This window comes from Mustela putorius, unplaced genomic scaffold (assembly GCF_011764305.1).
Source record: "Mustela putorius furo isolate JIRA1106 unplaced genomic scaffold, ASM1176430v1.1 tig00000992_pilon_pilon_pilon, whole genome shotgun sequence".
NCBI lineage: Eukaryota > Metazoa > Chordata > Mammalia > Carnivora > Mustelidae > Mustela > Mustela putorius.
Window position 1 is genome coordinate 240,909 of NW_025421526.1, and position 72,089 is coordinate 312,997.

A 72,089-nucleotide genomic window follows, 5' to 3' on the forward strand; every position below is an offset into this window, starting at 1 on the left:
TGCAAACTTAAGTGTGTATTACTAAGTGACATGTCAGTCTGAAGAGGCTAAATACTGTATGGTTCCAACAATATTACATTCTAGAAAAGGCAAAACTATGGAGGCAGTAAAAAGGTCAGTTGTAGTATGGGGATAAACATGCAGAGCACAGAATATTTTTAAGACAGTGAAAATATTCTGTATGATGTTACAGGGATGGATATATATTATTACATTTGTCCTAACCCACAGAGTATGCAATACCAAGAATGAACACTAAAGTTCACTCTTTATGGGTCTGGTGATTTGTGAACTTGGATGATTATGATAGATCAATGAAGGTCCATCCTTGGTAAACTAGTTATCATTATGGTGAATGATATTGATTGCAGGAGAGGCTATGCTTGCATGGGGGCAAGAGGTATATGATAAATCTCTGTACCTTTTTCTTGATTTTGCTGTGAAACTGAAACTACCTAAAAAAATAAAGTCTTCAAAAAAAGGAGACAAGAACTTCTTACAGTTTTGATCCAAGATGGCAATATAGGAGGCTTGTGAATTAGCCCCTTGCTAAGCACAGAACTGAATCTACGGCTACACATGGAGCACAAAAGGAATCCAGAAACTACTTGATTGAATCCTAGCTATCAGGCAAACAAGAAAATACCCACATCATCTACACTGAACTGGGTAGGAAACGCTGAGACACACTTTTGTCATAAATTCACTCCTAGCATAGAGCCAAACAATTAGGAGGGAACTCTCAACTCCCTGCTTCTCCCTGCAGAGCAAAGTGTTTGGACCCCACATCTGGTGCCCTGAGTTTTGAGACTTCTGAGGGACAGGTCCCAAAATAACTAACTCTGGAAACCAATGAAGTTTCCATCCAGAAGAACAAACAAGACTATAGCAAAGAAATAGTTCTTAAGGGGCTTGTAAAAACTCACTGTGGCCATACCCACAGGGCTCAGCACAGAGACAGTGGGCAAAAAATTCTCACCTTTATCTTCCCCCAAGAGAAGGCTTATTTGTATACCTTAAAAGCTACTGCTGTGAATCAGACTTCTAATCTAACATTGGTATAGAAGATGACTATGTGGTCCTCTCTCAAGATCAGGGAAGCCTGTGCATATTTCCACTGACTCCTCCTCTAACCTACTTCGAGTAACCAATTTTTCCAGCTGAGGAACTTGTATGTTTGTCTATTACCCAGCTGTTGGGCTTCCAGCCAAGAGACAGATGCCTAGATCATCTGGCTTTGATAGCAAGGAGGACTTCCATTCATGAGAATTTATACATCATTGTAGCAAACAAAAAAATAGTTCTTTACTGATTGTTCCCCCAGGGTTTGCATTCACAAGTCCCACTGAATAGTAGCAAACAAAGAAGCAGTTCTTACTGGGTGCAGGAACATTCCCTGCACTTCCCACCACCCCACCCATTCATGGCTATAGCCCAGGGTCAGGCATCTGGAAGGAGGTAAAAAAGCTCATCTCCCCGTTTCTCCATGGAAGGCACCCAACTATATGTTTTCCCAGCTGCTTCCCAAGGGTCCTGCTGCCAAACAGGTTTCATCCAGGTGCTGACTATGCCCTCTCCTTTGGGACTTTTTAAACTACTGCGAGCCACTAAGAACAAAGAAGGCAACCTGAACAGCCACAGAAAATTGAGAGACAACCAAGAGCTAAGGCACAGTTAAACGATTAGATTCATTTTATGCACAGGATTGCTCCTCAAAACTGGGAGAGGTGACTCTATTCTCTAATGTGCATAGACCAAAACTGAGACTCAAGGGGAATGTATAAAAAGAGGAAAATATTCCAAACAGAGGAACAAGTAAAAACTATAGAAAGAGACCTTAAGGAAATGGAGATGGTGATTTATCAGGTAGAGTTCAAATAACTGTCAGAAAGAGACACTCATGGAGCTCAGGAGAACAATGTATGAACAAAGAATTTTTAGAAACAGAAAATATAGGATAGCACCAACTTAAGTATACAATAATTGAACCAAAAAATTAAGTAGAGGGATTCAATATCAAGCTAGGTAAGGCAGAGAAAAGGCTCAGTGAACTTGAATACAGGGCACTAGAATTCATTCAGAGCAGCAACAAGGAAAAAGAATAAAAAAGAGGGAAAATAGCTTTTAAGGGACTTACAGGACAACATCAAGAGGAACAAGATTTGCATTGTAGGGATCTAAAACAAAGAAGAAATGAGAGAAAGGAGAAGAAAATGTACTTAAAGGAATAATGGCTAAAATAATTCCTAACCTGGAGGATGACATAGATATCCAGATTTAGAAAGCCCATAGAATCCAACAAGATAAATCTAGAGAGCCATACAACACACATTATATTCAAATTTTCAAACATTAAGGAAAGAATATTAAGATCAGAAAGAAAGAGAGAAAAAAAGTAAAACAAAACAAAACTTAGGTACAGGCAACTTCCATAAGACTTTCAGCAGATTTTTATGCAGAACTTTGCAGGATGAAAAGAAGTGGCATGACATACTCAAAGTGCTGAAGGGAAAAAACTGCCAACCAAGAAATTCTGCTTGGAAACGTTGTCATTCAGATTTGAAGGAGAGAAAAAGAGTTTTCCAGAAGCAAAAGCTGAAGGAGTTCATCATTACTAGGCTAGACTTAGAAGAGATGTTTAAGGGAGTTTTTCACGCTGGAGGAAGCAAATTAGTAACAGGAAAGATACGACAGAATAAATCTCAGTGGTAGAGGAAAATATACAGTTAAATTCATAATAGTGTTGTGTTATGATAATGATGTGTAAATCACTTATAACTCAAGTATAAAGGTTAAAAGGTAAAAGCATTAAAAATAACTATAGCTCAATAATTTGTTAATGGTTAAACAAGGTAAAAAGATGTAAAATGTGACATAAAAGACAGTATGTAAAAGTGTAGAGCTTCAGTATGCCTTTAAACTTGTTTTTATCATCTTAGACTATTATAAATACACAGTGTTTTATGCCAGCCTCCTGATAATCACAAAGCAGAAACCTATAGCAGACAAAATGTAAAGAGAAACAAATCTAAGCATCCAATGCAGGAAGAACCTGAACATACAAGGAATGTATTAGGACATTGTTGGGGAACAGAGAGCAGGACAACTATAGGAGGGAACGTCGATCTCACACTTTTATCAGTGGATAGTTTGTTTAAACAGACAAACAAAAAATCAATAAGAAAACACTGGACTTAAATGAACTTTAGACCAAATGGACTTAATAGACATTTACAGAACATTCTACTCCATCAGAGCAGGACATACATCCCTCTCAAGCACACATACAACATTCTCCAGGATAGAACATGTTAGGCCACAAAACATCTTATTATTTAAGAAGACTGAAATCACAGCAACCATTTTTCTGACAATAGTGGTAGGAAACTAGAAATCATTTACATTAAAAAAATGAAAATAAACAAAAATGTGGAATTTAAACAATGTGCTATTATATAAGCAATGGGCCAGAAGAGAATCAAAAGAGAAATTTAAAAGACTACATCTTGAGAGAAATGAAAATGAAAATGCAATATACCAATACTTACGGGATCCAGCAAAAGCAGTTCTAAGAGCAAAGTTCATAGCGATAAACCCCTACTTAAGAAAAAACAAACATCTCAAACAACATCACACCTCAAAGAACTAGAAAAGAAGATCAAACTAAGCCCAATGTTAGTAGAAGGGAGGAAACAACTTCCGAGTAGAAATAAATGAAATAGACTGAGAAAACAACAGAAACAATCAATGGAATGAAGAGCTGGGTTTTTCAAAAGATAAACAAAATAGAAAAAATTTTAGCTACTTTTTACCAGGATAAAAATGAGAGGACTGAGGGCAACTGGTGGTTCAGTCAGTTAAGTGTCTGCCTTTGGCTCAGGTCATGATCTTTGGATTCTAGGATCAAGACCCCTGTTGGGCTTCCTGTGCAGCAGAGAATCTGCTTCTCTCTCTAATGCTTGTTCTCTCTCTCTCTCAAACAAATAAATAAAAATCTTACCAAAAAAGAGAGGACTGAAATAAATAAAATTAGTAATGAAAGAGGAGAATGTGCAACTGATTACAGAAATACAATAGATCGTAAGAGACTACTGTGAACAAATATATACCAACTAGCTGGGCAACATAAAAGAAACGGACATTAGGACCATATAACCTACTAAGACTGAACCATGAAAAAAACAGAAAATCTGAACAGACTGATTTCCAGTAAGGAGACTGAATCAGTAATTGAAAACCTCTTAACAAACATAAAAGTCCCGACCAGACAGTTTCACTGGTGAATTTTACCATACATTTTAAAAATAAACAAAACCAATCATCTCAGACACTTTCAAAAAATGGAAGAAGAAATACACCCAAACTCATGTTACCAAGCCCGCATTACCCAGATACAAACACCAGACAAAGATCTTACAAGAAGGAAAATTCAAGCCAATACTCCTAATGGACATAGATACAAAAATCTTCAACAGGAAAGTGGTATCACCAAAGATGGCAAAATAGGCTGTTCCTAGCTTCATCCTTCCTCACAAGAAGAACCACCAATAACTTCATGGACAAAGCACCACCAAGGGAATCCTAGAACACAAGGGTGAAGATGAAGCACCTCCCCACACCGTAATGACTGAGACAGCCTGCATTAGAAGGGTAAAGGCAGTGGCACATGCTGACCACAGCCTTTTTCCTAGGCTGGTGCAGCAACACCCTGAGAGATCTTCCCTAAGAAAACAGAGCCCAGGGTGGACAACCAGCTCCTTCAACATTGCTGTTTGCTTCTGGTTTCCCCAAGAAGGACTGTAGACAAATCTATAGGGCTTGAAAATTAGGAATATGATTGTAAGGGAGAAGGGAACGGGGCTTGCAGTAGCCAGCACTCAGACCTCGGTACTCTGAACTCTTAACTACAGCACCCGAAGAGTACTTACAACCAGCAGCTTGCCCATTGGTAGAAACGAAGTCAGTAGCATAGTCTGAGCAGAGAACAGTTGAATACGGTTCTCCCTGATTCAGGTCCTCTGCTGAAGAGTTTTGCTGGTCCTAGCCTGGTCTGCCCCAGCACACAAAGGGGAGCTTAGTGATAAGTCCATATACTGCTGAGAAAAGCGCCTACCCTTACCGACCAGAAAGGCTGGCAGGAACATCGGGAAGCAGCAGGGTCAAGAGAACCTCAAGCAACCAACAACCAAATAATTGATTAAAAGGTAGGCAGAGGACCTGAATAGACATTTCAGATTTAATTTTAAAATACTTAAACATCATATAAAATACTAATTATTCAGAAATAATTTGGGTGAATTTTACCTTGGTAACAATATAAAGTAACATATTTTAAAGCTTCCTATTGTCAAATAATCAAATGAAGGTTAAAAATATTATATTTGAGTATTATTATCATATTTTTTTACACAATTTCCTAGCCTACAGTAAAATTAGGAACTGGACTTTAAAAATTATATCTCTGAAAGAAAATTTCTATAAACAAAATAATGTAAGTCAATGCTGGTACTACATTTTAATTTCAAAATCTATGCCACATTTAGCACTGTTTCATTATTTTATTTTTAGACTTATTTATTTGAGAGAGAAACAGAGCTATCATTCCAGGGGGGTTAGGAGGAGAGGGAGAGGGAATCTCAAGCAGACTCCATGATGGGCTTAGAGCCCCACCTGCGGCTTGATCCCATGACCCTGAGATCACAACCTGAGCCAAAATCAGGAGTTTGTGCTCAACCAACTATGCTACCCAGGTGCCCCTTATGATGTTATTTAAACTATGTATTAGTACTATGAAATTTATTGAAATAACCAGGATCAAAGTATTTGAATAGTTTTGATTTTTCTTCAACTTATTTTTAAAATTTTGCAATTAAAGGGGCGCCTGGGTGGCTCAGTGGTTTGGGCTGCTGCCTTCGGCTCGGGTCATGATCTCAGGGTCCTGGGATCGAGCCCCGCATCGGGCTCTCTGCTCAGCAAGAAGCCTGCTTCCCTCTCTCTCTCTCTGCCTGCCTCTCTGCCTACTTGTGATCTCTGACTGTCAAATAAATAAATAAAATCTTTAAAAAAAATTTGCAATTAAAAACCATGACCATTAGATTCTTATTCAATTTTTTCCTCTGTAATGAATATCTAGAATTTTAGCATTTAATATATCTGCTGCTGAAGTGAACACTAGAATTTTAGCATTTTGAAATCATTAATTATTCACAATAATGAAAAACTAATGAGGAAGAAATTGCTATTTTTATTTTAAATAATCAGTGACATGGGTGTGTAAAACTTTTGTGAAAATTAACTTTAGCATATTTTAGTGGTTTTGTAAAGTATAAAAGGGATCTATTTTATGATTTCTAGCTTGTATATATTTCTTCTAAGTTTTTCATTTATATAATTTTTTAAGCAATATTTACACCCAATGTGGAGTTTGAACTCACAACCCCAAGATCAAGAGTTGTACACTCTACTGACTGAGGCAGGCAGGTGCCCCTGATGGCATTTTTTGAAAAAGAAATTTTTGTCACTATACTTTAATGGTCTTATCCATATATTATTGAAATATCACTGAAACATACTTCTGGTCCATTGTTGACATTTTTTAAATAAAAACAACTACTTAAAATATCTCTACCTTACTCCTTTGTACTGTAAGAATAATATATCCACATATTAACACTTGATTAAAGTTGCATCTAAAACACAATTTGTTAGTGTTATATCTTCTAGTCCTTTCTCTTGGGATTTCAAATATTTGTACAAGTATACATCTGACAAATGTGTTTCAGTATGGAACAGATGGCCATAAAACAGTACAAATTATTCACAAGCTGGGATCCAACTTTCAAACACTAGAGCCTCTCCAGTGATGTAAACTTTTATGATATGCCAAATTGTCTTACACAAATCAATGTTTCCTACTCAAACTTGAAAAATTCTCCCTCTGCCCCAAGGAAATCATTCACTCATCCAACCATCATGACATTTTAACTTAAAGAAAATTGGTCAGCCTTTCAAAGAACATATTAAAAGTAGAATGTGCTTCACAGTAGACATCACTTAGAAAACAGCTCCATCAGTTTTTAATTGCCTAATTGCTTTTGGATATGTTCCTGCAAATGTGTACCTCTGAATATTTCATTATAATGGCTCCTTTGAATAAAATATTTATTACCATATGTACAAGAAACACATTCTATATGTAGTAATTAATCATGATAATATTCATGAAGGTATCTGCTCAGTACATTACTAATTCTATAATTGTACTTCACTGTTAAGAATGATATTCTGCCTTTACAAGCTCCAGAAAACATTCTCTAGCCAGAATCAGAAAAAGATTTGTTTAAAATGGAATAATATAATAGTCCCTCAATTAAAAGCCGAGAGAGATTCAGAGAAAAGTGGCTGAGAAACAACAGCACTGTGTTCTAACGTCAGAGAGCGAGCAAGAAAAGGTGAGTTTTCTTCTCACCTTCTCACCAGCCACATTGGGTGGCTTCCCACCTTGAGTGAGACATTAAAAACACTTAAACTTTATTTTTCACAATTAAAAAAAAAAAAAAAAAACCATGGGGACACCTGAGTGGCTCAGTCAGTTAAATGCCTACCCTCTGTTGAGCGCATGATCCCAGGTCCTGGGATGGAGCCCCACATCCCACCTCGGGCTTCTTACTCAGCAGGGGACCTGCTTCTTTCTCTGCCTGCCACTCCCCGTTTCCACGTGTGCGCTCTCTCTCTCTCTGACCAACCAACCAGCCAACCAACCAACCCCAGGATCTCCAAAAATCCACTCAGCTCGTCCACTTCGTGGTTCTGCTGCAGGGCTAGGGGAGATTAAGAGACACAGAAAAGGGTTTGAGCAAACCACCAGCTCCTTGCACCCAAGTCTCCCACCATGTCCTCCCATCCCCGACACGGCCCTGGTGCTGGGTGACTTTTCCCACCAGTGCACAGCCCCACTGCCCAACAGCCTTCAGTCGATTTAGACGTCTGCTGCCTCACTACATGTCTTTGTTGCCATGACACCCGGTAACGTGATTGGGCCTCAACACATCTGCCGCTGAGAAAGTCAGCATAAGGAGCGTCCTGTGCTGAAGGTCACATCCTGTGAGTCTCTCCACCTGGGCTACGACCAAGCAACAACTTAAAATTCAGTCTTTGAAACAACCTGTTCACTCTGCCTCAAATTTCCATGTATTGGTCCCTTCCCCAGGGAAGCCCCATCTTCAGTCTCACCTTCGTCACTGTACTTTGTGCTCCTTCCTTCCCTAACAGCGCACTCCCCTTCCCATCCCAAAGCCTTGCATCTTTTCTCTGGATTTATGATTCTACTACCATGAGCTCCTTAACCCTGGCATCTTTTCATAAAATGTTTCTGTCCCTCCACGCTTCGTCCCCTCTTGCCTTACCCTGTATTCCTTCTAAGGACGTCCCTTCCCCGCAGCCCGCTCTTCACAGCACATTTATTTTCTCATACTGTCCTTGCATCAGGATAATTTCTCTGTGCTCCTTGACATTTGCAGATCAGAGCTCCAGACTTTCTTATAAAAATGTCAGTTCCCTTTGGGATTTACCATTTCTTGATTCTTCTCCTTTCTACGCCTCCTCTGTAGATCTTCCAGACACCTTCAGCTAAGGATTTCTGGCTATGTATTTACAGACTTCCTTCCCTAACTCCTCTTACGGAGAAGATTAGTAATGTCTATGAGGCTGACCCAGTTATTGTCATTGGTTCTCATTTTCCGTCACATTTTCATTCTTGAAGGCTTCTCTTTGCCACATCCACCAACCTTTAGCCATACCTGGAACCTCACTGAAACTTGCCCTTTGAAATCTCTTCTTCAGTCATTACTTTCTCTGACCCAAACTTTTGGGTTTGCAGCATGCCTGCTTTGTGCTCCTGTTGGACCAATCTTAGTCTTTCAATCCATTTATCATTTATCTTGCCTTAGAGTCAGCCTTTTCCTATAATCTCTTGTAATTTGTTCAGATTTTGAGTCTCTTTCTTCTTCGATCTCTCCCTTGTTGTGTCCCCAAACTTGCTTGCTCCTTTTCCTTACATTGTAACTACGACCAAAATTGTATCCTTCATGAATTTAGAGCTCCACTTTCTCTACCATGACACATCGACCATGTTGTGCAGCTAAACATCACCCAAATGAGTCATATTGGCGCCATATACAGATTCATAGCCAGCAAACTTAAAAGGAACTTAAAGTTGCCTGAAATGCTATTATGCTTCCCCAGTTCACTTTCCATTTCTCTCAAGGAAATAGTTTCTTTAATCCTTTTCCAACAACCTCAAACATCTTTCTTCTTTGCCTACTCTCTGCTGATTGAGTCTACAATTTAACCACCACTTGCATCTAAATCTGTAATACATAACCCCCTTCTGTTACAGTGGATAAGTTCCTGCATCCTACTATAGGCCATTCTGACACTTGTGCTCTAGATCCTTCTGTTATTAACAGTTATCACACATATCAGCTGTAGCTGTCTAATATCAATTATCACACACACCAGCTATATTTTTAATGGCATTTAAGTAGGTTCAAGTCTCAGTTTAAAAACAAAACAAAACCCTAAACCTCCATCTTCCAGTTACTTTTGTCTCTTTTTTTTCATTCATAATCTCTCATCCTGAGTTGTATATAGCCCTGTTTCCATGTCCTCACCTGCCATTTTCTCTTCAGCCCAATCCAACCTAGATTTGGTTCCTACTACTCCACTATACTCTCCTAGCTATGGCCACTAATATTTTCCTTATTGCTAAAGCAAAATTGCATTCTTCAGTTTTGATCTTACCTGATCAAGTGCTAAAAATTGACTACATTTTCTTTCTTTGGTTTTCTAATACCACATTTGTTTGTTTGATTTGTTTGCCTCCTATGTGGCCACATGTCTTCGGTAGTTCAGCAAATATAGAACACCCATGTTTGTCAAGCACTGTATGTTAAGTGTACAGCAGTGAATAAGACACAGGGTTCTTTCCCTGAAATATATTTTAATGGGAGGATTAAGTAATTTTATACAGTCTTCAAAAATAGTAGAAATAGTAGAATTTGATAGTACTTATAAGTTTCTTGACATCAGTGAAATCATTCTAAATGTGGCATAACTTATAGCATTGTAAGGATATTTACTTTTCATTTCATGTATAAGAAATAACTTTAAAGAAATGAAGTGAACACGATAACCACCATCTGGATTTTCCCATAGGTTTGTGGTAAATATTAATGTAAGAAAATGCAAAAAATATTTAAGGTCCTGGAAAGAATCTCTCCATGTTACATGTTATAAATGGAATGTTTAAAAACAGTGGCTTAAAGCAAAGAAAATCTATTTCTTTAATTTAAGTAAAAATAGGGACGCCTGGGTGGCTCAGTTGGTTAAGCAGCTGCCTTCGGCTCAGGTCATGATCCCAGCGTCCTGGGATCGAGTCCCGCATCGGGCTCCTTGCTCCGCAGGGGGCCTGCTTCTCCCTCTGACTCTGCCTTCCACTCTGTCTGCCTGTACTCGCTCTCTCTCGCTCTCTTTGACAAATAAATAAATAAAATCTTAAAAAAAAAAAAAAAAAAAAAAAAAAAAAAAAAAAAATTTAAGTAAAAATAATTATTTTAATCAGTATGAAATAAAATTTCTAAAACTTATTCATAATAACATTCTGAACATATTTATCAAATGCTTTAAGTCTTATAAAGACTTAAGAGTAGTTAGTCATTCATAGACAAGCAGGCAAAATGATGACAATTCTATCAACATTTGTCAAGAGTATAGTGTTTATGTTCTACAAATAAAACATTTTTATGTTAAATATCCAAATATTTTCTGATGTTAATAAAAAATACATCTTCATAACTGAACTCCTTCTAATATGAAAGATAGCTCAGGACTTTTTATATTTAAAGGATGAGATTCAGGCCTTCTTGACAGATTACTATATTTTTGTCTAATTTTACCCATACAATTATTATATCTTTTAGATAAACTAATTTTAGTTGTACCCCAATTGGTAATAAGATTTAAATCTTCTGGAAGTAAAGTATCTAATCTCTTCTTGTCTTCTCTCATTCTAGCACCAGAAGTCTTCTTTGGATTGTGGTTAATATGTTTACAGTCTTTTGCCATCTTCTGGCTTTGACAAGTGTGGTATTTTTCATTGATATGTGGGGTTTCCATTCCAGTAGGACACATATTATTCTTGTCAGCAATAGCAGGAAGAAATGTTTGAGATGACATTTTTCCAAAGGGTCCAGTTGGTAAATCTTGAAGATACCTGGGGAAATGTTGGCTAATTTTATATTCATAGATTAATTTTCTTGAGTTTGAATCATCTAACTTGTTAGAGAATAGATCATCTATTGCTATATCCTGATGGGTATCTGTTGGACTTTCAGGTGTATTAAACTTCTCAGAATTATGTTGGGTTATTCTAGGTAAAATTCTAAGTCTATTTCGTTTAATTACTAATCCAGTACCAGGAATAAAAAGTTCCAGTTCTTCCTGTTTTGACAGATGAGTGATGTTTGTATTTGAAACCGACGGATGCGTGTGTCCACTTACTGCTTTATCTTTCCAGATTAAAGGGTTATATATAACTTGTCCATCAATAGGGCATGAATTGCACTTGTAGAATAACCAACTGTCAATACATTTCCTATGAAACTTAAAAAAAAGGTGAGAGATAAAATTAGAGATATAATTATCTTGTTTATAATGTATAACTACCTAAGTTTTTCCCAGTTTCATTATTGTGTTACTATTAAAAACTATTTAGCAAGAATGGAAGATAATTATAATTTATAAAGTTTTATGGAACTATTTTAAAGAAGAAAATGAATGGGTTATGGGACTGATCTCCATTTTCAACATTAAAATGGAAAGGCTTCTATGGATAACATTTCTGTAATATTGTTAAATCCCACTACTTATTAGACCATTAATTTTACTGTTTCTTTATAATGAATGAAATTTACAAAATGTATTAAATAATTAAGCTAATAAATAATAAATAGGTCATAAACAACTAGAGTTGGAAATGGATCTAATGATGGTAAGGTATAAAATATAAAATAACAAATCACATTCTTAGGAAGAAAACAAACTATCAGACATTTTAAGTAAAGGTGACTCTAAAGGTATAAATATTTATTTAAAGTAACTATTTCATAGAAAACTGGTTACCAACTATATATATGATAGAACAACGTTAGACTTTAATTTCAGTGAATTCATTTGAAATAATTGACTATGTCAACTTAAACATTTCTGTTTCATCCAAAGAATCACAAAAACACTTTATTCTATAAGATTTTTCTTTATATGGGTAATGAAAGTAGATAAAGTAGATAAAATAATCTAACTTGAAGAGTTATTTTATCTTATCTAAATACCATATAGCAGAAATGAGTCCTAATCAGTAGAAATCCATGCACAAGGGACAGAGCCGCCTTTATAGTCTCCACTGCAGCTCTTTCACACATACTGTTCAATATGAACATTTCTGCACATAATACAACTAACGAGTGAAAGGAGAGACTTAAATTGTCAATTCATATGTAAACACTGGCCTTATGAGGAAAGTCAGACCAAAATGATGCAACATCTACCTTATGAGTACATGGTAGCAATCTTGTATGTTGACCCGGATGAAATGCCTTCAGACAAAGTCGACATTGATAGCCTGGAGCAAGCAGCTTACTATTCTTTGTAATCAGTAAGAGAGGCAGTGACTTCACCACTTGTTTTGGTGTGTAAACTTGGCTGAATGAAAATTAGCAGAAAGACATGAATATTTATATGTGATTATAGATCAGGAAGTAATCAATGACACAGGTAAATAAACTCCATATAAATAATGTGAATGAATCCAATATTTTCATGAACTAAAGGTAAGAAATGTCATACATTATGAAGTCAAATAAATCTATATTTATATATTAATGCTGAACAAGATGGCCCCAATTTCAACATCAACTTCATAAATAACAAAACTTAGTCATTTCAAACAAAAACACTGGCCTAAAATTTTTTGATTTGCATTTTTTAATGTCTATGAAATAAGAACAAAATTTTAATGAGAACCATATACTCAAATTATTTCAGTCTGGGCCAACACTTACTCTTTGTGTTTAGAAAAATACAGCCCAATTTATGATGCCATCTAGTAGCGAGTAAGGTGCATGGTAAGCCACATTAAATATTCCAGGTTACTGTGATAAATTGCTAGATGAGAATCTAAGAGGAAACTTACTTTCCCTTGGGGTATATGCTTACTACTTTAGTATTCTTAGACCATGTTTTGATTCTGAATGTACCAATTTCATTTTTTTTCCAGAAGTACCAACCAACAAAACTAAGATTAATGTAAATTAAAAATATTTTATGCTATTAATGACTGACAAAACAGATGAAACAAGTATTTAAAAACAAAACTTGGTTAAAGATTAGACATATTCCTATTATTTAAAAGTCATTCAGAACAAAGTTCAAGTACAGAAATACCTCAGAGATATTGTGGGCTTGGTTCCAGACCATCACCAGAAAGTAAGTCAAATGAATTTTTTGGTTTCCCAGTGTGAATAAAAGTTATATTTACATTATACTATAGTCTATTAAGTGTGCAATAACATTATGTCTGAAAAATTAATGTACATACTTAAACTAAAGATGATTTACTGTTAAAAAATGCGAATATTATTTGAGTTTTAAGTGAGTTATAATATTTTATTGATCTTGCCTCAATGTTAATGACTGCAGACTGATCAGGGTACTGGTTATTGAAGGTTTGGATGGCTGTGGCAATTTCTTGAAATAAGATAACAATGAAGTCTACCCCATCAAATAACACTTCTTTTCTGTAACATGTGATGCTGTTTGATTTCATTTTACTCACAGAAGATCTTCCTTCAAAATTTGCCAACAGTCTTTCTCTTAAAGATTTATTTACCTTTTCCAGAGAGAGAGAAAGTGAGTAGGGGGAAGAGCAGAAGGAGAGAAGAAGGAAGAGAGAGAGAATCTCAAGCAGACCATACTGAGCATGGAACCCAACACAGGGCTTGATCTCAGGACCCTGAGGTCATGACCTTAGCCAACATCAAGAGTTGAATGTTCCATCAACTGGAACTTTAAAAATCAGCAGGCTTGGTTTTGGAAGAGACAGAGGCGGAAAGAAACTGAGTCCCCACCCTAAAAGAGAGAGCAAAACCAACAGTACCATTAAGATCAGCATAGAAATGACAATTTCAAAAACTGGGATATACAGGAAGAATATGTATTCACTAATCTCAGAGTATGTGCTGGAGAGGCAGGGATCTCTGGGAGACTACTCCAAGAACCAAATAGCTGGTAGGCAGCATTTCCCTCCCCTACCTCCCAGCTAAACACATAGATGTGTGTTGGAACCCATACAGTATTAAGACTCTCCATCTACACTGCTAACAGCAGCACCCTGTCCCTGTGTTCTCTGGGGATGCACCTCCTCCAACAAGCTCTTTGCCCTTGGCAAGAGTTTGTCCAAAGAGGTGCCTCAAGCTTGGCAGGGTACAAGCACCCCTGAGAGAGGATGACGTAACTCCAAAGTGATTCCTGCCCCAGTGAGAGGGGAAGATAACCATACACACCAATTTTACTAGGCCCCAGCAGTGGGCTGGGGCAAACCTGTGCCCAACAACAAAAGCCTCCCAGCAGGTAATACATGGAAAATACTTTGTAGTTTATTGTTATGCAATTATGGCAAAAGTTTGGTCTCACTCAACTCAAGCCCAAGAGAGCCCCAGACTAGCCCACTAATAACACAGGGACAAACCCTGCCCATAACAGAGAAACCATTGCAGGTGACTGGACTGAAAACAAATTCAACTCAGCCACAATATAGGGCACACATAATCACATAGGAGATATCCCTGAAGTGCCACATTTTGGTGACCAGGGGACATTGCACTACAGGGAACCACATAACTTCTTTTTCATAAGGATACTACTTTTAACATAGGAGACACAGTTGACTTTCGTAACACTTAGAAACAGACACATAGAGTTAGACAAAATGAGAAGATAAAGGAATATGCCCCAAGTGAAAGAACAGAAAATCATAGCAAGAGAACTAAATGAAATGGAGATAAGCAATATGCCTGATAATTTAAAGTAATAAATATACCACTGGACTTGAGAAAAGAGTGAACGACTTGAGTGAGAACTGCCAACAAAGAGATAGAAAGCATAAACAGAGATGAAGAATTCAATAGCTGAAATTAAAAACACATGAGAGAGAATAAATAGACTGGAGGAAGCAGAAGAATAGGTCAGTGACCCAGAGGACAGAGTAATAGAAAGCAATCAACCTTAACAGGAGAAAGAAGAGAGAGAAAAGAGGGCAGAAAATTTATTTGAAGAAATAAGAGCTGAAAACTTCCTGAATATGGGGAAGGAAACAGAAAACCAGATCCAGGAGGCATAGAGAATCCCCAACAAAATCAACTGAAAGAGGTCCACATCAAGACACATAGTAATTAAAATAGCAAAAAGTAGTGATATAGAGATAATTTCAAAAGCAGCAAGAGAAAAGAAAGAAGTTAATAAGTTAATGTAAGGGAATCCCCATAAGGCTATGAGCTGATTTTTCAACAGAAACTTTGCAGGCCAGAAGTGAGTGGCATAATATGTACAAAGGGTAAAAGGAAAAAAAAAAAAAAACAACCTGCAGCCAAGAATACTCTTTCCAGCAAGGTATCATTCAGAATAGAAGGAGAGATAAAAAGTTTCCCAAATAAACAAGAGTTAAAGAATTTATCACCACTAAACTAGATCTATATGCAATGTTAAAGGGGACTCCTTGAATCGAAAGAAAAGGCCATAAGCAGGAGTAAGAAAAGAAGGAAGCAAAAAAGCAGTAAAATTAAGTATATCTGTAAATATCAGTCAAGAAATTCACAAAAAAGGATGTAAATTATGACACCATATCCCTAAAATATAGAAGGGAGAGAGGAAAAATTTAGTGCATTGAGAATGGGTTGAAACGGAAGTGACTCCAATTTAATATAGACTACTATATGCATAAGATATTATATTTAAACCTAATGGTAACCACAAATCAAAAATTAGTTATAGCTATGCAAATAATAAAGAGAATTGAATTCACGTATGTGACTAAAGAAAGCCAACAAACCCTGAGAGAAGAGAGCAAGATTACAAAGGAACAGAGAAGAACTACAAAAACAAACATAAAACAAGTTGAAAAATGGCAATACATACCTTCAATAATTACTTTGGACACAATACTCCAATTGAAAGACATGGGGTAATTGAATGGATAATAAATCAAGAACTATATGCTGTGTACAAGAGATTCATTTCAGACCTGAAGGCACATGCAGACTGAAAATGAAGGGATGGAAAAACATTTATCATGCAAATGTAAGTGAAAATAAAGCCAGAGTAGCAACACTTTCATCATACAAAATCGACTTTAAAACAAAGACTGTGATAATAGACAAAGGACACTATATAATCATAATGGGAATAATCCAACAAGAATATATAACAATTACAAATATTTTTCCACCCAACATTTGGGAGCAACCAAATAGAGCAGCCAATAACAAACATAAAGTAAATAATTGGTAGTAACGCAGTATAATTAGGGGACTTTAACACCTCACTTACATCAATGGATAGATCATACAAACAGAAAATCAAAAAGGAAGCAGTAGCTTTGAATAACACATTGGGCCAGATAGGTCTAAAAGATATAATCAGAATATTTCATCCTAAAACAGCAGAATACACATTCTTTCCAAGTACATATGGAACATTCTCCAAAACAGATCACATAATAGGACCACAAAACGGGTCTTAGTAAATTAAAAAAGATTGAATTCTATCATGCATCTTTTCTGACCAGAACACTATGGAACCAGAAATCAACCACAGAAAAAAAATCTGGAAAAAAGCACAAATACATGGAGGTTGAATAACATGCTATTAAATAAGGAATGGCTTACCCAGGAAATCAAAGAGGAAATTAAAAAAAAAATACATGGAGAAAAAGGAAAACAGAATGGTGGAAAATCTTTGAGATGCAGCAAAAGCTGTTCCAAGAGGGAAGGTTATAGCAATACAGACCTACCTCAAGAAACAAGAAACATCTCAAATAAACAACTTAACATTACATTTAAATAAGCTAGAAAAAGACGACCAGAAACCAAACCTGTAGAAGGAAGTAAATAATAAATATCAGAACAGACATAAACAAAATAGAAGTTAAGGAAACAGCAAAACAGATCAATGAATCAGCAATTGGTTCTTTGAAAAGATCAACAAAATTAATAAACCTAGCCAGGCTCATTAAAATAAAGAGGACTCTAAATCAGAAATGACAGAGGAGAAATAAAAACCAACACCACAGAAATACAAAAAATTAGAAGAGATTTTTATGAATAGTTGTATGCCAACAAATTGGACAACCTAAGAAGTGGATAAATTAGTAGAAACGTAACATCCCATAACTAAATTAGGAAGAAATAGAAAATTTGAACAGACCAATCTCTAACAATGAAATTGAATAGTAATAAAAACAAAACAAAACAAACAAAAATGCCCCAAAAAACAAAGTCCAGGGCAGTGTGGTGTCACAGGTGAGTTTAACCAAACATTTAATGAAGAGGTAATATCTATTCTCCTCAAACTATTCCAAAAAATAGAAGAGGAAGGAAAGCTCCCAAATTCATTCTGCAAGTCCAAGATTACCATAATACCAAAACCAGGCAGTATCACTATAAAAAAAAAAAAAAAACCACTACAGGCCAATATCCCTGATAAACATAGATGTAAAAATTCTCAACAAAATATTAGCAAATGACATGCAACAATACAGTACAAAGATTATTCACCATGCTCCGGTGGGATTTATTCTTGGGATGCAGGAATTGTTTTATATATGCAAATCAATCAACTCATACATCATATCAACAAAATGAAGGATTAAAATCATATGATCATTTCAATATACAGAAAAAGCATTTGATTGAGTACAACATCCATTTATAATAAAAATTCTCAAAGTTGGTTTAGAGGAAACATATCTCAACATAATAAAGGTCATATATGAAAAACTCACACCTAACATCAAACTGAATAGTGAAAAGCTGTGAGATTTTCCTCAGGACAAGACAAGGATGTTCACTCTTGGGATGCCTGAGTTGTTCAGATGGTTAAGCATCTGCCTTCAGCTCAGATCATGATCGCTGGGTCCTGGGATTGAGTCATCTTGGGCTCCTTGTTCAGCAGGGAAGTCTGCTTCTGCCTCTCCATTTGCTTCTCCCCCTCTCACGCTCTCTTTCTCTCTCTCAAATGAATAATAATAAAAAAAGATGTTCACTCTCACCACTTTTATTCAACAAAGTAATAGCTATAGCAGTCAGAGAAGAAAAACAAAAGACATCCAAATAGGTAAGGAAGTAGCAAAACTTCCACTATTTGCAGATGACAAGATATAATATATAGAAAACCCCATTTGCAGATGACAAGATATAATATATAGAAAACACCAAAAACTACTAGAACCAATAAAGGATTCAGTAAGTTCACCGGATACAAAATCATGTAGCAATCTCATGCGTTTCTATACACTAATAATGAAGCAACAGAAAGAAAATTTAAGAAAAATTCTATTTAAAAGTGCACCAAAAAGAAAAAAATACCTAGGAATAAACTTAATCAGGAGGTGAAAACTGTAAAACATTGAAGAAAGAAATTGAAGACGACACAACACATGGAAAGACATTCCATGTTCATGGAAAAACAAATATTGTTAAAATGTCCATACTACCTAAAGCAATCTACAGACTTAATGCATTTTTCTAGATTTTTATAGGGATATAAACAGAATTAGAACAATCCCAAAATTTGAATGGAACAAAAAAAGACACTGAATAGCCTAAGCAATTTTGAAAAAGAAGCTAAAGCTATCACAATTCCAGATTTCAAGTTGTATTTCAAAGATGTAGTAATCAAAACAGCATGGTATTGGCAGAAAAATAGACAATGGAACAGAACAGAAAATCTGGAAATAAACCCACAATTATATGGCCAAAGAATCTTCAAGAAGAAGGCAGGAACATGCACTGGGAAAAGGTCTGTTTGATAAATGGTGTCTCGTAACCACATGGACAGAATGAAACTGGACCAAACTCTTATACCATACACTAAAGTCAACTCGAAGTAGATTAAAGGCCTAAATGTGAGACCTGAAACCATAAAAATCCTAGAAGAGAGCACAGGCAGTAATTTCTCAGACATTGGCTATAACAGCATCTTTCTAGATATGTCTTCTCTCTCTCTCTCTCTTTTTCTAAAATACTTATTTTGGAGAGAAAGAGAGAGAGTATATGTGGGGTGGGGACAGAAGGAACAGAAGGGGGACATTAGAGAGAATCTGCAGTGGACTCCATGCTGAGCAAGGAGCCTAATGTGGGGCTCAATTTCATGATCCTGAGATCATGATCTGAGCCAAAATCAAGAGTCCAATGCTTAACCAACTGACCAACCAGGTACCCCTATAGGTATGTTTCTTTGAGGCAAAAGAAACAAAATAAAAAATAAACTATTAGGATTACATCAAAATAAAAATCTTCTTCCCAGCAAATAAACAACCAACAAAACTAAAGACAACATACTGAATAGAAGAAGATATTTGCCAATGACATATCTGATTAATAGTTAGTATCCAAAATATGTAAAGAACTTATAAAACTCAACACAAATCAAAGAGTCTAACTAAAAAAAAAAAGGGGAGGGGGCACTTGTGTGGCTCAGTTGGTTAAGCCTCCAGCTCTTGGCTTTCTGCTCAAGTGATGACCTCTGGGTTGTGAGATCCAGCCCTGCGTCAGGCTCCAGGCTCAGTGCAGAGCGTGCTTGGGATTCTCTCCCTCTCCTTCCATCCCTCCCCGACTCTCTATATAAATAAAATCTTAAAAAAATAATAAAATAGAAAAAATTAAAAATGGGCAGAAGAAGACATGAACAGACATTTCTTCAAAGAAGACTTACAGATGGCCAATGGATACATGAAAAGATGCTCACTCTCACTCATCAGGGAAATGCAAATCAAAATCCGAATGGGCTATCACCTCACACCTGTCCGAATGGCTAGAATGAACAATACAAGAAACAGCCAATGTTGCAAAGGATGTGGAGAAAAAGGAACCATCTTGTACTGTTTGTGGCGATGCAAACTGGTGCAGTCCCACTGTGGAAGACAGTACGGAGGTTCCTAAAAAAATTAAAAATAGAAATACCCTATGATCCCGTAATCACACTACTGGATACAGACCCAATGAATATGAAAACATTAACTTGAGAGAATATATGTGCCCCTGTTTACTGCAGCACTATTTATAGTAGCCAAAGTATGGAAACAACCCAAATGTCCACTGATAGATTCGTGGACAAAGAAAAAGCACACACACATGCATGTGCACGTACACACACACACACACACACACACACACACAGTGGACTATTACTCACCCATAAGAAAGAATGAAATATTCATCATTTGCAATATGGGACGTAGAGGTTATAATGTTAAGTGAAATAAGTCAGAGAAAAATAAATATCATTTCACTCATACGTGGAATTTAAGAAACAAACCAGGAAAAACCAAAGAACAAAGGAAAAAAGACAAACTAAAAAACTCTTCACTCTCGGGAACAAAATGGTAGCTCCTAGGTGCTGGGGATTAAGAGGACACGTACCATGATGAGCACCAAGTAATGTATCTAATTGCTGAATCACTTATTGTGTACCTGACACTAACATAACACTGTGTTTAACTCCTGGAATTAAAATTTTAAGAATTTATTTCTTAAATAATAAGATTTGAAAGTCAAAAGTATTCATGAATTCATGGGTTGCAGAATGAATGTTGTATTAGCAGGCATGAAAACAACATTGCAGGAGTAATGTGAAAGACCACAGATCACTGTAACAAACACACTAACAATCTGAAAAAGTCTGAAATATTGCAAGAATTACCAAAATATGATACAGAGACATGAAGTGAGCAAATGCTGTTGGAAAAATGGTACCGATATACTTGTTTGATGTGGGTTATCACAAAACTCCAGTTTGTAAAACATGCAGTATCTATAAAGTATAATTAAGACAAGTGCAACAAAAAAAGCCATGCCTATACTTCTCAGAAAAGTTTACATATCTTATGACTCTACAGGTACACGTCCATCATACTACAGCAATTGCTTTTACCAAGGTCATCTAATTGTCAACTAAAAAAAAAAAAAGTGTATTTTCATTATTTAAGGTGATAACTTAAATACTTTATCTTGAAATTATCTCCTTTTATTTATTCCACTTTCTCTACCTAGCGTGCTTTTCTACCCTAATGTTCTTTTGCTTCTACCTATAATATACTCAAAACCTTTAGTTACACAAATTGTCACTCTAATGTGTGGTAACTAGACAGAGCCAGAGGAAATGGAGATGGAGACCATTTACATAGGCTTATTCTACACCTGTGAGGTATTTTATGCTCTTCAAGACTGTGGTCTTCAAGTGTGTGGAGTGCCCACAGGACGTGAGTAAACGTGCATTGGGTTCGACAGAAATGTGTGTGTTTGTGTTAATGAGAACAAGCACAATTGTTATTTGGATAAATCACTAAAATTATTTTTTAAAAATTAATTTTATCTCATCCTTTCAAATTGACCTCTTTTGTATAGTTTTATGATGTAGCTAATAGGTCAGTAATACCCAGCACATGTAATTCCCTTTAATGAAGAATATGACAGGAAACCTAGAGGTCTATCCACTGATAAACAGCCCAGTCCGAGTTAAGAAATCTCCTCCATTTGGGGAAAGTGGGGGTGAGGAAGAAAAGATGCTCTTCCTCCGGGGCTCAGTCACCTCAAAGCAGATATCAAGTCCCTCTGCTTTTTTTTTTTTACTTACTGTCAGTTTTAATTTTATGTTTATTTAAACAATCATTTATTTACTGAGGGAACTACTATATGCCTTGTAGCTAGTAGACTCTGGTGAGATTCATAATACTAGACAACATTATTTGAATATTTGCTCTGTGTATTAACTCATTTAATATTATTTATTAATATTAATAAGTATTAATATTTGCTTTGTGTAGTAACTCAAAATTCTTAGGAGTCTGGTTTTATGATTATTAACATTTAAAGACGGAATGTATGTGGCAGAAGAAAGTGAAGTAACCAGCCCAGAAGTCACACAGCCAGCCTGGGGTTAGTGTACAAGGCCCGGACTCTGGCAGTCTGACTCTAGAACCTTCCTCTTTGCTTGTATAATCGGGCTAACATATGATTCGTATTTCCTGAACAAAGGAATGAATAAAACTTACTCAAATTGAAAAATTATGTAAATGTCCCAAGTCATAAAAGAAATGTAAGTTTCGCTGAAAATCTCACCCTTGCTTTTCTTGAAAATGTGGCATCTTTTCTTCTCTCTCATTTCTAATGTCTGCATATTTTACAATTTCATCTGATCCTTTTTCTAGTGATTTCCACCTTTGATTTCTCTTCTGCAATAAGTAAAAATAAGTTACTTTGAAAATCATGGAAATTTTAATTTTGTGGATTAAAATTAGTTGTGTATCAACATAATGTAAATAACAAAGACTTATTTAAAAATACACCTTTTTTAACATTAAGAATTTACAAATTATTAGTGAGTCTAACATACTATTGCACAGCTACCATTTTTAAGGCAAATATTAATAATGATAGTTGTGGATTTTTATCTTGTGTGATAGGTAGAATTAGCATTAGTATTAAGCAATAGGAGACACTTCTAAGTGCACAGTTCAAATGATTGTAATAACATTTTATTATTTTTGATGTAAGAAATTTTAAACTATACTTGGTTGTCAATAAGTTATATCAGTTTGAAACACCGAGTTTTTTTTAGAAGTTAATATTCAAACTCAGTGGCTGTAATTCCTGTATTTAAGATATTTATGCATACTATCGTCAGATGTTTGTTATTGTGTTAGTTTTATAAACTGTCGGCATGATAGCTGCTTCCCTTGTATGTTCCTATGAAAAAAAGTTCTCATAAAAATTTGTCTTAGGCTTTCATTTTTAAAAAATCAGCCCTGTTAAAAAGTATCATCTATTCTTATTATTCTTAGATTTATTTTATTCAGATTTAAGCAGGACAAATAGAAATACAGTATAAAACTCAAGGTGCAGCACCTCACGGAATGTAAATGCGTGAGGAGGGTGACAGCGGCTGGGAAAACATTCCTGGCATAAGTGGAACTCTGTACATTTGGTACACCTGAAAATACAAAAGAACAAGACATACAAGAAAATGAATCCAATTAGTTTGATGGTTTTGGTGAACAATTCCTGCCAAAATTCCCTGGGAACTAGGCAAATTGGATAAAAGCCCAAATTATCTCACCCATATTTGCTTCCCACTACTACTGTAATAAATTACAACAAATTTAGCAGCTTAATCATTGCAAGTTTATTATTTCATAATTTTGTAGGATAGAAGTCTGACATGGTTCTCAAGGGACTAAAATCCAGGGATCGGCAGGATCGCATTTGTTCCCGGAGGTTCCACAGGGATGTGCCTCCTTGCCTTTCCGTTTCCTAGAGTCTCTCTACCTTCCTGGGCTCAGCTTGTGGCCTCTTACTCCGTCTTCAATGCAGGCAACGCTCTGTCTCTCTGGGCCTTTCTTCCATAGTCGTATTTCCCTCTGACTAAGCCCCCGCCCTGTCCACTCCTAACCACCTTAGTGATGACACTGGGTCCAGACCATCAAGAATATTCTTATTTCAAGGGCAGGCATTCAGCACTCTTAATTACATCTGCAACTTGAATTTCTCTAGGACACGTAACTTAAGAGGTCTGTTCTGAGCATGAGGACACAGACACACCTGAGAGGCATTATTTTGTCTATGTGCGTCCGTTTGATTTTTCCTACTACCTTAGCTTTCTTTTCTTTCTCTCTCTAAATTCCTACAGGATTTATAGCCTGTTAGGTATTCTATCATTTGATTATCCAGTGTTTTCAACTGTTTCATAAAGAACTGTACTTACAATACTTCTTGAAAACGGGAATCTATTCCCTCTCTTCCCACAACAGTGCAGAAAGCCCATGTTTGGAGCAATGCTTGTGCCACCAGAGCATCCTGAGAGCTGAAGCAGATCAAGGCCTGAAGGACTCAGGAAGAGATTTTTACGCCCCCAACCCCAGCCACCCGCTCAACTGCCTAAAGGAATTTAGACAGAGGACTGGTCCAGAAAGCAAGTTCTCACCGAGATAGCTACAAGAACATGGGCTGTGTCTGGTGAGACGGACGGAGCTCCGCAGGGCCTGCTTCCTCAGATCCCTCGGTGTCCCACTGTTTCTGGGTGGCCGGCGCACGTTTGCTCTTCTCGTCTTCCCGCGGGTTGCCCCCTTTCCCTCTGAAGCCCCAGACCCTTACTCCCTCTTCTTAGCTCAGACTTAAAAGCCTCAACCGCTTGTCTCTGAAACTTCCATGCCAATGTGAGGCTTCCACATGAACAGATTTAAAATTATTTTTCTGCTATTAATCTATCTCATGCCAGTTAAATTAATAGGCCAACTAAAAGAAGCTAGAAAGGTATAGATAAGCTTCTCCTCCCGTGCAAGACGGAGGGAGAAGAATCATCCACAAAGAAGAAAGCACAGTCGGAAAGCTCAGAATAATAAGCGCGATCAGTCACGAAATACAAGCAAGAAAGATTCGAAATAGTGCACTACAGCCACATACTAATCATCTGAAGAACGGGCCGTAATGAAGACTGAGAATTTTACCCTGTGGCCGCTTCCTGCCTCGTTGCAGTCCTACCTGTCACGTTAGCTCCTTACTGTTTGGATCCACACCTCCTGAGAACAGCGGCTGCTAAAACCAAAGATCGAGTCCTTCCCCCTTCTGGAATTCTATTTAATCAATGTTCCTGACACTAGCTGAACACTCACCAAGCCTCTACAAAAGTTCTCCCCTCTTCCTCAATTTAGAAGGCTCCTTTGGAGACTTCTTAGGCCAGTCATTTTCCAGTAAAGACTTTTAATAATGATCAGCTGATTTTGTTCTACATGACACATAGAGGAAAGAGCACTTCAAAACAGAGAAGTTATCATTTTTTGATAGAAGTGACAAAAAAAGTTTTATGGTTTTATAAGAGGGTTCTGAAAATATATTAATTGGGCTCATCATAATGTATTTCTAGGAAGACTGAAAAAAAGAATATATTTTCTTAACATAGTTAAACTAAAACTTTAATTAAAACACAAATTTCCCAAGCATAACAGTTAATTGATGTTTTAGTGTGGCAATTGTGGGAAAGTTTGGGGATTACTTACAAAGTAATAAAAATTGTTTTCTCAATATTTATCTTATTGTTGTTGAGGTAGAGGATTAAAGAAAAAAACAACTTATACTCATCGCAATTTCAAGTTTGGGAAACTTGAGTAACTATTCTGTCAATCTAGTCAGTGCCCCTAGCTCAGTCCTAGCAGTGTTTGGTAATGACCTCACTGATGGTTCAAGGAAAGAGAAGCTGAGGGCTCTGAATTGGGAAACCCATTTAGGTCTATGTCCAGAGCTTCTGAGACAGGGTGCTACCTTAGACTCCCTAAGGCTGGAGAACAAAGCCAGGATCTCCGTCTAAGTGAAGAAAATAAAACAGTCAGAATTTTCGAGGTCCTGGGCTGGCATGAACCACCAGCCTGGAAAGCCGACATGAGCAGCCATCACTGAAGGCACACACACTTCTGCAGAAGAGGCAGTCTATCAGTGCCCTACTGCTCCAAGTTTCCGGAAGTGAAAGACAAAACTAGAACGCAGGTTTATAGTCCGACTGAGGACACTTACTTATAGCATCTCCCTTCCACCGGACACTGTTTGCAGCTATTACACGGAATTCCAAGGTGTTTGTCCCGCCGCTCTTTTTCCGCCGCAGTCACAAGTTTGCTCGAGTTTTTGAATTCTTCTAAAATAAGTTTTAATGGTGCAAACTCTTTCCTACACAGAGGACATTTCAACACAGAAGTGTCTGAAATCCTATCCTGATAATTAGCTAGGATCTTCATGCATTTTATATGAATGCTATTGCCACAGCCAAACCTGTTTGAAATAAAATTTGACATTTGTATACATCAAAGTTATATACATAAATATAACTTTCTGCGCTACCACCTTTATTTCCCATAAAAACAGATTCTGAACTGATTTTCCAGATATAGCTTGATTATACACACCAACACTATCTTACCTACCTACTTAATCTATTCTTTAATTAATACATTAGAATTCCTAACAAATTTTTTCTCGTTCCAATGAAATGGTGGTTTAAACAATTTTGCATCATTAAAATACTTTTCATTTTTTTTAAGATTTTATTTTTAACTGGTCTCTACACCCAGTGTGGGGCTTGAACCATGACCCCGAGATCAAGAGTTGCACGCGGCATTGACTGAGCCAGCAAGGGGCCCCAATGTCATTCATTTAGAAAGTGAGAATAAATGTAATCTTAACAAAAGGAAAAATTGTAACAGTAAGTATTGTTTTTTAAATAAAAAGCATCATTGAGAACAGGGTTACCACCTCATTTTTCTAGAAATCACACAATATGTAGTTGTACCTGGCAAATATCTACTGAAAGAAATACTACTTTGGGAAATAGTTAATAATTTAAAAATATGAAATAGAAGCACCCATATGAAAAACTACATGGATGAAAATTTTGGCCAATAATCAGGAGTAAGAAAATGAAAAATGTAATAAGAAATGGTTGCCCATATATTCAAGTCCAGTTTTGCAAGGCCTCCAAGAATAATATGAATATGACACTTAATAAGTGTTTGTGTATAGGTGAACATTTCAGTTACTTAGGTTTAAAGATAGAATTTTGACACACTGAAAAGAATTTTTATAATATTAAAGTACTATCTTTATTCTCAGAAAATTCTTTGTAAATGGTCTAAGCCATGTTATCTATTCATGTGTATAAAATAAAAATGTGAAAATTATCCTACTTTAATAACTTAAAGTGGAAAGAGGAATAAAGCGGAGTTAAGTCTTTATTTTCAGCCTTTATAATGTAGCCTAGAAATACTCAGAATAAGAACAGGTCCTCTTACAACAGATATGTTAGGACAAAAGGCCAATTAAATATAAATTAAACAACAGGTAAAGCTTTTTGTTGTTTCTCTATTAACATGTCTCATAACAATCAATTACAAACATCTTAAATTACAATTTTTTTTCATAAGCTTTAAATACCCAAAGAAAAAAGCATGCAGAAGGCTGGGAAGATGGCAAAATAGGAGAATCCTAAGCTCACCTTGTTCTGACACAATACTGACGTCCACACTGACACATAAACACATCAGTGCAATTAACACGGAAACAACCTGAAGACTGGCAGAACAGACTTTTCACAGTTAATCACAGAGTGAGAGCAACATCAAAAAGTGTAAGAGGAGCAGAGCTAGGGTCAAGAACTAAACCCATGGGGAGACCAACCACCAATGGGAGGGATACCACAAGCATGGAGAAGTGGAAGCATCAGACCTCACAAGAGTATCCAAGGCCCAGGGAGTCTGCATTGAGAGGACAAGTCCCCATAACATTTGGCTTTGAAAACCAGTAGACTTAACATCACCAGTTTTTACAATCACTGGGGCTTAGCTCCAGGAGAGCCAGAGGGCAAAAGGAAACTGAGTCTCCACCCTTAAAGAGCCAGCATAACATATAACCAAGCTGGGACACAGCATAAAAGCAGTAGTTTTAAAAGCACCTGGGGTATTATGGAGATTTATTTACTAATTTCAGAACGTGCCCCAGAGGGACAAGAATCATTAGGAAACTTCTCCAAGAACTAAAGAGCTAATGAGTGCCATTTCTATCCTCCCCCATCCCATAGGCTAGACAGCTGGATGCTTTTTAGAGCCAGCACAAACTCTTCCCACCTATTTTGCTATCACAATGTTTCCTGCCTCCACATTATCCTGTGGAGCCACGCCAACCAACTTGCCCCACTTAGCAAGTGTCCCGAAAAAGTGGCTATTGGCCTAACACACTCTGCAAGCAGTCCTGGCAGGGACCAGTACCACTCCAAAGTAATTCCCACCCTGGGGAGAGGGAAAAATAACTACACACACAGTGCACACAGTCCCTGTAGCCAACCCTTATGGCTGGCAGATCAGAGACTGCCCGGCCCATCAGTGCAGTTGCAGCACTGCCCCAGAGACTGGGGGCAGGCACGAGATCTAACTTCTGGCCTCATCCACCCATGAAAGCCTCTCAGGGGATAAGGCAGGCTGCATACAGATCAGTGTGATGACAGTCACAAGGGGGGCTGAAAGTAGGCATGTGTTCTGGTGTCTGGCTCCATGTACCAATGAGCCTCTCAGGAGACAACACAGGAGAGCGCCCTGCAGTTCAGTGTGCCTGCAGCCCCAACAGACAGGATGAGGACAAGCATCCAGTGTGGCCACTAATACGGCCCAACTGAATTCAAACTTCAGCGACCAACTTAGATATACATTTATACAGACTTTTATATGCATAAGATGTTATATACGAACCTAATGACAACCATGCATTAAAAAGAAACTACACATGATATAGAATAAATGAAGAGGGTAGGAGAAGAATAAATGAAACAAGATGGGATTGGAAGGGAGACAAACCATAAGTGACTCTTAATCTCACAAAACAAACTGAGGGTTGCTGTGGGGAGGGGGTTGGGAGAAGGAGGCGGGGTTAGGACATTGGGGAGGGTTTGTGCTATGGTGAGTGCTCTGAAGTGCTCTGAGTGCTGTGAAACCTGGCGATTCACAGACATATACCCCTGGGGATAAAAATATATTTTATGTTTATAATAATAATAATAATTATAATTATTATTATTTTTAAAACAGAAAAAGAAAACTGAAGAGAGAAATCCAAGCGTAACACAAAAGGAAGCCATCAAACCACAATGGAAGAGAGCAAGAGAAGAAGAAAGGAACAGAGAACTAGGAAAACAACCATAAAACAAGTAACAAAATGGCAATAAGTATATACATATCAATAATTACTTTAAATGTAAATGAAATAAATGTTCCAATCAAAAGATGGTGAGTAAATGGATTAAAAAAAGACTCATCTACATGATAAGCTCAAGAGACTCACTTCAGACCTAAAGATATATGCAGACTTAAAATGAAGGGATGGAAAACCACTTACCATGCAAATAAAAGTGAAAAGAAAGCCAGAGTAACAATACTTTCATTGGACAAAACAGACTTTAAAACAAAGACTGTACCAAGAAAAAAAGGACAGTACGTAATGATAAAGGGAACAAGCCAACAAACAGATAGAACAACTGTAACTATTTTTGCTCTCAACACGGAAGTAGTAAATAAAGGAACTATGAACAGACTTCAAGGAAGAAGCTGACAGTGACACAGTAATAGCAAGGGCCATTAATACACCGCTTACATCAATGGGTCAGCCAGCCAGATAGAAAATCAACAAGGAAATAGTGGATTTCAGTGACACATTGGGCCAGACGGACCTAACAGATATTCAGCACATTCTATCCAAAAACAATAGAATATACAGTCTTTTCAAGTACACATGGAACAATGTCCAGAATAGGCTGCATGTTAGGCCACAAACAAGTCTCAATAAATTAAAAAATACTGAAATAGTATCATGCATGTTTTCTGACCATAACAGTATTAAATTAGAAATGAAACAGAAGAAAAAATCTGGAGAGAACACAAATAAATGGAGGTGAAATAACATGTTAGTAAACATTGAGTGGGTTAACCAAAATATAAAAGAAATTTAAAAAATGCATGGAGACAAATAAAAATGAAAACACAATGGTCCAAAATCTTTCAGATAAAGCAAAAGCTGATCAAAGAGATAAATTTATAACAATACAGACATACCTCAAAAAGCAAGAAAGATCTCAAACAAACTTTATAGTTAAAGGAGATAGAAAAAGAACAAATCCCAAAGCCAGCAGAAGAAAGGAAATAAAGATTAAAGTAGAAAGAAATGAAATAGAGACCAAAAAAAAACCAATCAAAACAATAACAACAAAACCCTCCTTAAACGATAGAATAGATCAATGAAACCAGGAGCTGGTTCTTTGAAAAGATTAATAAAATTGATAAACTTTTCACCAGACTCATCAAGAAAAAGAGAGAGGACTCAAATAAATAAAACCAGATATGAAGAAGGAAAAAAAAAATACAATGGCACAGAAATACAAAGAATTATAAAAGAATGTTATAAAAAATTGTATGCCAACAAACTGGGCAATGTTGAAGTAATGGAAACATTCCTAGAAATGTAACACCTTCCAAAACTGAATTTACTTCCAGTAAGAAATAGAAAATTTGAACAGATCAATTCAATCAGTAATCAAAAAACTCCCAAGAAAAGTCCAGGACCAGATGGCTTCACAGGTTGAATTCTACCAAACATTTAAAGAGGAAGAAATATCTATTCTTCTCAAACTATTTATTCCAAAAAATGGAAGAGAAAAGAAATCTTTCAAATTCATTCTACAAGGTCAGCATCACCCTGACATCAGGTAAAGATAATATAAAAAGAGAGACGTACAGGCCAATCTCTCTGATGAACATAGATGCAAAAATTTTCACTGAAATATTGGCAAACCAAATCAAACAATACATTAAAAAATGATTCATCACAACTAAGTGGGGTTTATTCCAGGGATAAAAGTGTGGTTTGATGTTCATACATCAATCAACATGATATATCACATTAACAAGAGTTAGGACAAAAAAAATCATCTCAATAGATGCAGAAAAAGATTTGACAAAGTACAACATACATTCACGATAAAAACTCAAAAAAATAGGTTTGGAGGTAACATTTCTCAACATAATAAAGGCAATATATGAAAAACCCACACTGAAATCACACTCAATAGTAAGAAACTAAGAGCTCTTCCTCTACGATCGAGAGCATGATATGGATATCCACTGTCACTACTTTGATTCAGCACAGCTCAGAGCCCCAGCCGCAGCAATCAGCCTAAAAATAAATATATGACATCCAAATTCGTAAAGAAGCAAAACATTTAGCATTTGCAGATGACATAATATTATATAGAGAGAACCTTACACACTCCACCAAAAAATACTAGAATAAGTAAATTCAGTAAGGTCACAGGATACAAAATCAATATATAGAAATCAGTTGCATTTCTCTGTACGAATGATGAAGTTACAGGAAGTGAAATTAAGAAAACAATCCCACTTATAATTGCATTAAAAGGAACAAAATACTTAGGAATAAATTTAACCAAGGAGTGAAAGACCTGTACTCTGGAAACTATATAACATTGATGAAAGAAATTAAAGATGACACAACAAATGGAAAGATACTCCACATTCTAGGATCAAAGGAACTAATACTATTAAAATGTCCACACTTCTCAAAGCAGCCTACAGAGTCAATGTAATTTCTATCAGAATACAAACAGCATTTTTCACAGAACTGGAACAAATAATCCTAAAATTTGTATGGGGTCACAAAAGACCTCAAATTGCCAAAGCAAACTTGAGAAGGTAAAAAAAGGCTGGAGGTATTATAATTCCAAATGTGAAGATATAAACAAAGCTAAAGTACTCAACACAGTAGAATACATACAGATCAATAGAACAGAAGAGAGAGCCCCAAAATAAACCTACACTTATATGGCTAATTAATCTAAAACAAAGGAGGCAAGAATATACAATGAGGAAAAAAACAGTTTTTTCAATAAACAGTGCTGGGAAATCCAGACAGCTATAGGCAAAAGAATAAAACTGGACCCATGCGTTAAAGACCTAAATGTGAAATCTGAAACCATAAAAATCCCCAAAGAAAACATAGACAGTAAATTCTTTGACATTATAAAATCATTTTTCTACACATGTCTCCTCAGGCAAGGGAAGAAAATGCAAAATTAAACTATCGGGACTACATAAAAATCAAATGCTTTTTGCACAGCAAAGGAAACCATCAACAAAACCAAAAGGCAACTAACCGAATGGGGGAAGATGTTTGCAATGGTGTATCAGACAAGGGTTAATATTCAAAATATATAAAAAAACTTACACAAGTCAACACCAACCACCCCAAATAATCTGATTAAAAGTGGGCAGAGGATCTGGATAGACATTTCTCCAAAGTAGTAATAGAGATGGTTGACAGACACACAAAGAGATGGTCCAGACCACCAGCCACCAGGGAAATGCGCATCAAAACCACAACGGGATGCAGCGGACACCTGTCCGAACGTCCAAAACACACACACACACACACACACACACACACACACACAGGAAATAACAGGTGCTGGTGAGGGTGTGGAGAAAAAGGAACCTTCCTGCACATCGGAAATGCAAATCTGCGTAGCCACTCTGGAAAGCAGTATGGAGGTTCTTCAAAAAATTAAATATAGAATTACCTTGACTTTGTAATTCCACTGAGGGTAATCTACTGAAGGGAAACAAAAACATGAATTCGAGAAGATAACGTACCTCTATGCTTACTGCAGCATATTTACAATACCCCAGTTGTGAGAGCGACTCAAGCGTCCATCCGTACACGAGAGGATAATGAAGCTGTGGCGCGCGCACACACACACACACACACACGAACACGACTCGACACTGGAAGGACGAGACTTGCCATTTGCGACAACGTGGATTGAACGAGAGGGCAGGTTCCTGGGTGAAGTCAGTCAGAGGATGACAAATACTGCACAATTTCATTCATATGTGGAATTTAAGAAACAAAACAAATGAACAAAGAAAAAAGAAGACAAGCAAAATACCAGACTCCTTTTTCCTAAAAAAGATATTTACTTATTTATTTATTTTTGAGAGAGAGAGAGAGAGAATATGAGTGGGGAGGGAGAAACAGACTCCCTGCTGAGCACCCCCCCAACATGGGACTTGATCTCAGGACCCTGGGATCATGACCTGAGCCAAAGGCAGATGCTCAAGCCACTGAGTCATCCAGGTGCCCCAAATACCAGATTCCTAAATACAGAGAGAGGGAGGTTGTCTGTGGGGAGGTGAGTCGGGGCATGGGCGAAACAGACAAAGAGGATGAAGAATCCACTTATGGTGACGAGTGCTAAGTCATGCACAGAACTGCTGGATCATTATAGGGTACACCTGAAGCTAACAAAATGCTATGTTTTAGTTATAATTCAATAGAAAAGAAAAAATCATGTCACCTGCAAAATGTGACAGGAAGCTTTTTCTCTAAAAGTCCTTCTTGACAAATTGGGCAGATATCCTCTGAATCAATTTCCTTCTGTTTAATGTAGCCATCTTCTTCAATACGCACAGTTTCATCAATAGTTTCTTGCTGGGGAGTTTGAACTCGATGTATCCCTCGAAGCAAGTCACTGATTTCTCCTTCCATGAGACCTAACTGCAAAGCAGCTAGTGAAAAATTCCAAAGTATTAAAATTCAATGGCAAAATTAGAGATACAGAAAAGTAATCATTTATACTAAAAATGAGAATTTTCTTTCAAATATCAGATAGATAGTTTTGATTGAATCATTATACCTGCATTTACCACTTTTTGTATTTTTCAGAACCAAAAGGTCAGGAAAGAGTCATTTATAAAAAGAACGGAAGTCATCTTTTTTTCTCATAACTGAGAAGAGTCAGTGCAAATACTGCACTTTATAAAGCTTTTGCATTGATTATATGATAGCGCTCATGCTTGGATTGGTGTCATAATCATGTCCTACACTTTGATCTGTTCAACTTGCCCATAAAAATATTTCATCAACATATAATCGGAAGGAATGGGCATAAAAACATCAAAGGGAAGCAGGGATATTTGGGTAGTTAGTAAAATTAATATTTGTTACGTGAATAATGAATGAAAGGATAACAGGAGAGCAAGACTCAATTGTGTCTACTCTCCTATCTTGGTTTTGTTTGTACGAGAGTGTCTTGGTAGCCACATCTGTCGCAGATTTGGTGAGTATTCCTCAGGACAATCTATTATGAGCTATGCAGCTTATAACCTTGGGATGTGCATTCTTTGAATTATGAATTTTCTCTATCCTGCTGTCTTTATAAGAAATTATTTTCTAATATATACAGCTTTGATCCCAGATTCTTTATTCTCTGGCCGATCTCAGGCGCTCTTCCGTTTCTCATTCCTTAACATGTCATAATTCAAATGACATCTGTTATCCGTGCCCCTGAATTCTATTCATTTTATACATCTATTCATTTTACAAAAATACATTTTAAAAATATTTACAAGATAATGAAAAGATTAATTTCTCTGGGAAGTCTCCCAATTAAACACTAAAAATACTGAAAACATCACAGGCACATTTCAATACGGAAATCTCTGCTCCATGTATGAGGTGGGGTGGAGGTGGAATTAACAGGGTAATGTACTCTAATTTCCCATTACTTTGGAGGATGAAGGCTATTTGTCACAGAGACAGAGTGACATCTGCACTCTAAAAAAATGGGGAGGAAAACAAAGACCAAAAATTGTGCTTTTGGGAATAAATATTTTCTAAAGCAGCAGAATTACTGAAACATAAAAGCTCGTAAGAGGAGCTGGTCATAAACTGTCCTATGCGGTATAATATGACTGGAAAGTGCAAGGGAGAAAGAAGCTCGAGATGATTTGGAAAAATTAACGTATGAGACCATCAAAGAGTACTCTTTTACAAAGAGCGAGAAAGCGAACCTTATCAGAAGGCAATGGGAGATGTTTAAAGAAAAGTGAAGTGAAATACAAAGGAGGCACAGACAGAATAAACATTGTTACTGAACAGGCAGTGACAGATACATGAAATGGTGTTTCCCTTCTGTTATTTCTTTGTGTATTTACAAAAGTTATATGAAGGCATTTTAGATCTTCTAAGGATACGTTAGATGTATGGGAGAATGAAACTGTTCTTATTTAAGTTTAGTAGGAATAAATAGATTATAATGAACCTTGTATCTGGCACTGTTCCATGTTTTGTATGATAGCCTTTTTTTATAAAACTATAGAAATATTATTAACATTACAAAGTATATCTTCATATTTTTAAATTATTTTCTTTGGGGACTTAAGTATTTTGTTCATGTCTTTCATTATATGGTTAAGTAATAATATGACCTAAACATGAATCCCAAAGCAAAACTAGCAGAAAATTGATAAATTGTGGAAATTACAATCAACAAAAGTATTTTATTTATTTTTTAAAGATTTACTTCTTTATTTGTCAAAGAGAGAGAGATAGCAAAAGCCGTGGGAAAGGCAGACAGAGGGAGAAGCGGGAGGGTGATATAGGGCTTCGCCCCGGGACCCTGGGATCATGACCTGAGCTGAGGGCAGACGCTTAAATGACTGAGCCCCCCAGGAGTCCCAGCAAAGGTATTTTCAAGACCAATCTTGTAATACATGTGGGTGGCAGACATAAAAATATTAATACTTTTAATCTAAAATCCAATTACTGAGACTTTAGGCCAAAGATCCAATTGGAAGAAGAGAAAACATCATGTACAAAGAATATAACAAGTAGTTAGAAATAAATTTAATGACTAACAATAGAAGAATGTTAACTAAATTCTGATACACCATATTCAGTGAAATAATGTTAGCCATCGATGACTTTAATTACAGAGATTACATAGCACTGAAAATGTTTATAAAGTAACAGTGTGTGATGAAGGCAGAAGACAGAATCCCCATGGAGTATTAGGCAGACATAAATACAAACTCAAAAAGGAAGTAAGAAAGTATAAAAGGGTTTTATCTTTGTAATGCGAATTACAAAAAAAATTCCTTAAATGTGGTTCTTATTTTTTTTGTACGTATTTAATTAAAAAAGGAACAGATGGCATCTCTAGACAAAAATAAGAAGAGAAAGGGAGAAGGGAAGAGCTCAGGAAGTCGGTTTACACGTTGCGTCTGTCTGCTGTCAGCCGTGGAACCTTCAGAATCTCCTTTATAAAAGAAGAGGGGAGTTGAATAAACTCAGTTTCTCTAATGCCAACATTTACAAAATGAAGAGAAGGATAAATTTTGACTCTTAGTTATTTGTCCCTCAGCTCCCTATAAAAAAACAAACTATCAAAGGAAAGAATAGAACTATTGGGTGATAAATGAAGGTTTGGCCTGATATAAAAAACTGGTATCTTTATTATAAAATTCCTGGGTAATCATCTTTGTAAGTCTTCAAAAAAAAAGTCTCATGTTTTTGATATGCAGGATGAGTGTACAAATAATAGTTTCCTGATATGTTTTAGGAGAATCTAGGAATGATATTCAAAACACTCTTGCCCCATTACTCCTAACCATCTCCTCCATTATGTACATATTTTACATAATAAATATTTATAGCCTCCTTTAAGTTACTTTAATTTTTATGTATGTTTGCTCTAGCTTTCATTTACATTATAAATTTTATTGATGTGCAAATAGGATTTTCTCAATGTTGATTAAAACTCCTTTTATAAAGATTTTTTTTAATTTTTTTAAAGATTTTGTTTATTTATTTGACAGAGAGAGAGATAACAAGTAGGCAGAGAGGCAGGCAGAGAGAGAAAGAGGGAAGCAGACTCCCCGCTGAGCAGAGAACCCGATGTGGGGCTCGATCCCAGGACCCTGAGATCATGACCTGAGCCGAAGGCAGCGGCTTAACCCACTGAGCCACCCAGGTGCCCAAAACTCCTTTTAAATATAAAAGATATACAAGATCTTTTAGTAGGAAGCATTCATTTTTCAAAATTAATGTATAGGGTTAAACATTTAAAGAATTCCCTATTGTAGACCAATATTTATAAAAGGAACAAAACATGGTTTCTGTCTTCAAGACATACAAAGGATAACACAATATAAGTATTACGCTGGTCCATATGAAATCACTATTTTTGTAAATGAAAAAATCCATAAATATTGGTATTCATATGTTTTGATTTATAAAAAGTACCTAGCAGGGGCTCCTGGCTAATACACAGTATGGTAACTACTTGCCAAGTTCAGTGCTGTAGAGCCGCACTAATAGAGTAGCTGGCTATTAGCCACATGTGGCCACTGAGCACTTGAAATGTGGCTCATGTGACTGAAAAACTAAATTTTTAATTTTGTTTCATTTAAATTTAAGTTGAAAACTGATTATTGATAGTTACTAAAAAATTTGTAAGTATGTTTGTAACAATTCAGGTATCACATGAATCTTTTTTCCAACTGACTACTTTTTGAAATCTAAATGCGGATAAGTTTTTTCGGTTGAAAACAGTATCTGAGATGAGATGCTCTGTATGGATAACATACACACTAGACTTGAGGACAGTATAAAAAATTGCATAATTCTTACACTGATAACATGTTGATATGACAATATTTTGATGCATTGGATTAAATTAACATATTAAAATTAATTTTCCCTATTTCTTCTTATTTTTTGTAGTGCAGCTACTAGAAAATTACACATGTGGTTTACATCCCAATTCTGTTGGACAGCACTGGCACAGAAGCTCATGAAAATGATCTCAAACTGGGGAGATGAAATGGGAGAGGATGTGACCATCTGACGTCAGGTGGATACAGAGCGAAGAAATACTAAAGAAAACGATATGTATGGTTTCACAGAAACTAATCATCGTGCATGAAGGGATTGGAGAGAACACAATGTAGAGAATTAAGTCTCCAGTGTGAAGGAGGCAGCAGCAAAGTGCGGGCAAGGAAAGGGGCTCCGAGGAATGCGACGCAGGGCTTGTGAAGACGGACAAACGTGCGGACGGACAGACGAGAACTCCGCTGAGACGAAGGGAGGGTGTCACGGAAGCAGGATTTAAGAGTGATAGAGAGATGAGGGAAGAAATTAAGAGAGGAAATCAGGAGAACCCATGGTTTCTCGTTTTGGAGACTAAAGAAAGCTGACATATGAGGTAGGGCATAAAGACGGGGGCACAGATGGGGAGAAATTTAGTATTTAAAATGCCTGTGGGTCTTGCAAAACTGAGGTGCCCTGAAGTCAGGTGGAGATACTGTTCTGTTGAGAAGATGCTGACATCACTGCTAGAGAGGTAACAGCAGCCACAGAGAATGGGGACATTTCTGAAAGAACGTGTAAAGTGGGGGAAGAGTACAAAAGAAAAATGCATGTGAAACAGTAACATTAATTTATCTAGCACAACTGTTAAATGTTTATTATAATGTGCTTATATGACAGTTGGGAGGAATTAAACTTGGCTAGTAAAACCAGTACTCTTAGAACTAAAAAACTGAAAATTGATTATTACTTTCTTTATTATCATTATAAACATCCACTAATAAATTTTAAAATGTTATTGCAATTCTTAGGTGGGTCTATGATAGGCCAATTAACTACATGGCTACAGAAGCAAGTCCCTAACAACAATATCTTTTTTTATAAAATCTACAAATCCAAATGACCTGTAACAAAATTATTTTTCCTTCTCTTTTAGTTCTGAGGACTCCAGAACTTAAAGTTACACAACTATATGCTATACTCTAAGCTCAATTTCAGTGTTGACATAAAACTATTTTATTCTTAAAAATATATATTTATAGATTTTTAAATATATCTATATATATTTTTTTGCATACAAATTTCAGTCAGGAGACCTTTTTAATGAAATCATGTACCATGTTAATTGTCTATTGATGGGATCTAAAAATTACATTTCTTATTTTTCCTGTAATTATAATAATTTTATGTGAATCTTTACTTAGAACACAAAAGGGGAATATTGGCTTCAGAATAACTGGCCATTGTTTCACCCCTTTTTAAATAAAATGCCACTGAATTTGATATGACATATAAAGTTACATTTTTTAATTAAGGAAGAAAAATGTTCAACTGTCTTAAATGTAACAAATGGAGCTATAGCTAGTTGTTAGACTGTCTAGGAAAAGAATTCTTTAAATTTAGACTATGTCCAAATAAAAAATCACCAAAATTGTTAACTTCAAAAAATAAAAGAAAAAAACACAACTTACATTCATGAGTTCTTGGAAGTTTGAATTTTTTCAACAAGACCCTAATATTCACAGACAGAAAACCAAAATAAAACATTTATTTCTGATACAACTGAAAAATAAATATTTTGTTTTAATCTTAAGACAGGAATAGCATTATAAAATTTATAAATAAACTTAATACTCATCAGTTTTCTGTTATAATAGTAGTTAAATATGTTAACTATACTGAGATAAAAAAAAACTCGTGCAAAAGATAGTAAATACATGTTTTACAGTCAGCATATGTGAAAGAAGTATGATAAATGAAAATAAACGACATTTATAAAAGAGATCTGTCAGAGGGAGTTCATGCATTTCTTCAGGACGTATGGCTGCTCACAGAGACAGTCAGTGAGGGAACGGAGGTATTCATAGTACTTCCTTTAAGCTGCTCTACAGGTTGCTTACTCCTGAAAATGGAATAATTTTCTGAAGCATACCAAATGACTGTTTTCCTCCATATATAACTTTAATGTACGATAATAAAAACACTTCAAATATCACCAATTAAAATGGAATATGGCTTTTTTAAAAAGTGAGAAAAACAAAGGAAATTCTTACATAAATATATTAAATACACTGTATATTAAATACTTGAATCATACTTCCATTTAGTTTGGTAAATTTTTATTTTATATATATATATTTTTTTATTTAATTTATTTTTTAAAATTTTATTTATTTATTTGACAGAGATCACAAGCAGGCAGAAAGGCAAGGAGAGAGAGGGGGGAGCAGGCTCCTCACCGAGCAGAGAGTCCGTTGTGGGGCTTGATCCCAGGACACTGAGATCATGACCTGAGCCAAAGGCAGAGGCTTCAACCCACTGAGCCACCCAGGTGGCCCTGGTATATATATTTTTAAAAATGAGTTACATTACATAAAAATGAGAACAGAAAGCCCTTGCCCTGAGGAAGCTAGCACTAAATAAAAAATGAAAAAAACCTATTTTAATAAATGTAATTTATTATTTTTAATAATAAAACCAAACTACAAGTTTTGAAAGGACCATATTTTATATCTTCCATGCTAACTACAGCAAATTGTGTTAGCAATGCTGAATAAAAACTGATAAAAGGAAACAACAAAAACTTGGTAACTAAAAGCATTGGAAATGACAGATACGCAAGATATAAACTCTTTGCTTAATTTTTTATTTTACTCTCAAATTTTTTTTACTCTCAAATATCAAACTTTCTATAATAATATAATTTATGATTTGTTTGTATATAGATGAGTAAAACAAAATAAGTTGAAAGAATGAAAAAAAATGGAAGGAATGGAAAGAATTGCAAACTCTTTCTAACCACTAAATGGAAAGAGCTTTTTTAAATTTCCATTTCTGGGACTCCCCTACAAACAGATTCTGACATTAGAGGAAAAATTTCAGATTTGTTGGAAGCAATCCTCAGTGGAGTCCTACTATCTTCAAAGATTCATAGTAACATGCATATTGAAAACAAAAATAACAGATTAAAAGTATATCATAATGAAGAAAATTATAATGAATTTGTTATTAAATAATTTGTACTGCATTTAAAAAGAAAACAATGCATCATTAGAAAGAATAAAAATAAAATGTATTTGGAGGTTTAGTTTTAACTGACAGCAAATAGGAATTCTGTGAGAACATGATCACCGTCAGTGATGGGAATCACGGAGGTTTTTCTTTTTCTTCATAGTTAGATTCCACATCTGTACACAAGGAGACCCTAGGAAGTGACTTTTTTCTTACCAGAAACATTTAACATTTAAACCTTGCGGCGGTGGTAGGGTGTTTCTCAAGTTAAACCTCACTTCATTTTCAGAATGAAATAAAATACCGCCCAGCACACTGCAACACTGTAGCCATGTTACGGTCACACCCTCCCAGGACCGACCCCCCGTCCTGGGCACCCGCGGGGAGAACAGGTGCACCTCGCAGTCACTCACCAGCAGATGTGCTTGCAGAGCTCCCCGCCCTCCAGAAACGTGGCGCAGTTGCAGACGTGAGGATTCCCTAAAAACACCTTTAAAGGAAAATGCATCTTTAGGAGAAACCCTCGGTTAATTTTTGGAACCAGAATAAAATTAATCTAACGGGTCACAGGCGCGAGTGGGATTTCGGGAGCCGCTCAAGCCCAGGCCTCCGCGCGCTCTTGGTCTCGACGGACTGTGTTGCCGGTCGTGACTCGGGGACCCACACCCCGTCCGCCGATGGGAAATTTCTCCCGGAAAAGGCCTCCGTGTCCTGCCGAGGACCAGCCCACGCTGGGTTTCTGCTGTTTGGTGCGTCTACACCCGCATCACATCTTATGGAGAAGACGCGTTCACCGAGTCTGCCCCGGACGGACACGGATGCATGACAGCGTTCTTAGAGACGAAGTGACGGAAGGGACAGGAGGAACAGGAGGGACAGAGGGGACAGATGGTGTCTGAAAGGGGCCGGTGACTCGCACTCGGTCCGGAAAGCGCAGGACACAGAATGTGCGTTTCCTGACTCGGCCCTGGGGGGGGGCCACGGCGCTGAGAGCGGCCCGAGTGGAGGACGCGGACATGGACAGGGACACGGTCACTGTCGCGGACACGACACGGACACGGACGGGGACAAAGATGGGGACACGGACAAGGACGGGGACACTGTCACAGACACGGTCGCGGAAGCAGACAGGGACATGGTCACGGTGACTGTCGTGGACACGACACGGACACGGACGAGGACACAGACGGGACATGGTCACAGACACGGACGTGGACAGGGACATGGTCACGGACACGGTTGCAGACACGACACGGACACGGACGGGGACCTGGACAATGACGGGGACACGGACAAGGGCAGGGAAACCGTCACAGACACCGTCGCAGATGGTGACACAGTCATGGACACGGTCACGGACACGACACGGGCACAGACGGGGACAAGAATGGGGACACGGTCATGGACACGGACATAGTTGCAGACACGACGCGGACACAGATAGGGACACGATTGTGGACACGGACGCGGATACAATACAGATGAGGGCACGGACAAGGACGGGGACAGGGACATGACACGGACAGGGTCACGGACACGAGGCGGATACAGACACGGTCGCGGACATAACGCCGACGCAGGCACGGACGGGGTCGTGGACGGGGACACGATCAGGACACGGACATAACACGAGCACAGTCACGGACACGGTCGCGGACACAGACGGGGACGCGGACACGACGCGGAAACGGTCACGGACTCGGTCGCGGACACACGGACACGGACACGCTGTCTCCACCGCAAACCGAGCGTTCTGGGCGCGGCCCTGCGAGCGCGCACGAGCGGGTCTTCCTAAGCCCAGCGGCCGCCAAGTGCGCAGCGCCCGGGTCATTCCGGTCCGCGTCAGGGGTGCGGGCAGGTCGTGGGTCTCCGAGTCACGGCGCCAGGACCCCCGGGACCGTCGCCTGCCGGCGGACCCCGCGTCTCAGCCCCTTATCTGGAGCTGGAGACCGGCCCGGCCGAGGTCCCGACGCGCAGGACAGAGCTTCACCTGCGGGCGCCGCGTCCGGGCCGGAGCTAATGCGGGGCGTGCGGGGGCGTGCGGGCGGCCCGGGGACTGCAGGGGTGGCCAGGGGGGAGCAGGCGGGGCGGGAGCGGGACGCGGAGCGGGAGCAGGACGGGGGGCGCAGGCGGGGCGCGGGGCGGGAGCAGGACGCGGGGCGGGAGCAGGACGGGGGGCGCAGGCGGGGCGCGGGGCGGGAGCAGGACGCGGGGCGGGAGCAGGACGGGGGGCGCAGGCGGGGCGCGGGGCGGGAGCGGGACGCGGGGCGGGAGCAGGACGGGGGGCGCAGGCGGGGCGCGGGGCGGGAGCGGGACGCGGGGCGGGAGCAGGACGGGGGGTGCAGGCGGGGCGCGGGGCGGGAGCAGGACGCGGGACGCAGGCGGGACGCGGGGCGGGAGCGGGACGCGGGGCGCACTCACTCGGAAGTCGCCGCCGTCCGGCGCGTCCTCCCGCAGCAGGAAGCCGGTGGGGCCGGTCTCCCGCAGCAGGTACATGCGGCTGCTCAGCGCCTGCTCCTGCCGCCCGCGCAACCGCTCACTCACGTGTCTCCGCCTTCCGGGGGCTCCGGGGCCCCGCCCCGGCCGACCCGCTCCCCGCCCCCCCGCCGCGGCGCACGGGCCCCTCCCGCCAGACGGGCTGGACGAGGGCCCCGAAGCCACCGCCGTGTCCCTGCCTCGCGGCCCTTCCGCGGTCCGCCCTTAGGCCGTTTCAGGACCACGTTCCAGGCCCTGACGGCTGCGGACTCGGAGCCGAAGTGGAAGGCGCTGCGCCGGGGAAGTCCGTGAAGCCGCAGGACCGCGTAGACGGACGGCTGAGTCCCGGCGCTCCCGCACCCGCAGCATCTGCCCGCGCGCGGCTCGACGGGACGCGCCGGCTGCGGACGGGCGGTTGGTCCCGCGCACCGTCCCTGCCGTCGTGTCGCGCGCGCACAATGCGCGTCTCGCGGAATCCCCGTGACGTGGCGGTGACGTGTGACGACGTGACGCGGGGCGTTAAGGGTCACCCGCTCGTGCACAGCAGCGCATTCTCTTGAAAACGTCGCGTTTTGGGGCGCCTGGGGGCTCAGTGGGTTGAGCCGCTGCCTTCGGCTCAGGTCATGATCTCAGGGTCCTGGGATCGAGTCCCGCATCGGGCTCTCTGCTCAGCGGGGAGCCTGCTTCCTCCTCTCTCTCTGCTTGTGATCTGTCTGTCGGATAAATAAATAAAATCTTAAATAAAAAACAAAAAATCGTCGCGTTTTGCCCAATGTCATGCGGTGACGCCGGCTCCGGGTGCGGGCAGGAAACGTCATTTCCGGAGGCCCCACGCTGGGGACGCGGGAGGCTCCGCGGGACGAAGTGCGGGTTCGCGAGCTGCACTGCGGGCGGCGACGGAAGCGGGAATATTCGCACTTCCGGCACGTTGGGGCGCGCGGGGGCGGGGCGGCGGCCGGGGGTGGGGCTGCGGCCGGGGGCGGGGCGGCGGCCGGGGGCGGGGCCTCGAGGCTTGAAACGCGGGCCCTGCAGGTGACCCCGCGGGTGACCCCGGCGCCTGCCGCTCTCCGCAGCCGAGGGACGTAGTTCGGTCCCGATCGCGGCCGGAAGCGCCTCCGTCGAGGCTCGGGTGGCAGCGCGCGGTCCCGCAGGGGACGGAAGGGCCGGGCGGCCGCGGCCGGTCCCCGACGCGCTGGGTGCGGGAGTCGAGCTTCCGACCTTGCGCGCTGTGAGGGGCTTGCGGGACGCGGGGACGCGCGGGCGTCGCCTCCGCTGCTGTGCGGTCACCCGGGGCCTCACCGCGGTGGTTGCGGGCCCCACGCCGGCCTCTCCGGGCCGGGCCGAGGCCAGCGCGGGGCGACGACCGCGAGGCCGGAAGGAAACGCGCCGGGGCGATGCGGGGGGCGATGCGGGGGGCGATGCGGGGGGCGATGCGGGGAGCGATGCGGGGAGCGGCCTGGAGTAGCGGGACGGGGCGGGACGGCCGGGGGAGGACTCGGGGACTCGGGGAGGTCGGGTTGGAAACGGCTGTCACGTCAACACTTGCCCCGACGGAGCGACCTTCACGAGGAGACTTAAGTGATGGGCGGGGACGATCGCCCGCGTAGACCCGTGCCTAATAAAGCTCCGACGTGAAGGAGGAGGAGGCTCATTTACGGAGTAAAATAGCGACGGGCGGACGGAATCGGAGAAGCCCCGACTCCTTCATTCGCGTGGACATTTCACCCAGTGGGACTCGGCGCGCTTCGCCCCGGACCCGACTGCCCGTCTCGGGCCCGAGCATCTGCACCACATCACTATCCTGTTCACTGTTCTTGCTTGTTGGGTTTATGTTCGGGTTATTCCCGTGGGTCGACAGCTCTCCTCTTACGGCAGAACTTCTCTGTTTTCTCTGTTCCGTGGAGTCCCTCCTCACTTGGTGTGAATGATTTCGCAGGACGAGGACGTGAGTTATCTACCTTCTGTCATCTTGAACGACCTGAATTGTCCTAAAACAGCTTTCACAGGTACACCACAGTTTGGCTCACTATAAACTGCTGGGATGAAAATCTTTCTCACCCTAAAATATTGCTATACATCTCACAGTGATCCGTGATATAGAACACGTAACGCTGAGGCCAGTCCAATTTTTAATTCTTTATATATTAGTAACATTGAAAGCAAATCTTTGTAATAAACACTTCCACCAGGAGCATTTCATGAGTTTTCCATTTCTATGTGCTCATGACTTTTCCAGTTACCGTCTTCTCACTGATTTTTAGTTTCATGCTTTTGTGTTCAGAGAAGATACTCCGTATGATTTCAGTCTTCTTGAATTTTCTGAGACTTGCTTTGTGCCCTAACATATTCTAGAAACATCGCTTCATATCCGAGCAAACAGGCCTGACATCCCAGGAATGTGAGCTTGAGAAGAGTACGTGTTACGCTGTTGTTGATGGTATGTTCTGTATATATCAGATCCATTTGGTCTACGGTGTTGTTCAAATCTGCTGTTTCCTAATTGATTCTCTGGATTAGCTGTCCATTGTTGAGACTGGGTTATTAAAGTCCCCAACTATTATTGTATTATTGTTATTTCTCCTTTTAGCTCTGTTAGTTTTGGCTGATTATTCATTTAGGTGTTCTGATATTGGGGACATAAATATTTACAGTTGTTACACCTCTTTGATGTATTCACCCACTTATTATTATATAAAGACTTTTCTGTAATTGACTGAAGTCCATTTTATCTGATATAAACATAGTGACCCCTGACCTTTTTTTAAATTACTATTTGCCTGAAGTGCGTTTTTCCATCTTTCACTCAGTTCATACATCTTTAAGGCTAATGTGAGTTTCTCTTTCATTTTTATTTTTATTATTTTTTTTGTTTTTTAGTAAACACAGAGCTTGAGCTCATGACCCTGACATCAAGACCTGAGCTGAGATCAAGAGTCAGATGCTAAACTGAATGAGCCATCCACCCCTAAAATGAGTTTCATAAAGACAGCATATTGTTGGATTTTCTTTTTATCCATCCAGCAATTCTGTATCTTTTATTTGGAGAATCTGATTTGTCTTTAATCATTGATAAGTAAGAACTTACTATTGCCATTTTGTTAATTGTTTTTGGTTTTTTTTTTTTTTTTTGAAGATTTTATTTATTTATTTGACAGACAGAGATCACAGGTAGACAGAGAGGCAGGCAGAGAGAGAGGAGGAAGCAGGCTCCCTGCTGAGCAGAGAGCCCGATGTGGGGCTCGATCCCAGGACCCTGAGATCATAACCCGAGCGGAAGGCAGTGGCCCAACCCACTGAGCCACCCAGGCGCCCATTTCTGGTTTTTTGTAGATCTGTTTTTCTCTGTTTCTTATCCTCCTGTCTTTTTGTGTGTGTTTTGGTTTCTTTTGTTATTAGTATACTTTGATTTCCTTATGGTGTTCTTTTGTGTAATAACTACAGGATTTTTTTCTTGAAGTTAATAAGGCCTATGGAGCATATATTAACATTGGAACATTGGACAATTCCAACTGTCCAAAAATAAAGTTGGGCTTTTATCATGTTTGAAGATTCCCATCACAGAAAACAATTAAAGGCATACTGAATTGGCATATTCTGGGAATACTGCAGAAGGTTTTCTTGCAAAAGTGAAAGATTATCCTAAAGATCCTCTAAGGGACATTTTTGCTTTCTTAGAGTCTATAATTATCAGATGAATGTTGTCTTAAAGCTTATTTGAACTAGTTTCCTCTCACTGTTTACTTGCTTGTAGAAACCATGTCAAACTTAAGATTTATTATATAATTTTCAGTGGAATAATCTTTCCTATAAAAATGAGAATGGAAATATTACCTTAGTTGTCATACTAAAAAAAAAAAAAACATACTATTTTTGGGAACCTCATGGGCTGTAATATTAACAGGTTAAATATTTGACATTACGGTCTATGTAAAAAAGAAAATTAATATTTTAAGAGTGTCCTTTTTGTCTTGTTTCATTCTTGACTTGGAAAATACATTCAGTCTGTATCTTTACCCTCCAGATGGTTCTTTTTGTGATGTCATTTTGACACTATTCTTAACTGTATAACAGGAAGTGAATTCAACTGATCTATAATTTGATTATTGGAAATTGCCTTTGTAACAAATGAAAATACCTAACATTCTTAAAGTAAAGCTATAAGAATATTATACATAGAAAAATATTACATTTCTAAGCAGAATGAATGAAAATGTGGTATGTGTGTGTGTGTTTTCATAGTCAGAAAAAAAAAAAAGGTACTTTGACCTAACCCATGTGGAAAATCTCCTGGGTTTTTGGTGGTGCCCTGCAGCAAAGAGTCACGTGAATACTGTCCCCTCTTTTGATGCCCAAAAGTAGTTTCCTGAACTTCACTGTATAGTTTTAGATATCTTTAGTCAATATTGGCAAAGGTAAGTAAGGCAAAAAAAAGGGAAGGGTTTAGTGTGCCTCCATGTCTGGGCCCTAGTGATTCTCCTGTTTGGAGTATCCAGTGAATGGAGGGCAGCATGCCTCACTGTACCCCTGTTTGGAGCTATCTGGACAGAAGTAGACAGTGCATTCAACAAGGGTGCATAGACAAGTCTGACTTAGTGGCCTGGCTCATGAAGACGACCTAGGCTTTCCTCTTTTGAAACTGAGCTAATACTCAGGGGGAAGATTCTGGAGATGATTGTGATAAGCAGATCTGTAATATGCTTCATAGGCACACTAATAGCAGAATGCTAGAGTAGAGCTCTGTGGACTCCTGATGCCACAGTCTTGGGAGCTACTATGAATCTAAACTACTTTACAGCCCTAACCTCACAGAAGACCATCCCTATTATGGTCCCTCCTTCCAAATTATTGTCATTTCCCACTCACTCATGTCAAAGTAGTTCAACAAGGAGGCCATTAGCCAAATCAAAACCTAAGGCGGAGTCAATGCACTCAAATCTGAGAAAAACAAACAAACAAACAAACTCTAGAACAACCAACCACTGCTAACAAAGCTTTTACAAATAAGGTAATTACTTAAGCTATAGCCAATCATATAATTTCCTTGCTTTGCTGTATCTTCTCTGTAAAATCTTTTCTCCTCGCTCCCATAGGCAGAGCACTCCTAAACACCTCTGGTTTGGTGCTGCCTGATTCAAATCAATGTATGCTCGAATAAACTCTTGAAAATTTTGATGTGCCTCACTTTATAAAGCTTACTACAATAAATCCTCTTGCTTGAATTAGCCTCAGTGAGTCTCTGCCTTTTTTTTTTTTTTTTTTTTTTTTTGGTGACCAGATGAGTAACTAAAAGGAGGTTCTGGATTGACTTTCTTTGAAGAGATAATTAAAAAAAAAAAACGAGGGGTCTCACTTATGGACTCAAAATGTCTTAGAAATCAGTGGGATTTGGATGATAATGGGAAGACCCCAAAACAAATGTCAACTTGCTGGGATAGGTAACACAGAAGAAAGACTAGGTTGGGCAAGAATGTTTTGAGTCTAGGTTTAAGTGTGTTAAGACTGTGATGCCTGTTGGACTTTTAATAGAGATACATACTTAATAGCAGGATATATCAGTCTGGACTTGTCCTAATGCAATGTCCCCCCCCCTTTCATAGCCTTATTTGCTATGAAATTTCTTTTATATTGAATTATTTATAATTAAGAATTTTGATAATGGTTTAACTGGCAAATTGACATACTAAGAAACATCAAACTAATATAGCATCATACTATTAATAATTAATGTTTAAGTCTTTTAAAATAACTTCATTATTGTTATTTTTGCCTTCTGCACTTTGATCATAGAATTGAAATTCATACAATTTGAATATTTCTTTCAATTGGTAGTATGTTTACTTTAAGTTAATAAAGTATGGTGCTGGGGCGCCTGGGTGGCTCAGTGGGTTAAGCCGCTGCCTTCGGCTCAGGTCATGATCTCGGGGTCCTGCGATCAAGTTCCACATCGGGCTCTCTGCTCAGCAGGGAGCCTGCTTCCTCCTCTCTCTCTGCCTGCCTCTCTGCCTACCTGTGATCTCTGTCTGTCAAATAAATACATAAAATCTAAAAAAAAAAAATGTATGATGCTTTTTTTACGCAGCAGTCTTTTGTGTATTTTTAAATTTAGTATGAGCTAGTTGTTAAAAGGCTGAGAAATTATGAGCTAGCAATAAAATTGTGTTTCTGGAGGCACAAACTTGAGGAATCAAATATAAACTTATAACATCTCCATGATAATTTGGTGATGGAGGTGGACAGTTGGACTCTAGATATCATTTTTCGTTCTGTTGCATTAGAACACTTATAAACCCATATCTGTATTATATTTGGGCTTTTCTTCTTAGTGACCTAAGTGGTAAAGAAAAGCTCTTAACTGTACAGAGATACAAGTTTGCTGCTTGGTGAATTAAAGATACAAATAGAATTACCTTCCCAAACTCCACTGGGCTGTATAGTAAGGGAACATTTTAAAAGACATGAATTCACAAATACAAAAGATGAAAGTGGAGACAACATAATTTTGAAAATGAAATGACCAATGAGTGGCAGACATGGTAGCACACTGGTAAAAGCTGTATACTGAGCTTGGGTTTTAAAAGGTGAGAATTAGTCCAGTTTACCTCGAAGAATTGCAAAAGAGACTGAGGATTTATGGGCTCCGCAACTTCTGGAGTCGGAAGGGGCAATGCGATGATACTCTAAAAATTAAAAAAAAAAAAAAAAAAAAAAGATTGAACCTGCCAAGAAGGGGGTTACAGCCCCAGTTCCACTTCCTTTTCTTGAACATTCAGATAACCTCCATCCAGGTAAACCAGCAGAAATTTAGTCTCTGGAGGAGGTGACACAGAGGGCTCTACACTGGGGAACCTTGTGGATACTCAAGGATGTTTACATCATACTGAAAACAGGTATTAAGTGAACATATGCATATTAGAAAATGAGTCCCTGTGCTTTATCCACAACTAGATCACTGGTTGTCAAGCACTTACTTTTGAAGAAGGAAAAAAGAATGAATCTTCTCTAGGGAATCTGCTCAGCCTTAGATGAAAGATCTAAATACCATGCAATGCAATGCAATGCAATACAATACAATACAGATACAATACAATGCAATATAGATATAATACAATACAGATACAATACAATACAGTACAATACAGATACAATACAATACAGATATAGATATAGATACAGATACAGTACAATGCAATGCAATGCAATATGGCCTTCCCCATGACAATGACAAGACCTGGCAAGATCACTTATAGTGACAGAGTCAATGAACCCACCTGCATACTGAGAGTTTTGAACTAGGGTTTTCCATCACCCACTCTTAATGACCTGGTGAATATGAACACAAAATAGGGAACCTAAGGGAGGCCTTTTACATAAAAACAAATAGCCAAAAGCAAAAAAATTTGAGGTATAAACAGAGACTCTGCAGGGGGAAGAAAACATAAAACATTTTGCATAACCTTTTTAGAGCATTAAGGCTATCAAAATAATAAATAAAAGAAAAAACCTACAATAAAGAAATAGAGGGGAAAAAAGAGCTTTTAGTAATTTTAAATAAGACAGAAGAAAACTCGAGAGGATTGTAACAGCAGAAGAAATCTCTCCAAATGAAACAAACATGGTAAAAACAACAAGAACAAAAAGCAAAACCTGAGTCACCACCATCATCAAGAAACAAAGAGGTTGAGTTTAAGTGACATTGTAATACTTTATGACACAGTAGAAGAGGTCTAAATTCTAATTAATAGAAGTTCCAGAAATAGATCAAAGAAAGGAGAATTAAATATTAAAGAAATAATTCCAAAAGCATTTTCTGGAACTGAAACTGGAAGCGTAACCCATCTGCTGAGGTAGTTAGGGTTGGGCCTTGAGCCATTCCAAGGGGGCGCCCTGCATGCATAGGGGCAGATGTGCAAACCCCATGTGTGTGCTTTCCGTGGTGTTCCTGAGTGCCTCGCTCCGCGGCTCACAAATGTGGAATTCTATGATCACCGGGACAGAAGCTTCTCTATTGTGTGTTTGTATGGCGGGGAGAGACAGACCGAGACGGTAAAGGGTCTGGAATCAGACTCGCTTTTCATTTCTCATCCACACCGGAGCTCAGAGGCATGGCGCGGTGTGTTCAGGTTTCCCGGAGCCGCGACGTCCGAGCCGGCGACCTCCGAGCGGTCCGGCCCCGCCGCCGGTGGTGCCATGGGACAGAGCATCTCCAGGCACGCAAGGCTCGGAGTGTTTCCTCCCACCCGACCCGCCCGTCCTCGGGCCGCCGGCGTCCGGGCTCCACCGGAGCAGCAGACGGAGCGCCCCGGCCGACAGCAGGGAGGAGGCAGCGCCGCACCCCGAGGAGAGGAAACCCCGGGCGGACCCGAGCAGCTCCCGCCGCGCCGGCAGCTGCGCTTCTTCCGGAGCCTGAAATCCAGAGTGAGTATGTGACGTGCCTCGGACTTTTACGGGATTTTAGCGTGATTTGCTGATTCTCTCAGAAGTGAAGGGATCCCCAGGGACAGAAGGTTCAGCAATCGCCGCGACGGACCGTCCACCACCCCGTCTCAGGTCATCTGGGTCTCGGCCTTCGGTGGCCGCCGGGCACGGGGTTCCTCTTGCGGCTCCGACCCGCCGGCTCCGCCGCCGAAGCCGGTCCTGCTCAGGCTGGTCGCGTCCGCGGGCTGGTCGCGTCCGTCGGGTGCGGGTCCTCGCGGCCGAGCGTGCGGCCCCGCACCCCTGCGCCGGCTCCGGCAGGTGCCTTCTCAGGATCGGCCCCGGGGAGGCCACGGGCAGACCAAGACCAGCCGGGCTCCGAGATGCTGGACGCCGACGGCCCTGGGGAGACCGCGGGGGCCGGAGCCGCGTCGCCTGCGCCCCGTTCCGCGTCCCGAGACCTGACCTGCCGGGCCCCGCGGGAAGAGCGGCCGCTGCACCAACGCCGCCCGCACCGCCTCCCGCCTCCCCTCGTGGTGTCCCTAAGGGGTTCACCCCTGCAGAACGCGGGCTGTTTTCTGGGAACCAGGCTTAGGGGCCAGCAGGTGCCTCCTCAATAATGATCAGTTCTAGGAATAAAAGCATTAAACAGAAATTTGAAGTTGAATCATAGCTTTACTCTGACGGGTTTACCTGTGGATGACACGTTCACGCACAGCGACCTAACGAAAGCTCGACGGCACCGGTCGGGGAACTGAGGGGACGCGGGGCGAGCGCGAGCTGCTGCGGAGGCGAGAGAAAGACCTTACCTTCACGGCGGGAAGTAAATGAAAATTAAGAAGTTGCTGGAAAAAAATAGACACATAAAGTCAACCCAAATACTTTGAACTATTTGCTGTTGGGGCAGAAGAACAAGCGTAGAGGGTCCAGGACAAGCACTGATTCTTGGACTAAGCCCAGGTACAAGCCCGTGGACGACTGCGCAGCTGCCGCCGTGAACCAGACTTCGCGTCTGCTGCGACAAGTCTGATGGGCACCATGTGGCTGAGATGGAGAAATTCGGTAAATTGAAATTGAAGGCATTTCTGCCTTCAGAGGAGACGCCGGAACCCCAGCAGCAAGGACAGCAGGGCCACCAGGTGCTGCGCCTTCCACCTTCTCTCGCGCCTGTGGCTGTTGACCTCGCAGGGCGGGAAGAGCTTAGACCAGGCTTACAGGACTGCTGCCCCTTCCCCATCACAGAATCTGAACTGCTGACCACGAACACGGAGCCTCCTCTCCCGCCGGCCTGGCTGGCGGACAAGGAAAGAAACTTGTGGGTGTGGGGAGAAGCTGGTGGGGAAACTAACGGGTCCAAGGTGTCAGGCAGACTGTACAATGCAGGTCAATCCCAGAGCCATTTTTTTCTTCAAATGATTTTAATTATTGGAATGCACAAATTTTAAATATGCAAATAAAAGGTTTCAAATGTGGTTGGTATGTTAAAAACAACAACAACAACAACAACAACAACAACAAAAAACCTTGGATCAAAATAAAATGAACTCCCTGGCTACTTTTAAATAATCTAGTTTTCATCGATTTTGGTGAAGTTGTATTACTTGAGATCTAACAGCATCTAATTGCTTTCAAGTAACTTCTTAGCAAATTGGCCCCAAAGCTTTATCATCGTTTGTCACATATTTAGAATATGTGTATCATGCGATTTGTATTATTCATTCTATAGGTTAATTTAAGTGTAAAAACTAAAAATGAAGAGCTTGGATCGGGTTTTCCCTCCACTAGGTGTCAGCATAACACTGTGATTTTGAATGTTCTTGGGCAACAAGGGTTAAATCCTTGCTTGTTCAAACGTGTTTTTATTTCTCTTTCCAAGGATGACGATGTGACACTTAGATTTAATAATGTAATCTGTTTTGTATTATAAGAATTATTGTCTACCCAAATGTTCTTTTTTATTGTACCTACTCAAATGAATGTCAGCTGCTTAAATTAGTTAAGCTTTGGTGCTAATCAACATCAAGAGAATGGAAAACGAAAACAATCAATCGCACACAGGAATGACAGCAATGAGTATGCTTCCTGCATTGTGTTTTGGGTTTTCAGTCAGTGGCTTTTTTCTTCAATAAGTTATGAAAGACATTTGGCCGATACATCAAAAGTATAACATGTCCCTCTTGTGTTATCTAGTTCATAAATATACTTTAAAGGATATGAGCAATAATTGACTAGTTTAGTCCCATGTTGACTGATAAGCTTTTCCGTTAAGAGAACGTGTTGGGTGAATCGTAAGTTAGATACTATTAATGTATTTCTCCCTCTCTGACTACCCAGTATAGCATTAGAGGCTTTGGCTTTGTGTTAACCTTGATTCATTAGAACACAAGCTTCATCTTCTATTAAATAGGGAAAACATGAATATTCATGAAAATTATTTCATTTGAGTTCTATTTTCCTTAGTATGCAAAATTTTTTTTGCTTAATAAAACAACATTTTACTTTTTTTTTTTTTTTTAATATGCTCTATGCTGAGATCAAGAGTCTCATGCTCTAGTGACTAAGCCAGCAAGGTGTCCCACAACTGTTAACATTAAAAAAAAAAAAAGATTTATTTATTTTATAGAGAGTGAGAGTGAGCCCATAGAGCATGAGAGAGAGAGAGAGAGAACACGAGAGTTTGGGGGATGGGGCAGCAGGAGACCGAATCCGACAGATTCATCACTGAGTGCAGAGCCCAACCCAGTGGGGGGGGGGCTCCATTTCATGACCCTGAGCTGAAGCCAACAGTCCCACACTTAACTGACTGCACCATCCAGGCACCCCACAAACGTTAACATTTTAAAGGAAGAAGTGACATGTTGAAGTATTTTTCAAATAACAGTACATAAAAATGCATTAAAGTGTGCTATTTTGGGTATTTGTAATGTGGTCAATATTTTATTAAGTTTTTAGCCAAAGGCAATACGGAGATATTCATTGGCCATATATACTGACTTTAATGAAGTATTATAAGTCTTTCACTAATTAAGTAATTTTCAGTTATAATCTTGAAATTCTTCTTCAGAAGAATTTCCTCAGAAAATTTTCTTCAGAACTCAGGAAATTCCAGTCCTTCTTGCTATTTATTTAAATTTAAATGTATTTATTTAATCTAATCTAATTTAATTTAATTTATTAATAATAAATAATTAAATTACTTAAATTTATTTAAATTAAATTTATTTATTTATTTAAATTTCAGTTAGTTACCATATAAAGTAACATTGATTTTCAGGTATAGAATTTAGTGATGCATGACTTACATACAACACCCAGCGCTCATCACAAGTGCCATCTTAATACTATCGCCTATTTAACCCATCCCCTACCCTCCACCTCTCCAGCAACCTTCAGTTTGTTCTCTATACTTAAGAGTCCGTTTACTATGGACTCTGAAAAACAATCTGAGGGTTTTGAAGGGGTGGGGGTGGGAGGTTTGGGTACCAGGTGGTGGGTATTATAGAGGGCAGGGATTGCATGGAGCACTGGGTGTGGTGAAAAAATAATGATACTGTTTTTCTGAAAATAAATAAATTGAAAAAAATTTTAAAAAAGAAAGAAAGAAAATAAAATATATATACTTAAAAAAAAAGTCCATTTAATGGTTTACCTCTTTTTCCCCATGATGTTCACCCATTTCAGTTTTTAAGTTCCACTTACAAGTGAAATCATATGGTATTTGTCTTTCTCTGACTGACTTGTTTCACTCGACTTTATGTTCTCTGCCTCCATCCACATTGTTGCAAATGCAAGATTTCTTTCTTTTGATGGCCGAGTAATGTTTCATTGTATATATACACACACCCCACTTCTTTATCCATCCATTAGCTGATGGACATTTGGGCTCGTTCTATAATTTGGCTATTGTTGATAATGCTGCTATAAACTTTGGAGTGCCTGTATCCTTTCAAATACAATTGTACAATTGCTGGACTGCTGGGTAGCTCTATTTTTAACTTTTGGAGGAAACTCCACACTGGTTTCCAGAGTGGCTGCACCAGCTTGCCTTCTAAAAACAGAGTTAGACGTTCTCTTTTCTCTGCATCCTCGACAACAGCTGCTGTCTCCTGTGTTGTTAACTTTGCCATTCTGACAGGTGCGAGAGGACATCTCGTTGTAGTTTTGATTTGTGTCTCCCTGATGACGAGTGGTGTTGAGCACCTTTTTGTAGATTTGTTAGCTATTTGGATATCTTCTTTGGGAACATGTCAATTCACATCTGCCCATTTTTTGACTGGGTTGCTTTTGGGGTGTTGAGTTGAACAAGTTCTTTTTTGGTTTTTAATCCTTTATCAGATATGTCATTTGCAAATATCTTCTCCCATTCCGTAGGTTGCCTTTTAGTTTTGTTGACCTTCACTGTGCAGAAGGTCTTTATCTTGAAGTCACCATTGTTTATTTTGGCTTTTGTTTCACTCACCTAGTGACACACCTAGTGAGAAGCTGCTAATGGCTGATGTCAAAGAGGTTACTACCTGGGTTTTAATACAGGATTTGGATGGTTTCCTATCTCACATTTAGGTCTTTCATCTATTTTGAATTTATTTTTGTGCATTGGGTAAGAAAGTGGTTTAGTTTCATTCTTTTGCATGTTGCTCTCCAGTTTTCCCAATATCATTTGTTGAAGACACTATCTTTTTCCATTGGGTATATTTTCCTGCTTTGCCAAAGATTAATTGCTCATATAGTTGTAGGTTCATTTCTGGGTTTTCATTTCTGTTCCTTGATCTATGTGTCCTCTGTTTTTGTGCCAGTGCCATGCTGTCTTGATGACTACACCTTTGTATTACAGTTTGAAGTCTGGAACTTTGATACATCCAGCTTTGTTTTTCCCATTTTTTTGGAATAGTTTGAGAAGAATAGGTAGAAACTCTTCTTTAAATGTTCAGTAGAATTCTCCTGTGAAGTCATATGGTCCTGGACTTTTGTTTATTGGGAGATTTTTGATTACTGATTCAATTTTTTTGCTGGTTGCCAATCTATTTAAGTTTTCTATTTCTTCCTGTTCAGTTTTGGTAGTTTTGTATGTTTCTAGGAATTTATGTATTTCTTCCAGGTTGTACAATTTGTTGGCATATAATTTTCATTACACTCTTTTATATTTTTTTGTATTTCTGTGGTATTGGTTGTGATTTCTCCTCTCTCGCTTGTGATTTTATTTATTTGGGTTCCTTTTCTTTTTGATAAGTCTAGCTATGGATTTATCAACATTATTAATTCTTTCAAAGTATCAGCTCCTGGTTTCACTGATCTGTTTTATTTATTTATTTTTTGGCAAAATAATCTTAAAAATTTAGATTTAAGAAATTCTATGTGTTACAAATCTAAATTGGAGGATATGTACAAAGTATACATATGTATGTGAATGCAGATATGCACACACACACAACTAAAAATACAAGGAACATCCTTGGGGCACCTGGGTGGCTCAGTTGGTTAAGTGTCTGCCTTTAGGTCACATCATGATCCCAGTGCCCTGGGATTGAGTCCTGCCTCAGGCTCCCTGCTCAGCGGGAAGCCTGCTTCTCCCTCTCCCACTCTCCCTGCTTATGTGCTCTCTGTCAAATAAAACAATAAAAATTTCAAAAAAATACAAGGAACATTCTGTACATTACAGAATGAATGTGCATTACATTCTGTTCATTATGTTTAGAATAGCACCTGAAACATAATAGGTGTGTAATAAATGCTTGTTAAAGGGACACGTTAATAGGTGTGACTCGAGAAGATACATGTGTAAGAGATTTGATCAATAAAACTTGGTCACTCATGGAAGTGTGAAGAATGGAGAAGGACTCTCGGGGTTTCCTAAGGTTTTAGAAGGCTTGGTGGTGGTAGTCCGTAAAATGTGAGACTCCAGGACGAGGCACAAATTTGGCAGGAAATATAATGAGCTCAGATTTTACAATTTTGAGGCAGTGTAGCAGATAGCAAAGTGAAGCTGTCTGACAAGGTTTGGGTGTAAAACAGATGCATTTGGTGGGAAAGTGTGAGCTGGAGATACACACGTTATGATGTAGGAGGGGTCAGGAAGGTAGACTAGATCATCCAGGTGGACCTGTTCAGTGAGAAAAGAAGCAGAAACCTTGCAGAACAGTATTTTAGGACCAAGAGTAAAACAGGGTCTTGGAAGACAGGCTGGAAAAGCAGGAATAAAGCTGCAGACTCAGAGACTAGAGAATTTCAAGACAAACAGAATGGGTATTAAAGTCAAACTCTGCAGGTCAGTCCAGCCGTCTGAGCAATAGCGGAAGTGGAAGGACCCGTAAACTAGGAAATTTTCTGTGACTCTTACATGTGCTACTTCAGTGGAGTTTCGTCAAGGCATTGCTGCCTATGCTTACTGCATGATTGCGGAATTAGTAGGAGGTAAGAAAGTGAAGATAGAGAATACAGACTACACTACATCTGGGTGCACTAAGGATATTTTAAAAAAGGAACAAGAGAACATGTTACTCAATGTTTGCTGAAGTCTGCTGACTTAGAGGTGGGGCTTTATGGGGCCATGGATCAGCAATCTTCAACCGATATATGCAGTCTCAAAGCCCACAAAGACTTTACGAAGTTCATGGGCTTGAATTTTCAGAGATTCAATGTCCACATACTCAACTCCCAGACTTACTGTTTTCTAAGAGCTTCAGTTAAAACATGCTGGTCTTTTTTCCCACTTTCCTTCTGTAACCATACTTCTCTCATTTTAGAAAACAAAATCACCTTACATCCTGTCTGGTATTCATCACCCCAGGGTGTGAAAATCCCTGGCACAACAAAGAAAAGGAAAGTTTATATTGATAGTAAGAAAATTAATGTCTCTTATGACTCAAAACAAATCCTTCTGAAAGTCAAGACATTTCTAATTCTTTGCTTTCAAAACAATTGAAGAAACTAATAGGTCATTAAAACATACTTTTTTACAATAGATCACCACGTGATTTTGGCGTACACTTGAAAGGAGTGCGAACAGTTGAGTTACTTTGCTAATATCAAAGCTTCCATTGCCATCGGCCCCATTCCACATTGTTAGGCGTACAGTTTTGCTCAGTAAAACAACAAAGAATTAAATCCAGGCTTAACACTGCCTTCTACCTTAATAATATTCATTGTCGCATAAACTAAAACACAAAACAATAAGGAGAATCCCAGAGTGCATAAAGGGAAGTGCTGGGGAAGACAAGGCACTGGCAGTTAAACCGAAGACATGCTGAGGATCAGACGAAAGGAAAGGTCCATGAGGAGTGTGAGTGTGATGCTCGACTGGACGGACAGTGACGCTGGGATTGATGGCCCAGGTTTCACGGTTCTAAGCAGAGACTGGCAGAGGCCTCAGGGGATATGACCGGCCCAGAGAGCCCAACTACCTGTCACTCTAGTTCCTCCTCAGTACCGTTCCCATTTTAGTACAAGTGTTACCCAACAAGTGCCCGTTCTTCCTCAGGACTCGTGATTCAGGGAGCAATTCAAGTCAACGTTGACTGTGACTGAATGAGTCCTGAAGGGAGCCCTCTCACTAGGCAGTGTAAGGAGATTCAACACACGTAAGAAAACTCAATTCACCACTTAAGAAGTAGGAACGTGAGTATTTTCTTCAATGTGGTATTCTGAGTGCTTGGAACACTGCCTGCTGTGACTCAGGTACTTTCTGTCGAACGAACTGTCAGTGACTGAAGGTAGCCAAGACTCCCAAGTCTTAACTTAAGGAACTAAGTTGTGTTGCCAATTTGTAAGAAATCCTACTTGAATTTGTATATTTCTTGTTCACTCCACATAGATTGGCACAAAAACAGGTTCCAATTATACATTTATGTCTGTATACTTCAGTTTGAAGACTCTCTTCCAAATACATCTCATATCTCTTTCATTACCTAAAATGAGGGCTAGAGGTGCTATGTACTACCAAAAGAAGGATAAGTCAAGTGCTAATATTATTAAATTATACTCTGCCTGCCATAATGAACTGTTTATGGCATTGTGTGGGAAGGAGTATTTGTATGTCTGGATGACAGCAGAGAATAGGCTAAAACTGCAAACTGGACTTGGTGTCATCAGGTTGAAAATGTCACAGTTTTAGCTTTTCATAAGCCAGAATGAGCGTGTAAAATAAAACAACTAGCAACAATCTCCTACTGATGTTCTCGGGAAGATGGGTGACTTTGAAGATAAGAACTATTTTCAGATTAAAAGACTTGATATTTTCTGTCGATTAAAATGACTATAATTAACAACTATGACTAGAGTTATTTAATTGCAATTTATAAAAATCCAGCTTTAATTAGTTTTAATGATAAGTGGGAATTTTTTGGCCCACAGTGTGGGAAGCCCAGAATGCATGTAGCTTTAGCACAGCTGGACGCAGGAGCTTCAATAATGTCACCAAGTTCCCCCTCTTTCTTCTTCTCTTGGCTTTCTTCTCTTAGTGTTGCATTTATTTCTAAGCGGATTTTCCCCACTTGGGTGGCCAAGAGAGCATCAATAATCCAATCTTGCTTAGTACTTAGTGCTTTTAAACTCTGAAGGAGAAGATTAATCTTTTTGCTGATAGTTTTAACAAAGAAAGCTGGGAGAGTTTTTATGTGCCTGACACAGGCCATGTATCTGGACATGAAACGTTCATGATGCTTAATAAAACAATAATACAATACAATACTCCTGAGTGGTCAGATCTGGATTTTTTGGATCCCTGAAGAAAACTTTGGTGATGAGGCTTCCCTGCCTGAACCACATGGATTGAAAATCCCCACAAACACATTGTTACCAGACAAAATAATATGACATCTAAAATCGTTTTTTGCACATTACATTATACTAATTAACCACATCGTAAAACTGATGCATCAAATAGACTAAAGAGCTATAGCAAAGAATTAAATATGCAGTGGGTTTTCAAGATCAATCGGAATTTGAGGTTCCTTGTATTCTGTTGTTTCTTGTTTCCTACTGCCAAGGCTAGCTCGTAGGCAGCAGTCCCTAAGAAGGAGGAAAGGGGATATAGAAGAAGACAAAAAAAGAGAAGCAACTTCTGTTCAAGGAGATGAACCAGAGGTAGCACACACGAGTTCTGGTTATATCCCATTGGCCAGAACATGGTCATATGACCATTTGTGATGGCACGGGAAGCATCTGCTGTGTGCCAGCATGTTCAGGGGGCTCTGTTACTAAAAGGAAGAAGGTAGAAATGTATAATGGGAAAAGTAATCGTTTCTTCAATGGTTCTTCTTTTAACCTTTACAAACTTAAATAGGGAAATTTTTAAAAATTACTTTCACTATGGAAACCATTGCTAAAAATCATGTATTTATATGGGAAAAAAGTAAAGGGAATTTTCACTTTTGTAATAGAAGAGAAAGTTTCAGTATAAGCGTTTAGTATATTTTAAAGTCTCTTAGATGGTGGTACTATTGAAGGATGCTTTAATTTTTGACATTACTATGGATATTTTAGAGACAATATTAACACATATTTTTCACTTACAAAAGAATGGAGGGATGCCTGGGGGGCTCAGCTGGTTGAGTGGCTGCCTTCCACTCGGGTCATGATCCCAGAGTCCTGGGATCAAGCCTCACGTCGGGCTCCTTGCTCGGTGGGGAGCCGCTTCTCCCTCTCTCTCTGCCTGCTGCTCTCCCTACTTGTGCGTGCTCTCTCTCTCTCTCTTTCTCTGACAAGTAAATAAATAAAATCTTTAAAATTATGGATATTGATGGCTTTAAAATTATAAACATTTTGGTTTTGAACTTTTTATATCATTGACTAGTATATCTACATTTTTAGAAAACATGGAATTTACTATCTTGTTTTTGTAAAGAATCAAATCGTTGTAATATGTGCTATAAAAGAGTAGATTAAAAATTCAAGTTAAATGGAATTGCAAGATTGTATCTCTTTCTAAAGCTAAAACATTACTGAGCTGGAAAAAGTATAATTTAGCAGATCACCAACTTGCCAAACCAAAAAAAAAAAAAAAAAAAAAAAAAGATGCCTGGCTTGGAGGCTTGGATTTCATCCAGGAAGACATCTGTTTGCCTGGAACTAATAATAGTACAACTCTGATGATATGCCAAACAAGTTATTTTAATAGAAATGCTTTGTTTTAAGAGGTTAAGTTTGGTTGCTCAGCAGAACTGCTGTGTTTATAAGGGTATTATGTTTGATTCTGCAGCTAGGGAACATAGAGCCCACTGAAGGCAAGCTTGGGAAATTTGGTGGGAGTTTCTGTATATTTCACAGCTAAACCAACAATACTCCTGATCTCTAAATGTCCTCTCAAGATTAACCGCATTAGAAGGTTGTAGGAACGAATTTTAAAATAGATATTGGAGATTGTCCACTGCTTTTAAAAAGCACCAATATTCATTCAAATGCCTATCGGCTATTCCTCAAAATCTACTCAAAATAAAAATTCTGCTTGGTTCATTTTAGTCCCATTATTTCTTACGCCTAATTTTTCTGCTCTAAAATGTCAAAAACATTTGGATAAAATGAAGGAATAGTCAAATGTTTAAATGCTTGGTCTATGTGATTTTAAACATCTAGATTTTTAAAATCATAGAAAAGATTGAATTTCTCAGATTTTATTCATAACCACTATTATGTATATTTAATATGTTAAAACTTTTTAGAGAACCACTACCATGTGAACAAGGCCAAAAGGGGTAATGCTGTAGGGAAAGTCATTTATAAGCATTTTAGGCCTCTTGCCTAATTTTAGTGACCGTTCTGCTCAATTTTTGTTGTGCCAATACTATTTCATTTAAGCCTTAGACCAATGGGTGATACACATTCAGAAATATATTTATCTAATTCTATTTTGGTTGTTAATTCAGAGGCCTCATTTAAACCAAAAATGGGAAGCTAAAGTGTCTCTTTTAACAACATTAAGAAACAGGCTTAGTACTTCAAAAAAATATTCAGGGGGCAACTGGGGGGGTGCAGTTGTTTAAGCACCAACTTTTGGTTTCCGCTCAGGTTGTGATCTCGGGCCGGTGATGTGGAGCCCTGCACTGGGCTCTGCGCTCAGCAGAGACTGTTCACGACTCTCTCCTTCTCTCTCTCAGGCCCTCCCCCCAAATAAACAAAGAAATCTTTAAAAAAAAAAACTTTAGGGTGCCTGGGTGGCTCAGTGGTTAAGCCGCTGCCTTCGGCTCAGGTCATGATCTCAGGGTCCTGGGATCGAGTCCCACATCGGGCTCTCTGCTCTGCAGAGAGCCTGCTTCCTCCTCTCTCTCTCTCTCTGCCTGCCTCTCTGCCTACTTGTGATTTCTGTCAAATAAATAAATAAAACCTTTAAAAAAAATAAAAAAAAACTTTAATGTTTTATATTTTACTTTCTTCAACAGATTATTGTTGTACTCAAAGAAGTATAAAGAGGTAAAATAAGGTTTCCTATGTAAGAAATTTCTATGTAAAGAAACTTTGTAAGAGTAACATTTTCTAGAAGTTTTTACACTAAAATATAACTATTACGTGTAACGGATCACATTTTTATGTTGACTAGCCATCCTCTAAAGGCACACGAAGTTCTGACTGCTGTGCAAAGAGAGAGCTGCCAGAGGAATACTTTCTGGCAAAGTCCGGTTCCACATGTTGTTGCTGACCATGGGAAACAGATTACGGCCAAAACAAATGCTAAGATTATTCCAGGAACTTTCTGGCCCACCTGGAGCTTTTTTCTTAATGACCCAGTCTCTACCAAAATGATTTTCTAGCCTTGGCTAATTTGGGGTACAGTTTTAAAATGAATTACTTAAATCTAGCTCTGTGAGGAGTTTCAGAATAGGCTGAGCATCTCGGGAAGATGGAGTTTAATATACAGTGATAACTGCCTTGGCATGAGAAATCTCTTTTTTGTGGTTTATTCAAACATAATTTATAGTTAATAAAAAACAATCCTTTTTGGGTATACAGTTCTATGGATTTTGACAGAATTATAAGTAGTTTAACATCACAGTCAAGATAGAAAAGATTGCCATATCTGAAATTTTTTTTTCAGGTGTTTTTGTGAGCAACCCCCTTCCTACGTCTGGAAGCCATTGGTCTGATTTCTGTCCCTATAGTACTATCTTTCTTAGAATGTGATAAATCAAATCATACAGTCCGTGGCCTTTTGATTCTGGCGTAATGCTTTCACTCAGCATAACATTATATTGCCCATATCAGTTTATTCCTTTTTTCCCCCTTTTGAGATTATCCTTTTAATGCTAATGGAATCACTCGACAGTGGCCTGAACCAATCATTTGTGGTCTGGCATTCACATTTTCCTTAGCCAAGTGGTCCCTTTTCCATCATCCTGCACACTCAGGGATGGTCATATGACACTGGTTAGACAATTGAGAAGAAAGGAGAAAGTTGTTGGAGAACATTTGGGAAATATTTAACCCTCATTTATAAAAATAAATTTATCATACTCTAGTCCCACTGCTTGCTTCCCTCCTTCCAGATCCCTTTAGGCATATGATGTCTAGAACTAGGGGACCCATTCGCAAGCCTGAAGGAAAGGCCAAAAGAACTGTAGACAAAAAAAATCCCAGAACCTTGTCCTTTTTAGCTTATCAAGAAACCTTGAAACTGCCCAACGTCAGATTTCTTAGTGTGCATGATGGTTAACTGTGCTTGTTACTTGTGCCATTTTACTACGTTATCTGCAGTCAATGACATTCCTCGCTGAGAAACTGCCATCCAGAGCCAGTTTGGTTTGACTTTGGGGCTCAGTTTTAGGATTGTGTAATTCTGATTATTATGGTCAGAAAATGTTTACTACTCTTTCTATCATTAACTCCTTGTTGTACATGAAATGGGTTGCCACCTAAACATTTTGCTGGAGAATTGCAACCTTTCAGTTCACTTAAACAATGATAATTTTATACCATTATGATCTGCCTTAATTCACTTACTAGGTTTGCTCCAGTGTTTTCTGGACTGGTTGAAGAACTGTGAAAAGGATATTGTTCACCGATTATCTTCTAGAGTGAAATGTATGGATTATTTCAGATTATTCTCTAGAAAAGAGAATTAACCACAAAATCTAATGAGTCTTGATAGGAGCGTATTGTTCATGACCCCGTGATTGCAGGCTCACAACAGCAGACACGGAGTTGCTCAACCGGCATGTTTGACTATATTAGGTTAATTTTAAAACAACAGAACATACCATTACTTTGGGGAATTAAAGGAACACAAGTTGATGTCTTTAAAACAAAACAGAAAAAGAATGAAAATTACTTCTCTATGTAGGTCCACATATTAATCTGGGGTCTGTCAAATATATGCTATTATTACTTATTATTAAGTACTCATATCAAAGTTATTGCAAACTAACATCCTTTTAGTTTTACAGTCACTGAACAGGAAATCCTGTCCTGAAAGAATTGTTCTCTCTGCTATTAATGAAGGGATGTGCCCACTGGGAATAGCCCGAGAGGGCAAGTGGTCCTGCAGAAATATTGGAACAAGGTAATATAAAACTTGGAAATATTTCTGTTAATAAAACATTTTTTAAAAGATTTTATTTATTTATTTGACAGACAGAGACCACAAGTAGGCAGAGAGGCAGGCAGAGAGAGAGGAGGAAGCAGGCTCCCCGCTGAGCAGAGAGCCTGATGTGGGGCTCAATCCCAGGACCCTGAGATCATGACCTGAGCTGAAGGCAGAGGCTTTAAACCACTGAGCCACCCCGGCACCCCTAATAAAACATTTTTATCCCAATAATTTGAAGAAAGTTTCAGACTAAAGCCTATTTTATGTCAAATACTTTTGCAAAGATGGCCAAAGTTTTCGACTGAAGGAAGTATCCGTATTTATCTATGGGCCCCAAAATAAACTCAAACAATGTTAGAACTATTCTTCTTATATAAGATATTTCATGAATTATTTCTTGAATTAGTGTTAAGAATAAGGAAGTAGGTTGTGCTTGGAACTGAATTATAAACTCTATATGCCTTCATCAATATTTCATAAAATAATTCTGCAAATGTTAATAGATAAGGAATGATTTTGTAATTTTATTAGCTTTTCAATGAGTCTGAGGTACAACCACTTTGCTTTTTTCCCCAATGCATATGGAACACATTTTCTTGAGAATGTTTACCCAAATTTTTGTTCATTTAATATAAGACCATAGAATTACTTGAGAAATGTAGCAAATTTATGTTACTTTAGATTATCTAAAGGATCTTCTTTGAACATGTCTTGAGATTTCTTGAAGTTATAAATTATAGAGAAAACATTTTAGAGATCATCTGTTGATGTTGTTTCAAGTGCCCTGATTTACTCACTGATAGATATATATGTTTTTTGAGTTGGACGAAAAGGAGTGAAATTACAAAGAAAGTTCTAAGAATTTCTCATTCTCTACTGTCCATCTCACTTGTGATATAGTCTACAGAGACGTGTTGTGCCTGTGAGTGGCCGTTGGCCACAGCTGCATGGGGACAGAGTTTGAGAAACATTGCTCTGTAGATTACACCATTGAGGAAACCAGTGATCGGAGACGTGAAATAAATTGTGTGGCTTAAAACAGCTATTTAGAGGCATAAGATAGAGGAAAGGTCCTCAAGTAGAAATCAGTACTCTTTGGTCTAGCCCTATAGGTGCCACGAATTTGTTGGAAACAGCAGCAAAAAGAGGATGTAATTGTAAACAGTAACTTACCAAGAGTATGCAATTTATAGATTCAGGACACGGTGCCAAGACAGATCTATTGCCTGTGTGATGTAGCGTGTTCACAACTCTTAGACACTGCTACCCTTCGGGTCTCAAAATCCTGGCATGGGCAAATATTATTTAAGCCACAGAAGAGAGCTGACCCAATAATAGCCATATCACTGTGTTGCACCCTCAACTAGAATGACGAACTAGGTGGGGAGAAGGACCTAGTGGTGGTGATTATAGGGTCTGGGGAGCAACCAGGTTGAGTCCGAGTGATTCACTGTAGACAAAGAAGCACAGACCAAATCTGACAACTACAGGGCACTTATTGCTTACTACATACGAAATACTACGTACTACAAATATTAGAATCTCTACGGTCCTGTATCTTTATGAGAAAGGTACTTCTTCCCATTTTTTTAGACAGAGAAAATAAGATGTAAATATAGTAAATGGTTTATTCGTAGTGATGTAGATAGCAAATCCAATCCTTGGAACAAGATTTTAGGCTTCGGTAGTCTGACTCAGGACACACACTCCTAAGCAGTGAGAGAAGCAAAGTTAGGAAGAGCAACCTGATATTCATAAACTTCTGGATTCTAGGTCTGGTTTTATTCATGCTTTGGGATCCTGTGAGATTCTTTGTATATCCCTCTCTCTATTTTTTACATGAGCCGTGTGCTCCTTAAACAATAACCAAAAAGCTTTTACTAGTTGTTGAGAACTTAGGAGCTGAGAGTAGGGTCTGCAGAGACGCTCACCAACAGGCTACTGGAGCTACTTACACAGCGTGCAAAATAGCAGACACGGTGGATTTTTAACAAAGCCGTCTCTACTTGAAATACTCTTTCCCTAATCTACTTGAGAAATAAAGATTACGGAACAATGCGGAGAAGTAAAGAATGAGGATCCTTAAATAACCTGATCATGTTGAAAATCTAGAAATTCTGAGAATGGATGTGTGCTAGATTCGGGCTCAGAATTTTAAGCTATTCTGGAATCTAAGAGCCAGGAGTGGAGTGATATGTCAGTTGTATGCGGTTTTTAATAAAAAGGGGATGCACAATTTGATACTTGTAAGATGGTCAAAATGTGTTGTAGACATCACATAACACAGACTTACATTTTCCCTGGGTAACTCTTGAGAACACGACACGTTGACACAAGTGCTGTTGTACTGACTGTTCTTTGAATCACATCCTTAGATCGCAGCCACATTAGGTAAAGTGATTTGTGTCTATGCAATTATTATACACTTTTCACTCCTTAAAATTTTTAAGTGTACAGTACAGTCTTGCTAACTATAAGCACAATGTTGTACAAAAAACCTCTAGAACTCTTTCACCTCATGTGATGACTTTAGACCTGTTGAATATCAACTCCACATTTCTCCTTTCCCTCAGCGCCTGACAACCATCATTCTACTTCCTGCTTTGAGGAGTTCGACCGTTTGAGACACCTCATGTGAGCGGAATGATGCAGTGTTTGTTCTTCTATGACTGATTTATTTCACTTATCATTATGGCCTCAAGGTTAATCCATTTTGTAGCATGTGATGGAATTTTTTATGGGTAAATAATGTTCCAAGCCATGTATAAACCACATTTTATTTATCCATTCATCTGTCGGTAGACATTTACGTTGCTTCTACCTCTGAACTATTGTGAACAAAGGGGCACTGAACATGGAAGTGCAGATGCCTCTTTCTGATCCTGGTTTCAATTCTTTTGGATAAGAACTGATAATTAGGGTTTCTGGGTTATATAGGAAGTCCATTTTGACTTTTTGAGGAACTTCCATATTGTTCTGCATAGTGGCTGTACCATTTTACATTCCCAGCAAAGGTACATAGGGGTTTTAATCTCTCCACATCCTTATCAACAAATGTTGTTTTCTGTTTCCTGGGTTTTACACTTTCATGTCTCATGTTTGTATTTAACCCACTTGGAGTCAATTTTTGTGTATGGAGTAAGAGAAGAGTCCAATTTCATTCTTTTGCTTGTGGATATCCAGTTTTCCTAATACCATTTGTTGAAGACTCTACCCTGTCCCCATTGTGTATTCTTGGCACCCTTGTTAAAGATCACTTGATGCGTGGATTTATTTCTAGGCTCTTCTTTTGTTTCGTTGGTCTCTATCTTTATACTAGTACTATGCTGTTTTGATTATTGTAACTTCGTAGTATGTTTTGAAATAATGATGTATGAAACTTCCAACTTTATTCTTTCTCAAGATTCTGGTTTTTTGGAGTCTTTGGGGGTCCCATATGATTTTAGGATTGTTTTTTCTATTTCTATAAAAACGTCATTAGAGTTTTGAAAGGGATTGCACTGATTCTGTATATTGCTTTGGGTAGTGTAGTCGTTTTAACATTGTTATGTCTTCCAATCCATGAACATGGGATCTCTATTTACGTATGTCTCCTTTAACTTCTTCAGCAATGCTTTGTAGTTTTCAGTATACAGGTCTTTCACTTCCTTGTTTAAGTTTATTCTTTAAAATATTATTCTTTTTGGTACTATTGTGAACAGAATTGTTTTCTTAATTTTCTTTCAGATTGCTTATTGTCAGGCTATAGAAACAAGTAATTTTTGTACACTGATTTTGTATCTTGCAACTATATTGCATTTGTTTATTAGGTCTAACAGTTTTCTTATGTATATGAATGTGGAGATGGGGAGGTAGCCAGGAGATTTGAATGTGCGACCATCAGTATGCTGCCTGATAGAACTTCCTGAGAGACTGAGTAAACTTAGTTGGGAATAAATCTGTTGCAATTTAAACATAAGTAATATCATACATTTGTAGTTTATAAGCAAGATTAATAAAATTTTGCATTAGTTTTAACCTTTTAAACATTTAATGGATTTCAGACTCAATTTCCAATACTGACAGCAAGTTAATTCTTTAGGTAAAGAGCATTTGTCATAGTGGTGCAAGAAGGTAATTTATTGCGCTATGCTTTTCTTGGTACTTTCTTCAGTTTATCTTGGTAGGATTTCATTGTCTAGAAGGCCTGAAATTTGTAAAGTGATATTCTAGTGCCATAACCAAAAAGATTAGCAGTGACAGTTTTCTAAAATATATGTTTCCTACCAGAGGTAGGCTTCTCAGCCCATTTCCTTTAATGATATCTGGAGAGGATCTGATAAGCTTTATTCTGCTTTACACAGGTTAAAGGGCATTGTCTTCCCTTTCACTCCGGCAGCCAACAACAAAGTCAGGCATACGTTATCACCATCACACAGGACACTGTGGACTAGCTTGTGTTAAACAGAGCACAAATACAGGAAAAGTGTCAGACAGGTTAAAAGCTGGCAGAGCTCTGCTAAGAGAATATTATGCTAATAATATTTCAGGCAGATATATGTTATTAGATTTCAGCATAAAGTACTCAGAAATAATTAAACATGTAAAACCAGATTGAGAGCAGTCATTTTACTTTCCTCGCTTTGGAATTATGACCCCATTTTGTAAAGATAGAAAAATAACAGTTAAATGAGAAACAGTTAAGTCAGGAAATGACACAATTTCTCAAACATACAATTAAACAATTTCTTAATAATTTAAAAATTGTTCCCCTCTGCTTTGTGTGATAAAAATTCTAATTATATTTTCTTATTTCAAAAGAAAAGGGGATTTCCATTTTGTGGCAAAAATTTTGTCATAGATAAAGAATGCTCGTCTTTTGGATACTAAAGAGCTTGTTTCATTCAGGGATTTTATGTTGTGGGTTTTAATTGCGGTGTGTGTCTGGTTTTAAGCAGTCGTGGTGGATGTATTCCAGTTGTATCTACCAATGTAGTGCTGTGTATCATACTGAATTTGATAATGGTGGGTATGTCCGAGTAATATCTACCAATGTAGTTTTACATACCATGTTGGGTTTGTTAAGAAAATGATCTCAAGGGGCTCCTGGGTGGCTCAGTGGGTTAAAGCCTCTGTCTTCGGCTCAGGTCATGATCTCAGGGTCCTGGGATCGAGCTCTGCATCAGACTCTCTGCTCAGTGGGGAGCCTGCTTCCTCCTCTCTCTGCCTGCTTGTGATCTCTATCTGTCAAATGAATAAATGGAATCCTTTGAAAAAAAAAATGATCTCAAGCATTTTGCAAAGTGATTTCTAAATCCCTTCTTTTAAAAAAGCTTACAAACAAAATGAATTACAAAACTTCTGAAGATAAAACAAAAATAATAATATAGTTTTCAACTTTGACATAGCCACTATCAGTATTTTGATTCATTTTCTGTTCATGTGTATTTTTCAATACACTTTTAAGTCTGCAGTCAAATGTGTATACACACAGAAATGTATATATGTATTTATAGTTATAAACATAACTTTTCTTAAAAATCAGTATTATATCATCCATTTTCATATATTCTTATATTTTTTATAACCTTCAGTTTTAATGGCTATATAAGATTTCATGTTTCAACAAGCCATAATTTATTTATTCAGTGAACATTTGTATGGGATGCACAAGTATCTTTGTTAGATTCTTTCAAATCTTCTGATTACCCTAGGGAGAGTGCCTCCCTATATTTTGTATCTACTTTTTTTTTTTTTTTTAAGATTTGATTTGTTCATTCATGAGAGACAGAGAGAGAGGCAGAGGCAGAGGGAGAAGCAGGCTCCTCACAAAGCAGGGGGCCCAATGCAGGGCTCAATCCAGGATTCTGGTATCCTGACCTAACCCAAGGGCAGACACTTAAAGGACGGAGCCATGGAGGAGCCGTATCTTGTATCTTCTCACGACCGTGACCAGGGAGGGCCATATCATGTGGATCGACTGTCGGATTTAATGGAGCAATTGTAATGCACATGTCCTCAGAATAAAGCATTAAATATTGAAATATTAAGTTAATTGTCTCCAGGGGTGTTGCAGAGAAGTGTGGTAGTTCTATACAAATGTAGGAGCCATTCCTAGTTTGGATTGAAGCAGGAAAATGTTACAGACTGCTAAAGAGGCTTAAAATCTCTACCATCCAAGCATCAGAGCAGAATTAAGCTGCCATGCCAAAGTGCAGACAGAGAAAACTCATGTCTGAGACAAAATCAGGGTTAATAAGTAAAAATAGTCCCCTGAAAAGTATTTTAAAGTGTGTTTTTTTGTCTGGATGTGTTACAAACCACAGTAGGGCCATATGTGATCTCTATATATCTATCTGTGTTGGAAAAACTATGCTGCTTGGTGATCTTGCTTTTAGGACCCCAGGAATATACTAATAATCTCACATTGATTGTCTTCTCTGGCTCTTGCTTATGAAGAACCAAATACAAACATCCAAATACACACCACACTTTATCAGGGGGTATTTCTTATCGTCCTCAAAAATGTTACTGTACGGCCTTGATACTAAAGAATGGAAAATTTATTATTGCTTTATACCTTTATTTTTCCCCTAATTTTTTTGTTTCTTTTTGTTTTCCCCTCCCTATTCTTTTTATTTAAGGGGATGAACTTGACAACCAGATTTTTAAGAAATCAAATACACTGAAGCAGTCGAATATCTTTTGCCTTAGAGTGTATACCATAGAATAATGGGTTGTTTTTACCTTCATGAGAATAATGATTTTTCAAATAATTACATCTTTAACTTTCTTTTGACTTTATTAGGACTTCACCATTGAAAGATTCCACTTTTCTTACTTATGGCCATGATTTCAAGTAGTTTATCAGTGAATAAGTATCTTTCATGTTTCTCCACAAGGGGCTGTTCTTTAAAAACTGTAATAAGCCGATTAACACAGCTTGAATAAAAAACAAACTTTACCTTATTTTTAGTTAGGAAAATCTCACATGGAAATATCAAAAGACAGACAACATTATTTAGTTAGTTTAATTTTGTGCTCGGCTGATGCTGGACACAACAACAAAGAGAAGAAGAGTCTTTCTCTGCTGCAGCCCAGATGTTACAAGACTGTTGAACTTGGGTTTAACT

General features: G+C 38.8%; 1 protein-coding gene across 1 annotated transcript; it reads right to left on the reverse strand.

The window, feature by feature from the left end:
• Window positions 1-10,699: 10,699 nt before the first annotated feature.
• On the reverse strand, window positions 10,700-43,876 carry ZSWIM2 (zinc finger SWIM-type containing 2). The gene is made up of 10 exons (XM_045086440.1): window positions 43,828-43,876; window positions 43,005-43,282; window positions 40,997-41,073; window positions 39,044-39,084; window positions 33,280-33,490; window positions 25,893-26,144; window positions 23,235-23,319; window positions 22,449-22,561; window positions 12,606-12,759; window positions 10,700-11,661 (listed from the first exon to the last, which is right to left on the reverse strand). The coding sequence occupies exons 1-10, from the start codon at window positions 43,874-43,876 to the stop codon at window positions 10,849-10,851; spliced, it is 2,073 nt and encodes a 690-aa protein (XP_044942375.1). The 3' UTR covers window positions 10,700-10,848.
• Window positions 43,877-72,089: the final 28,213 nt, after the last annotated feature.

Coding starts and splice junctions, on each gene's coding strand:
- ZSWIM2 (XM_045086440.1), bottom strand. CDS start 43,876: ATGACGTTTCCTGCCCGCACCCGGAGCCGGCGTCACCGCATGACATTG. Junction 43,283..43,827: donor GCGTCACCGCATGACATTGG/GCAAAACGCGAC, acceptor AAACGGCCTAAG/GGCGGACCGCGGAAGGGCCG. Junction 41,074..43,004: donor CGGACGGCGGCGACTTCCGA/GTGAGTGCGCCC, acceptor TTTCCTTTAAAG/GTGTTTTTAGGGAATCCTCA.